We start from the raw sequence: 60,948 nt of genomic DNA on the forward strand, positions 1-60,948 counted from the left end.
TCCTTGGATTTCTCTTCATGTACTAGGTGGGTCGGATGCTTGGTAATTATTTAAGGTGTTTAGAAAGTTTGATGACATCACCATTCTAATCTTGATTGACACCATTAACATATACAATTTCGTAAGTGAGATAGTGGCCAGAGCAGCAAACCCACAACTGGGACATGGTAGTGGTATGGAGTTTATGCTTGTGTTGGGAGCAAGATGACTTATGTTGCTGGCCCTAATTCTAAATGACTTTGACAGGATGATTATTTCTTTTTAATTTTATGGGCTGATGTGACCAAAGTGGGGAAAAGAATATCAGATCGAATGATACCTTCTAAATAGGGCAAAACATTAGACTAAAATATAATAAATAATTCAACTTTTTCAAATCTCAATTTGATTTTTATAAATTTCAAAACAATAATAATATTACAAAATAGTATTTTATTCAACTTTCAACTTTCATCTAAAATTAAAAATTCTCATCTCAACATCCAGACCAAACCTAATTGGTCTCCAATTATGGGCAAAATATTCTCAAAAGGGTGCCACTACATCTATCTATTTTGGATTCTGATTAGTATAATTCGTCTTGTTTTTTTAATGCATTTTTTTTCTTGTATTTTTTTTAATAACCTTAAACATTCTTAAAAAAAAAAAATTACAGCATTATTAAAAAATACTTCCTTAATTACTAAGTAAAAAAAAAAGTATCAAGAGAAAGTCTCGGAACACAAAGCATTTATTTTCTAAAAAACACAGAAATAGAGAAACAATCGTTTTAATAACTAAAGAAGGGGTTTAGTCCCAGTGGTTCTAAAGTGAGCAAAGATGGAGTGATATATCTCGAGTTGATGACGAACAATCAACAACCCCAAGTGACCTTGAGCTAAAGACTTACCTTTTTGGCTGGCAAAGTGTCATAGGTTGTTCTTGGACAAAGTGAGAGTACTAAAGCCGAGAACCAGGTTAAATAATGAGTCTTCGTTCTTGGACGATAGACACACCTGAACACTTGTACGGTATGAGAGATTGTGGCTTGTATATAGAGTAAAGTATAAAATGAATAGAAAGTGAAAAGAAAGTATTTATAGTTTATGAAATGAATGCTCATTGGTAACGTTTATGGAGTTAATATTTAATTGACAAAAACCCATGGAAATCACATGTCTAATTTGTAGTCTTGAACACTAAAATGTAAATCTCATCGTAGTGGTCCACCTGCAATTTCAGTATTTATGGATTTTGAACATTGAGATATACAAAAACCCATAGCAATCACATTTCTAATTTATGGATATCGAACATTGAGATGTAAATCTCACCGTGGTGGTCTATCTGTGATTTTGGTATTTATAGATAACGAAATTGCATATTTTATGGCAGGGATATTGGACCCCACTCTAGAGGAAGAGACTGTCAACAAGGATGATCATAATGAATAGGAGCCTCTTATGTATTTGTGTAAAAGTTTTTTTTGTAACCATGAAACAATATTAACTGATGCTTATATTTAAAAACTGTTGTATAATTATTCTGTAAGTTAATGATTTCTTGAGAACTCAAGTGTGACAAGGGTAATTTTGTAACCTTGTATCATAAAGGTTTGCTTTATATATTTTATGGTTCTTGGTTTTGTTTTGTTTTTGGTGCAATAATTATAGTTAGTTAAAATGCTTTCTTTTCGTTGTAAACAAAATATATATACACCTCATTTTTCATAAGCTTTAACACCATGACAGGATTGTAACTATCGGTTAAATGGCAAAACCACGTTGATTCCCAAAAGTTTTTGAAAACTCAAAATACCCCTTAAATTTTATTCATAATTTTATATATATAGAAATAACTCCCTTAAAAAAAATTTATAATTATCTCCAAAAATTTTTAAAATTTCAATATACATAGAAATGCATCTCTAGGACTGTTCATTCGGGTCGAATTCGGATAAAATTCGGCCCGAACCTGAACCCAGATAATCGGGTTCCCGGTTATGGGTTTTGATCCAGATCAAACCCAGGCTGAAAGCCGCATTTCTAAACCCGGGTAAACTCGGACCGAGTACCTGGATTTAAAACCCGGTTCTGGGTTAAAATCCATCAAAACCTACTCTCTCTCTCTCTCTCTCTCCCCGAAACCCTAGCTTCCTCTGTTGTCTAAATCTTAATCGCTCGTGATGTCGTCTTCATCATCACTCTGCATCGCTCTATCATTGTCTTCATCATCACTCTCCGTCGCTCCATTTTGTGATATATGCAAGTGTGTATGCCGTTACCCTTGTTGTTTGTTGTTGTCGATTTTTTTGGATATATGCAAGTGTGTATGCCATTAGCGATTTCTTTTGCTCGAGATGTTCATTTCGTGAAAGGTAGTTCAGATCTGCGTAGATCCCTTTTTTTATGGCTTTTTTAGGATCAGATTTGTGCTAGCATCTGTTCAAGTTCAGATCTACAGCAGTTTTTTTAGGGTCTTTTTTCCTTTTATTACTTTGTTGACTTGGGTCTATTTTGTTTTCATTTCTTTGTGTTTTATGCCCAGATCTAGGGTTCCTTCATTTTTTGTTTTGATCGTTAGAGTCTGTTGAGCCTTTCATTGCATCAGTTTCATCCTAAAAATCCCGTTCCATTTGGGAAAAGAGAACGGTAAAGCATAGAAGACTTAAGAAATTACATTTTGTTTTGTTATTATTCTGTTTTTATTATGGCTCTTAGGTTAGTATTTCCTTAGCATCTTAGCCCTTTTGCAATACGAGAACTAAACTTCATTGCTATCAGGATGGAAGAAAGTATCATAAAATATTATTTGAATGATGCCATGTTCTATAAACTTTTTTTTTGATAGGTAAGCAAGAACTTTTATTGATGGCAATAGGCATAGCCCATGTACAAGAGTGCCCTGTTCTATTTAGAAGTTCTATTATTCATTTGATTTATGTTTAGAAGTTTGTTCAATTTGTTAGGGCGTGGGCACGGGCATGTGTGTATGTTTGAGGAAACCCCACTTGAGTCCTGTAATCATAGCCCATACCGTTTTAGTTCATTAATATTTATGGTTCAATTTGTTATTGTGTTGTCAAAAGAGTACAAACCTTAATATTCATAATTTTTTTGTTCATTGTTAACTTCCCAAAACTTGTAGTTTCAGTGTCTTCCTAGTCTATTTTTGACACAAAACTAGTCTGTTAATACCCAGCTTTAACAATTTTCTATTTATTTATTTTTTTCTTTTTTAATTTCTCAATTTATCTACCAATTACATACCTAGAGTATGTGTCCAAAATAATCATGTTAGCCCATCTTATAGTAGCATATGGTTGTATGCTAGTATGAATCTAATATATTTACTTGTTTTTAACTGTTAGATTACGTTCATAGATTCAACTTGGGGTGGATGAAATACAACAGGATACTAGGGATGGGACACAACTAGATCTGTGTGGAGCTATAGATAGGGATTTTGGTTTTCAATTCCAATGATATTGAGGACATGGAGCTGTTATTTGGACTAAAGGTATTCTTAGGACATGATTATGTTGATTATTTGGATTTAAAATATTCTAAGTGCTTTTTTAATTTTAGGTGATAGTGAAGTTACAAGTTTTTTTTCTATGATTCTAGAATACTAATGATATGGAGCAGTAGATCACAGTGAGGAGTTCTTTCTTTATATACTGCAGTTTAAGGCAACAAAAAACTTACAGTTTCGAAAAAAGCCTATTTAGCAAAACAAGTTCTTCCATATGGAGATTAAAGTTTCGGTTTATTGTGTTGTGAACAACAGGTAACATGTTGACAGACTATAAGTAATTGTGCATTGATGTTTATAACTGCAGTATATGTGAAGTACATTTTTTGTATTGCTGTATATTGATGTTTATAACTTATACTGCAGTAAATTTGTTGAATATCTTCTCACTTATTTCCCATATTAGGTGGGGTCTGTTTTCTATTCTAGGTTATACAAGCGGCTTGCTGGCCTATCTAGTCTAGCAACAAATGTGTAAAATAAATCATCTATTGAATAAGAAAAATTATTAGGTATTTTCAAAAAATGGATGGCATGGATTATTAAACTTACATCCCATTACAATATATTATTATATTTCATCTATATTCCATTCATATAATACATCTGGTGCAAAAGCAGATCTTACTATATGTTCTCTTTCCTCGAATTGTATATCCGGAAGGGTAGACTTAGGATACCAATTACGAGTAATAGAAGTATGTCTTGCAGATTCCCTACTAAAATATTCCCTACTATGATTTGCCTTAATCTTGTTTATTTGTAATTCTTTAAATTGATTTTCAATATTATTAATTTCATAATCAGATAAATCAGGTGAGTCTGTTTTACTTAATACATTAATATGAGATTGTCTTGAAGTAGATGCAGTATTATCAATACTTAATTTTTCTAAGTTGCTAGAGATTTGTTCTAGCAATTCTTCTTTGGTCTTAAAAAAACTGGATTTTAAGTGAGCAGGTATTTCATGGGGAATAAATAAAGGAATTTCTCTAACTTCTTGAATAGGAGTTTTAATAGGGAATATTAGGTTTTCAATTCTTTCTAATTGTTTACTCATGGTTTTTAAATATAAATTAGTATAATTATTTTGTTGAATTATATTATCAGTATTTTTAGTTTCTGGAGAAGTTAACCTCTTTATTGGTGATGCTAATATTTGTGTATTTCTTTAATTATACTTAATAGCTTTGAAAGGAGTGTATTCTTTATAAATAATTTGATTATTTTCTACTTTAACCCATTGATTAGTAGTCCTATTTATAATCGATAATTGATTTGATTTATATATTTCAAACCATGTAAAGAAAGGTTTATTAATATGTATACTTTCTAAATATTCATAATATTTTATTTGAATATAATCTCTTTCTAATTTTGAGAAAGTAGAGAAAAATGTAAATCTTTTCTGTTTATTTTCTTCTTTCATATAATCTTGTTTAAGATATTCTTTATTAATTTTAAATTCTTCTTTACTCAGGATAAATATTTGGGCATCATCTTCAACCACTTGTGAATATGTTGGAGAAGAAGGTTCTTTATTCTGATGGGGATTAGAGGAGGATGCTAAATCAGGATGATTGATTGAATATATCGGTGTATCAATAATATTTCCAAGAATAACTCCCCGGATTCGAGTATCTAGATTTTGAGATCTGGCATCAAAATTTTGTGATCTATTTCTTGAGATTGAAGTGATTACAGATATATTATCAAAATTTTGTGACTCATTCCTACTGATTGTAGATTGTGGTGTATGGTAGCTGGAGGGTGCTGGAGAAGAATAATGAAAGAATAATTTCCTAAAAGGTTGAAAGGCAATTTGGACTGTTCCGTCCTGATTTTGATCTATATAATCCGAAATCATTTTTAGAATTATTTTTTACTTTTGGTAATGGAATAATATTTTCTAATTGTCATTCATTAGGAAGAGTAATCTGATTCCAATGAATCTGTTTAGGAATTTGTATGCTAGAATTTGGTGTACTAGATTGCAATAATAATGTGTAGCCTTTTGGGCTAGTAATAAGAGCTTGTGGTTCTAATATTGTTTTCATTAATTTATAATGGATCCTATATACTACAGTTAAAGGATGTGATCCTTTCATCATATGATAGTCATTTGTTTTAATATTTAATGTTAAGGCATGTAAAATATTAGTATCAAATAATAAAAGTGAATAATTAAGATAGCAATTAAAATATACTGGACCTTGGAATAGACTAGATTCAACCATGCCAAGTAATGAATCATAAAAATTATAATGTCTTTCATATCTTAAACAGAGTAATACGGAAGCATTTAGTCCATTTTCTAGTAAGTGGTTTTACAGCCACTTGTACTAATCCAATATGTATAAATGAATATTTCTGCTCCTTATGGTGTTTAATGACTTCTTTTGTTAATAATTGTATTGATTTATAGTCATTATTTAGGCTAATAGTTTTTTCTACTGTTTTAATTGTATAATTTGTAAGAAATGATAATTTTGAGGAAAAAGTTAATTGTTTATATATTTGGTTTTTAGGTACATTAGGAATTGTCCAATCTTGTAAATTTCTTTATATGTCTATTATGCTATAATCTTCTTGGTTTACATTTTCAGTTTCTAAAGTTGTGTTGATAGTAGATGTTTCAGGTTTGAATAAAGAATTCATTGAAACATAATTTTTATGCAAAGATTTCATATATAAAAGAGAAATAAGTAAATTAAGATCTTGAGGGAACACCACCGGGACCACCTTTAAAGCCTTCTTAGTATAAACAGGCTGACCAATGGATTTTCATGGCTTACCATCACAAGATTCTCAATATACTCTATTTTCTTTTATGTAAGTTACCGTTGATAAAAATATGTATCAGTAAATTTTTATTTTTTATTTTTTATTTTTAATATTTTTATAAAGCAAAAATACTTAGGTAATTTCTTACACTTTTAATTTATGATCTTAAGAAGTTACAATGATTTTCTAATTCTTCTATTGCAACTTGTCTACTTCTATATACATAATGTGATGACCCGCTTTTAAGTGTATTTTCGCTAATATATTTGTTTTTATTTTAATTAATATATTAGCTATTTATTTTAATTTATTTGCGTTTTTAAAGTTGGTTTTTAATTTATTTGAGGTTGTGTTTTATTTCTTTTAGTTGTTTTTGTGGTTTTAATCTTTTTGGCGGTTTGTTTCTTTTTCCCGGAGTGAGGACTGGACCTCATTTCTTTTCACATCTTTTTTTTCTTTTTCTCTTTTTCCTTTTTTCTTTTTCCCTTCTTTTCTTTTTTCTTCTTTTTCTTTTTTCTCTTTCTTTTCTCTCTCCTCTCTCCCGCTCGACTCGGACCCCCCCCCGTGCACTCTCTCTCTTCTCTCTCTCTCCCTCACGCCGGCGTCAACCTTCCCCAGCCCCTACCGCCGCCGTCCGGCCACCGTTCAGCCTCCCACCGGTCCCATTCTCTTCCTCTCCTTCCGGTCTACCTTCCCTCCAAAACCCACCCCCAACCGGCCGGCCATTTGGCCGGAAAAAGCTCAGCAAAGGCGCACGGATTTTGCTCCGATCCGCCGCCGTCGCTCCACCTCCGGCCACCATTTCTTCACCACTTCATCACCGACTCCTTGCCGTCCTAACCCACCTATTTCCGGCCTCCAACGACCACCGGAACAGCTCCTACGAGCTTAGTTTCCGTTTTGGGTAATCCGGCCATTTCCGGCCATTCCGCCGCCACCCACGGCCGTCCGTCGCTTCCAATAGCTTCACAACCACCTCTAGACCATTCCCTACCAATCTCGTGTCCTAGTTTGTCCCCGTTTAAAAGTGGGTTTTTCGGACCCACGGCCACAGTGAATTTTCACTGTGACGTTGCTGTTTTTCCGCCGTTCGCAACGCCTCGTGTTTTCTAAAATTGCCGTTTAGCGCCGTAAGTATTTTCCAAACCCTATTTTCAGATTTTAATATATATTGCTCATTCAATTGTTTTATTTATTTATTTATTTATTTTATCTGTTGTTGGTTGTTGATTCCGGACTGAGTCCGAGGAGTTTCGGGGGTCGGATGGATTGAGGATGGAGTGTTTGTTTGGTTGGTTGTGATTGGTTGATTCGATTGGACCGTGTGGCGTGCGTTGCATTTTATTTGCGTGCATGTGATTTTTGCTGTATTTGAGTAATTCATGTTTATCTGCGTTTTTGGTCTTTGGTTGCGTGTGTCTCACGAGCCCAAGCCGGGATGGGTTATTATCACGGTGGAGCTCCTCTGGTCACTCGGGAGCGGATAATACTGAGTGACATCCCCTGGGTTGTCGCAGGGCGACGACCGGATCGCACGATAGGGTGACGATGTCGTGTCGACTCCGTGGTCCTTCTAGTGGCGGGGACTAGAGGATGGCCCAGATGGTTCGCGCTCGTGTCGTGAGTCTGGGCATCACTCGTTTAGGTGCCACATGCGCAGTCGTTACTTGCGGTGTGGTACAGAGCCATGTATACGGATGATCCCTAGGGGAGATCATGGTGTATGCGTAATCGGAACTCCTCTGGTCACTCGGGAGTGGTTAATACTGAGTGACGTCCCCTGTGTTGTCGAGAGCGATGACTGGAGCGGGGCTAGGGGAGGCTTGGCTAAGAACGCGCCGGGCGCGGAACCGGGCATCGCCCTACTCACCGACTCCGTGGCCTTTCGCTGGTGAGGGCTAGAGGATGGCCCAGATGGTTCGCGCATGTGACGTGAGTCTGGGCATCACTTGTTTAGGTGTCACACGCGTAGCCGTTCTCTACGGTGTGGCACTGAGCCAGGGTGTGCGGATGATCCCTAGGGGAGATCATGGTGCATACAGTGTGGGTGTGGTATGGTTTTCGGTTATGATCCATTTTCTGGGAAAATGGTGGTTTGGGCCATTATCGGGGATAATGGCGAGGTTTGACTTCTTGGATGTTTTGTGGGCCATATGGGTTTTTGGCGTGCGTGGAAAAATGTGGTTTTGCGGGGCATGTGTTTAGGTTGTTCTTGCATGCATGTTGTTTGAGCTATATGTGTTTTTATTTGGTAGTGTTTGGGTTATACTTACCTGCGGAACCATTTTTGGTTCCGTAGCTTTTGGTGCAGAGTTCGAGGAAGAGGAGGAGGAAGCTGAGCCCGAGGATGCGGCTCCGCCGGGTTGCTGATGCTGTGTTTTTATCTGTTTTTGAACATGTATTTGTGTTGCCATAATATTTTATTTAAGTATGTTTAAACAGCTTGTATTATGTTAAGAAAAATTCTGGTACTTAGTTATGACTTTCGTTATCCGCTGCGTGTTTCTTGTGCACATTTGTTGCCTTTGCACACACTTGGCACCCGTCGATGGGATGGTGACCCGGGTTGTCACCATCCGGACGTCTCGATTTCCCCGTGTTCGGGCGTGGGGATTTGGGGGCGTCACAGGTGGTATCAGAGCGGTTTGGCTCTGGGTAACACCACAAGTCCCGTAGGTAGTACCAGAATGTTTTTAAAGGTTGTGTTTTAAATAAAAAAAAAAAAAAATTATGTTAAGTATAGTTGTTTTATTTGTTTATTTGTTTGAGCTTGTTTGCTTGTTTTTATTTATTTAGTTATGTTTTAACATGCCGGTTTCTTTTGTTTCTTGATGTGTTGTGTTGTTTTTGTTTATGTTGGTTTTGTGATGGTTTTATCTGTTTTCTTAAAGGAGGGTCAAGTGTGTGGTGTTGTGACAGGAAATGGGAAGACCAGGAAGACCAAGGAAAAATACTCAGGAACCGCAGGATAATACCTCCAGAGACGACTCCATAGCCGAGGCAATAAGGCAGATGACGGAGTTTATGCAACAGAATATTAGGCCACAACAGACAGGGCCTTGGCCACCACAAGGAGGTCCTTGGCCACCACAAGGAGGGCCTTGTCCACCACCCGGAGGGCCTTGTCCGCCACAGGGAGTGTATTGGCCACAACCAGGAGGTCCTTGGCCATATCAGGGAGGGCCTTGGATGTATCCGGGCGGGTCAAGTAGCATGGTGCAAGCCGGATGCACCTATGAGCGCTTCCTAGCGCATCGGACTCCACACTTCACTGGAAATGAGGATCCTCTTCAGGCTGGAAGATGGATCAGAGACCTGGAGAAAACCTTTGAGGTGTGTGGATGTACTGAAGCTCAGCAAGTACTCTACGCCAGCTATCTTTTGCAGGGTATCGCCTCTGATTGGTGGGATACCAGGAGGGTGATGCTGGAAGCTGAGTTGGGATCTTTCGCTGCAGTGACCTGGCAGCGTTTCAAGAAGGAGTTCAATGACCGCTTCTTTCCCGCCTCAGTAAGAAAACAAAAGGCAAGAGAATTCTCTAATTTGATCCAAGGGGGCGCAACAGTGGAACAATACGCCCGGAGGTTCATAGAACTTGAGCAATTCGCTCCTCATCTTGTTGCCACTGAGGAGTTGCGAGCAGAGCGTTTCCAGGAGGGACTACGCCCTGATATACGCCGTTTGGTGGTCAGCCACCGGATATCCACTTTTCAGGAGTTAGTGGATGTGGCCACCCTTATAGAGCGGGAAAATAATCTGAGTATGGGCTCCCCTCCAGGGCAAAAGAGGCGGAGTTTTTCTGGTGAAGGAAGCAGCTCGGGTTCGCCCCAGAAGTTTGTTCAGCGGTCCGGGACACGACCGCAAGCATCCTCAAGTGTTCGCATGGGAGGACGTGTACCTGTTTGTGGAGTTTGTAATAGAGCCCATGTGGGCGAGTGCACTTCTGGTGGGGTTCGATGTTATAGTTGTGGCCAGCAGGGTCACATTGCCCGAGAATGTACACGAATAGCCCAAGGGAGCCGTGGAGGTAGGCGCGGTGGAAGGACCAACCCGAGGTAAACAGTGCAAGCTCGGGTTTATGCTGTCACACCCGGAGAGGTGGATGATGAGGCACCAGCGACCCATGATGCTGGAGTAATCACAGGTATGGGTTAAATTAATTTCAAGTTGGATTTAATTTTTGGTGTAATTGGTCTTTCTTTGCTTTTTTTGGATTTCATGGGTTGTGTGTTTGGTTCAGGAAGGGTCCGTTTGTATGAGTTTTATGCTTGTACTTTGTTTGATTCCGGTGCTTCACAATCGTTTGTGTCTTCCACGTTTGCTCGGGTGTGTAACTTGATTACGGAACCGTTGCCGAAGGCCATGGTAGTGGCGCTACCCGATGGTGAGAGGGTGTGGTGTTCCAAGGTTGCTTTGGGATGCCCGTTAAATTTTGAGGGAAGGTTTTTGGATGCTGATCTGGTAGTGTTCAAGCTGTTGGGTTTTGATATCATCCTCGGGATGGATTGGCTATACCGATATTCTGCGACTATTAATTGCAGAAGTCGGACAGTTAGCTTTCAGCTTCCGGATGGTGATTGTCTGGAATTCGCGGGGAGTAAATTAAAAGAAAAACCGATGATTATATCGGCGATACAGGCAAGAAGAGAGATTGCATGGGGAGCGGATGCATTCTTGATTCAGATGGTGTCCACGCCGTCTGAGAAGAAGTCCTTGGCAGACATTCCAATTGTGGAAGAGTTTCCCGATGTGTTTGTGGATGATTTGCCCGAACTACCCCCCGTGCGAGAGATGGAGTTTGTTATAGACTTGGAACCTGGAGCAGCTCCTGTGCATAAGGCTCCTTACCGCATGGCACCGGCTGAATTGAAAGAGTTGAAGACTCAGTTGCAAGAATTAGTAGAGAAGGGATTTATTCAGCCTAGTACGTCGCCGTGGGGTGCCCCAGTTTTATTTGTTAAAAAGAAAGATGGAACTCTTCGTATGTGCATTGACTATCGGGAGTTGAACAAGGTGACCATCAAAAATAAATATCCTCTCCCGCGGATAGATGATTTATTTGACCAGATTCAGGGAGCAGCCGTGTTCTCTAAAATTGATCTGAGGTCGGGATACTACCAGCTGAGAATCAGAGAGCAGGATGTGCCTAAAACTGCCTTCAGGTCGAGGTATGGACACTATGAATTTAAGGTGATGCCGTTTGGGCTAGCTAATGCTCCTGCTGCTTTCATGGATTTAATGAATCGGGTGTTCCAACCTTATCTGGATTCTTTTGTGGTGGTATTTATTGATGATATACTGATTTATTCCCGAGATATTGAAGAGCATGTGTATCATCTTAGTCTGGTACTTGAGAAATTGAGAGAGCACCAGTTGTACGCCAAGCTCAGCAAGTGTGAGTTCTGGTTGGAAGAAGTTAAATTTCTTGGGCATGTAATTTCCCAGGGTGGAGTGGCAGTTGATCCCAGTAAGGTAGAAGCCATTTTGTCATGGCCACGCCCAACTACAGTACGCGAGATCAGGAGTTTCTTGGGGCTCGCCGGTTACTACCGAAGGTTTGTAGAGGGTTTTGCTCGCTTATCCGGACCTCTCACAGCTTTGACTCGGAAGAATACAGAATTTGTTTGGTCAGAGAAATGTGAGAGAAGCTTCCAGGAATTGAAGAACAGGTTGACGACGGCACCAGTGTTAGCACTCCCAGAACCGCATAAGCCGTTTGTAGTCTTCAGTGATGCGTCTAAGTTCGGTTTGGGTTGTGTCCTTATGCAGGAAGGACGGGTTGTAGCCTATGCATCTCGTCAGCTTAAGGACCATGAGAAGAATTATCCGACGCATGATCTAGAGTTGGCTGCGATTGTTTTTGCACTCAAGATCTGGCGGCATTTCTTGTATAGGGAAGCTTGTGAGGTATTTACTGATCATAAGAGCTTGAAGCATTTGTTTTCCCAGAAAAATTTGAATATGAGGCAGAGGCGTTGGCTAGAGCTAATCAGTGACTATCAGTGTGAGATCAAGTACCACCCGGGGAAGGCTAACATAGTTGCTGATGCTTTGAGCCGGAAGTCTCATTTGGAGGATGAAGCCGAACCGTCAGAAATGGATTCGTTACTTTATGGGATGAGAAGGCTCCTTATAGAGAGTTCGCAGCAAGTAGAGATTTTGTCTTCGGTTCTGGACCTTCGGGTAATAGATTTTGAAGAATTGAAAGCTCTCCAAAGAAAGGATCAGAAGCTGCTGAACATCAGGAAAATAGTCCGAAAATCTCGAGGGCCGTTGCACTATAGCATGGATAGTGATGGGGTACTTCGGTTCCGAGATCGCAGAGTGATCCCGAAGGACTCAGATTTCAAAGAACGAATCATGGCGGAAGCTCATGCGGCCCCGTATTCAGTTCATCCCGGCAGTACAAAGATGTATCGAGACTTGAAGAAAAATTACTGGTGGGATGGAATGAAGAAGGACGTTGCCTTATATGTGGAGAAATGCCACACGTGTCGTCAGGTAAAGGCCGAGCATCAGAGACCTGCAGGTATGCTCCAACCCCTCCCTATTCCTGAGTGGAAGTGGGATGACATCACGATGGATTTCGTAGTGGGTTTGCCGAGAACACCTAGTGGGAAGAACTCTGTTTGGGTGATTGTGGACCGGTTAACGAAGAGTGCTCATTTTCTGCCTGTTAACAACACCGACTCTTTGGGTAAGTTGACCCGTTTGTATGTCAAGGAGATAGTGAGGCTACACGGCATACCAAAGAGTATAGTGTCGGATCGGGACCCGAGGTTCACATCGCAGTTCTGGAAGAGTCTGCAGGCAGCTTTGGGTACTAAGTTGAAGTTCAGTACTGCTTATCACCCGCAGACAGACGGCCAGTCAGAGCGCACCATCCAGACCCTGGAAGACATGCTGCGAGCGTGTGTCATGGAATTCCAAGGGAGTTGGGAAAACCATTTGCCGCTCATTGAGTTTGCCTACAATAACAGCTTCCATGCGACCATTCAGATGGCTCCCTATGAAGCTCTTTATGGGAGAAAGTGCAGGTCGCCCTTGTGTTGGGATGAAGTTGGGGAGAGTAGAATTATTGGACCCGAAATAATTCAAGAGATGCAAAGCCAAATCCGGATCATCAGAGATAAAATGGCGGCAGCTCAGAGTCGCCAGAAAAGCTACGCTGATACCAGGAGGAGAGAATTGTCATTTGAAGTTGGTGATTGGGTGTACCTTAAAGTCTCTCCCATGAGAGGTGTTAAGCGTTTTGGTAAGAAGAGGAAGCTAGATCCGAGGTATGTCGGCCCTTTTCAGGTTCTGGAGAGAGTAGGGTCCGTCGCCTACAGAGTTGCTTTGCCAGATTATTTTGGGGATGTTCATGACGTCTTCCACGTATCATCCCTGAAGAAGAGCTTTGGACAGCAAGAGCCACGCTTCGTCGACCCAGCAAGTATTCAGTTGCAGCCGGATCTCACTTATGAAGTTGTTCCGTCGCGGATTATGGATTGGAAGGAGCAGCAGTTGAGGTCCAAGACGATACCGTTGGTTAAAGTGGCTTGGGGAGATCCGTTAGCACAAGACTTCTCCTGGGAGCGAGTGGCGGACATGAGGGAGCTATATCCATATTTGTTTGAATGATGAAGGTATGTAATTTAATCTTGGTCTCAGTTGGTTCATGTGCGTTTGTGTGGCTTGGTTTAAGTTGGTGGTGATCTTGCAATTTCGAGGACGAAATTGTTTTTAAGGAGGGGAGGATGTGATGACCCGCTTTTAAGTGTATTTTCGCTGATATATTTGTTTTTATTTTAATTAATATATTAGCTATTTATTTTAATTTATTTGCGTTTTTAAAGTTGGTTTTTAATTTATTTGAGGTTGTGTTTTATTTCTTTTAGTTGTTTTTGTGGTTTTAATCTTTTTGGCGGTTTGTTTCTTTTTCCCGGAGTGAGGACTGGACCTCATTTCTTTTCACATCTTTTTTTTCTTTTTCTCTTTTTCCTTTTTTCTTTTTCCCTTCTTTTCTTTTTTCTTCTTTTTCTTTTTTCTCTTTCTTTTCTCTCTCCTCTCTCCCGCTCGACTCGGACCCCCCCCCCGTGCACTCTCTCTCTTCTCTCTCTCTCCCTCACGCCGGCGTCAACCTTCCCCAGCCCCTACCGCCGCCGTCCGGCCACCGTTCAGCCTCCCACCGGTCCCATTCTCTTCCTCTCCTTCCGGTCTACCTTCCCTCCAAAACCCACCCCCAACCGGCCGGCCATTTGGCCGGAAAAAGCTCAGCAAAGGCGCACGGATTTTGCTCCGATCCGCCGCCGTCGCTCCACCTCCGGCCACCATTTCTTCACCACTTCATCACCGACTCCTTGCCGTCCTAACCCACCTATTTCTGGCCTCCAACGACCACCGGAACAGCTCCTACGAGCTTAGTTTCCGTTTTGGGTAATCCGGCCATTTCCGGCCATTCCGCCGCCACCCACGGCCGTCCGTCTCTTCCAATAGCTTCACAACCACCTCTAGACCATTCCCTACCAATCTCGTGTCCTAGTTTGTCCCCGTTTAAAAGTGGGTTTTTCGGACCCACGGCCACAGTGAATTTTCACTGTGACGTTGCTATTTTTCCGCCGTTCGCAACGCCTCGTGTTTTCTAAAATTGCCGTTTAGCGCCGTAAGTATTTTCCAAACCCTATTTTCAGATTTTAATATATATTGCTCATTCAATTGTTTTATTTATTTATTTATTTATTTTATCTGTTGTTGGTTGTTGATTCCGGACTGAGTCCGAGGAGTTTCGGGGGTCGGATGGATTGAGGATGGAGTGTTTGTTTGGTTGGTTGTGATTGGTTGATTCGATTGGACCGTGTGGCGTGCGTTGCATTTTATTTGCGTGCATGTGATTTTTGCTGTATTTGAGTAATTCATGTTTATCTGCGTTTTTGGTCTTTGGTTGCGTGTGTCTCACGAGCCCAAGCCGGGATGGGTTATTATCACGGTGGAGCTCCTCTGGTCACTCGGGAGCGGATAATACTGAGTGACATCCCCTGGGTTGTCGCAGGGCGACGACCGGATCGCACGATAGGGTGACGATGTCGTGTCGACTCCGTGGTCCTTCTAGTGGCGGGGACTAGAGGATGGCCCAGATGGTTCGCGCTCGTGTCGTGAGTCTGGGCATCACTCGTTTAGGTGCCACATGCGCAGTCGTTACCTGCGGTGTGGTACAGAGCCATGTATACGGATGATCCCTAGGGGAGATCATGGTGTATGCGTAATCGGAACTCCTCTGGTCACTCGGGAGTGGTTAATACTGAGTGACGTCCCCTGTGTTGTCGAGAGCGATGACTGGAGCGGGGCTAGGGGAGGCTTGGCTACGAACGCGCCGGGCGCGGAACCGGGCATCGCCCTACTCACCGACTCCGTGGCCTTTCGCTGGTGAGGGCTAGAGGATGGCCCAGATGGTTCGCGCGTGTGACGTGAGTCTGGGCATCACTTGTTTAGGTGTCACACGCGTAGCCGTTCTCTACAGTGTGGCACTGAGCCAGGGTGTGCGGATGATCCCTAGGGGAGATCATGGTGCATACAGTGTGGGTGTGGTATGGTTTTCGGTTATGATCCATTTTCTGGAAAAATGGTGGTTTGGGCCATTATCGGGGATAATGGCGAGGTTTGACTTCTTGGATGTTTTGTGGGCCATATGGGTTTTTGGCGTGCGTGGAAAAATGTGGTTTTGCGGGGCATGTGTTTAGGTTGTTCTTGCATGCATGTTGTTTGAGCTATATGTGTTTTTATTTGGTAGTGTTTGGGTTATACTTACCTGCGGAACCATTTTTGGTTCCGTAGCTTTTGGTGCAGAGTTCGAGGAAGAGGAGGAGGAGGCTGAGCCCGAGGATGCGGCTCCGCCGGGTTGCTGATGCTGTGTTTTTATCTGTTTTTGAACATGTATTTGTGTTGCTATAATATTTTATTTATGTATGTTTTAAACGGCTTGTATTACATTAAGAAAAAATTCTGGTTTTTAATTATTGACTTACTTCTCGCTGCGTTTGTCTTGTGCACTCTGTCGCTCTTGCACACACTTGGCACCCGTCGTTTGGATGGTGGTCCGGGTTGTCACCATCCGGACGTCTCGATTTCCCCGTGTTCGGGCGTGGGGATTTGGGGGCGTCACACATAATATTTTTCCATCATTGAGCAATAATCTAATTTCATTAATAATTATTTTTCTTTAAGATATTTTATCCTTTCTATTAAATTATTTAATTCAAGTCTCAGATTATATTGTAAACAATTTAATTCATAACGATCACGAAAACCAATATTATGTGCGTAATAATTCATCATGAAATTAAACATAAACAAAATAAATCAACAATAAAATAACAATAACAATATATAATATAATAACCGTTGGCTCTAATACCAACTACGTATACCAGGATATATAATATAATTAATATATAATATAATAAATATTAATAATAGAATGCATGAAGTGCAGAAAATAAGGGCAGGCGGTACAACTGTCCTTAATGCATGAATAAAAGTAAAGAGCAATATACAATAAAATCAACTTCATTAAAAACATAATACTTACAAAGAGATTAATTTTCAAAAGATTGAAGGGCAGGATATATGGAAAGGAGTTTACAAGAGAGAGTATTTGAAAGTGACGAGAGAAGGACTAGGAATGGCTTCAGATGGGAAATTCTGAATACCTTCCCTTACTTACAAACTACCTATTTATAGGCACCAAAACAGTGACTTACAATAATATTACTGACATGTACAGTGACTCCAATAACTTATACACAGTAAATAGGCGGTTACATTTATTAAACGTGTGTGACTAAACAGTAAATAGACAGCTGGATGATTCTTGACTGACGGGCATCTTGAACAATGTTATGATAATGGACAAAAGGACAATAATATTTTGGAATTACATAATCTGAGGGTCATAATTTGCCAGTTCCAGTTCAAATTGATCTTGAGAATCTATCATCTGTGAGGGATAATATGGTGAATTGTCATGAGAATGAGAGGTCTGTTGAGAGGGAGAGACCTGTTGTAATGGCGATGATGTTGTCTGCTGTACTGGAAATAATCTGACTTGATGGTCTTCTTCTTCATCACTGTCCGAGACTTATGACATTGTATCAGCTAATTTTTTCAAATCTTTTTTATTGGTAATTGTTGCTAATTAAGCTTGGAATCTACTTCTCTGAACTAGAACTTCAGGGGTCTTGGTAATCTTTGAGAATATTTTTACAACATGATCATAATCGTACTTTTCCCACCATTTTACAGAAACTTGACGGGCCAAGAACATAATGTTTTTGAGAGAATGATGAGGTTTAATGATATATTTTTATTTCATAATCCAGTTTTATTTGGTTTTAAGGAAGAAAATGAGAAGTGGTGGACAGTGTGATAATGAAGGTGGATAATCATTTTGTAATATAAAAACCTGAAGACTCTCCTGGAGAGGTAGAGGGAGAATGAGAGATTATGGTCCAAACTGATCCCACCATATTAGGAACCATCATGGAAGAGTTTTAATTTCCTGTAATTTTTCAAAATGGAGAAACCAGGAATAACGCAAATTCTTGTTCTGTCTCAAGAATGTTTTGCTCCATGCTTGATGATAATCATAATAATCGAAATATGGAGGATCATATGGCTGAGAAAATCTTCTTGTCAGATATGGGTTTTTTCCCCATTGTTCTAGGGTAAGAATCTTTTAATAGTAATTTTGTAGAATGCAATAATCGGAACTGCAGGTGGAGAAAGTTGTGATTGTAGAGAACAAGAGATTTCAGAAATAATAATAGAATCTGTGTCTACTAAAATAAATTCATAAAAATTTTGGATATTCATAGTGTTTTGGGGAACATAATGCTAATCTGGTAATAGAAAAGCATCAAGTAATTTTTGAGGTTCAAATAAGTGCTATAATTCTGATTCAATAAGAAAGACTGGATGCCAATGGGTTTTAAAGATAATGGGAGTTGCAGAAGGCTGAGATAATGGTGGAGGATTGATAATTTGGGAATGTGTAAAACTAGAAGAATAAACAACTTTTGAGTATGTAGGTAATTTGGGAGAGGATAATGGTGAAAATGGATTATAGGATGGCCTAATGTTTTGTGGTAATGTCCCTAATACTGTATAGGTTTTTGGTGTGGCGGAAGGACAATGTGAAAATAAGAAGGAGAATGTGGTTTGGCATAGGAGGATTTGGATTTCACTCTGGATTTTGAGGAAGACATGATTTTCTCTGTAAGAATTTTCGGGATAGAAAATCAGGAAGAGAATTAGAATTTCCTTTAATATCCTCAATGTCAAAACAAAAATACTTAAAATAGCTTCTCATCTTACAAATATTTGCTTACCATCCAAGTTTTTAACATCTTTGATTAAAACTTCCTTGGCTGATTTACAATCAATTCTAAATAAAAACTTTTGATTCAAAAGATCATCTTGAAACTTAGAAATGCATAATACAATAGCTAAAATTTCTTTTTTAATAGTACTATAATTCTTTGGAATCGAATAATCTGTTCCTTTTCATTTAATAATTTTTGTTTTAGAATTCTTTCATAACCAAGATCGGAGGTATCTGTTTCAACAATTTTAAAAGCATTAGGAGATGAGAGTCCTAAGCATGGTAATTTCTTAACATGAGCCTTTATTTGTTTTATAATATTTGTATATTCCTCTGTCCATAGAGGTAGATTCTTTTTTAATTTTTTGAATAATAGTTTACATAACGGTTTAAGTGCTTGATAAAAATCAGCAACATAATTTAGACTTCCTAGAAATCTTTGTAGTTGTTGTTTATCCTTTATTTCATCAGGGAATTTGTTAGCAAATTCTATAGCCCTACTTATTGGGGGTAATAGTTTTTTGATAAATATCATGTCCAAGTAACCTAATCTTGTTTTGGAATAATTTAACTTTAGATGATGAAACTACTAACTCATTTTGTTTAATTATTTGGACAAAGGTATTTAAATGCTTCCAATGTTGTTCAATTGATGAAGAGAATATTAATACATCATTTATATAAACTATAGAAAAATGAGTGAAAGACGTAAATATTTCATTCATAATATTTTAAAATTCACTATAAGCATTTTTTAATCCAAAAGGTATAACATTTCATTCATAATATCCAAATGGAATTGTAAATGCAGTTTTATATATATCTTTTTCAATAATATGAATTTGCCAAAATCCGCTTTTCATATCAAATTTTGTAATAGGGTATCTAATCCGCTTTTCATAAAGTCGAGATAATAAATCTTTTTTATTAGGAATAGAGTATCTAATCCATTGTAAAATTTTATTTAACGGTTTATAATTTATGACTAATCTAGGAACACCTCTTTCTAATTTTATTTTATTTTTACATAAAAAGCAGTACAACTCCATGGTGATTTACTCTTTCTAATAAGTCATTTAGATAATAAATTATTAATTTATTGTTTACATAATTCTAATAATTCCTTATTCATTTGAATGAGTCTGGCTTTAGTAGGAATATTTTTTTCAGAAAATTCTTTTTCATAAGGTAATTCAACTATATGTTGTTTTCTACTCCAAAAAGCATTAGGTAAATTATGTAATAAATGATCTTTTAATTGTTCTTCAATTCTTTTATATTTTAATTCTTATTTTAAGAAATTTATTTGTTTTTCTTTCCTTTTGATCTTAACTTTTGTTAAAAAATTAATTTCTTTCATTAATAAGGCTTCTTTTAAGGAATTAATTTCTCTTGAGACTGGAGGGAATAAAAATTTAAATTGAATTTCTTTTTCTAATACTTTAGTGAAAATTCCTTCTTCTGTTATAGAGAAATGGTAAAGTAGAGTAAGAAATGAGTTTCTTAATATTACTCTGGTGTTGATATTTTTTACTAAAATAAATGTTGTTTTAAAACAAATTCCATCATTACATATATGTGCATTTGATAATTTATAATTTATGTTTAATTTTGCTCCATTAGCTTGAGATAATGTCTCTTTTATTTTTTCAAAATATTTAGAGTGTATTATTCCTTCTTGTATGCAATTTAGATTTGCACCTGTATCTAATAAAGCGATTGCAGGAAAAGAGAACTCTTCATTAATAGAAATAGTTACTTCAGTATACCATTTTTTAAAATTCATCTTATTAAGTATATTTATAAAATTATCTGATTCATTTTTAGTAATTTTTGCTGAGCTTTCTCCTTATTCTTTTTTAGGAGTGTCATTATTTTTATCTATTTTTAATAATATGATTTCTTGTAATAATTGTTCATTAGAAACTTCAAGTTTAGTATTGGAAGCTTTCAAATTTCTAATTTATTTCTTTATTTCATTAATTTCTTGTTGTAAGTCCTTTAAAGTAATATTTTGTTTTTCTGATTGGAATCTATTTACTATTTCTAGAAAATCATATGATGAGGGGGTTGAATTAGGTTCAGAAGTTTTGAGATTAGTAAAAGTATCTTTTAATTTTTCTAAATATTCTTTCCTTTCCTGTGGATTATTAATTTTATCAATTAATTCTAATATAATATTTTCATGTAATGATAATACATTAATAGTTTTGTTACAGATACAATTATTTTTATCTAGAAAATTACAAACATGAATCTCATCTTCTTCTGACTCATTATCAAAAGATTGTACTGAGAAACTTGATTCTTTTAATTGATAAATTTCATTTTCTTCTGAAGAGATTTCATCTTCCTCACTTGATTGTACAAAAATATTTACTAATTTTTCTTTTACTTCTTCACGTATATCTAATTTGTTAATTACTGTTTTAACCTTACAATTTGATGCATAATGTCAAGCCTTTCCACATTTATAATAGACAATTTGTTTTTTCTTTTTATTAAACTTTTTTGTACTCTTTACTGATTTGTTATATATTTGTTTTTCTTTTGGCTTTTTGTAAGGTTTTTTATATTTTCTTTTCTTAGTTGGATAAGTTTTATAAATTCTTTTTCCCTTTTTACGTCTTGTAAAAGGAGCTAATAGTAGAGAATAACCAAACTGTTCACAAAAGGTACTTAATTCTTTCGTAGCAAATTTCTTTTATTTTTCCATTTGCTTTTTTAATCTTAAGTCGTTACACATTATCAGACCAGTTCTATTAATAGAAGATATTATGTCTTCATATATGAGATTAATAAAATCAATAATACCGTTTGATTTTACTAAAAATTCTCGTACCTTTTGGGCGAAGTAATAAGGAAGTCCGGCTATGAACTTTTCCTTCCAGTATGATTGTTGGCAGTCATCTCTGATCATAACCTTAGAAAGACATCTTTATACCATCTAAAATCGGATAATTGAGGACATCTTAAATTAATAAATAAATCACTAGTTCTTTTTTTAAATTGAAAAGGATCACCTACAAAATGTTTTGTTAATATAAATATTAGAGTATTAACAACATCTTCTATAGATTGACCATCTTTTATCTTAATCTTTTCCATATTTTCATCATGTTTATAAGTGCTTAATATTCTTATTCTTTATTCTTGTGTAAGGTAATGATCTCATTAGCCTTTTAGTTGGCCAATGAAACCTGTAATCAGAACATGTGTTACTTGATGATCTGCCCTCCTACTCGCTTTATAAACATTAGCTACCATAATCATTTCTTGAAAATAATTTAATATTTCATACTCAGATAATCCATCTATATTCCATTCATATAATGTATCTGGTGCATAATTAAAATTTATTTATATAATTTAAAATTAATCGTGTGATCATATTATGATATAACAAGAATGCTATATTTCTGTATTTTGAGATTATCTAATAAGAAAAATTCTACTTATCATATTATGATACCACCTTTTGTTCATTATACTTAAAATTTGAGCTACAAACTTTTTTGAAATTTACCAAAACCACCAGTATTGGGGATGTAAAGCAATGGCACACAGAGCCAAATAGGTGTTAGACCAATTCAGCAGCAACTACCTTATCTGCATTAATAAGACTTCCATGCCTTATTACTAGCTTATGATGATCTGGACATATATATGCATCTTCTATAGATTCTAATGGGTTTCTTTGCTCTGTAATGAGTTATCTCTCTTTGTTGCCATTGCCACTTTTTGATCTATTGTTTCTCGAGAGAAAGAGCGTTTGTAGATATTACATCTTTGTTATGCTATTTTGTGTTGGAAATGAAATTCTTATAAAAAATTTCTGTTCTAGTGGTTTTGAGAAGGGCTTTTCTTGCATCAAGTTCATCACATTACTGAATGGGATCAAGGTTTCTTATTCTGCTGGGTTTGTTCTTTCTGTTCAAAAGTAAGTTTGCCATTTCCTTTCATTTTCCCCCAGAAAAACTAATAGGTTTGTTGAGCTTTTCTAAGTATTCAAAACTTTTGTTTTTTTGCAGGCTTTCTTTCAATCAGATCACTTGAAGTTGCTACTTGGTGTGAGATTAAATTATTGATATAAGACCATGCTAATGATTTTGTAATTCATATATTGTAATTTTGTATTTTATAATGTAATATCCAAATAACAAAATAATGTAATATGTAGTTGATTTGTATTTTATTTTTTCATTTTTATTATTCTGGAAAATGTTAGTATTATGCTTTTTAATGATTTAGAAAAGCTTTTCACATCATATAGGCATTTATAAAAAAAAATGATTTTTAATACATTTTTTTTTATTTTAAAAATAAATATAGGAGAATTATGCTTTGCAACATTTTTGTATAAATATGGGTTTTTATTAATAATAGACGCGATGTTTGAAGAAAAAATAATTTTATTTTATTTATTTTTTTAAAATATGCTTCAAAAACTGACTTTTTTTAAATTAAAAAAAAAATTGGGTACAACCCAATACCTGGATTTCTGGGCTTTCGAAACTCGGATTCACCTGAGTTTCGGCCCGTGTTGGAAACTTGGTATATCCGGGCCAGGTATATCCGGATTCTCGGTCTGGAATCCGAATAAACAATCCTATGCATCTCTCCAATTCTTTTCATATAGCCCTAAAATTTTTTGTAATTTCTATATATTAGCTACTTTTAAGGATGGAGCCTCATCAGAACTAAATTAAAACTAAGTTTACGAGAAATAATAAATCAATTAATATGAAACTTACAGTTTTCTATTATACAATAGTAGGCTTCCTAATATGGAATTCAAAGTCAAAATACAATAAAAACCATTAAGCATGATGATTTATATGAAAAACAGTTGAAATGTTTTATTCTCTAGACTTCATTGAGCAAAAAAAAAGTTTATTTAAAATCTCAATTATAGTATTATATGTTTAATGTGACACGAAAATATTTAAGTTTTACATAAAATTTGATAAGCAAGTATACATACTAGAATAAAAGACGGACTTCCTAAAAGATCATTCGATAGGTTTTATGAAGAAAACATATTATAAATGTTTCATTACAAAATAATAATAGATGAATTATTCCACGAAACAATGTCATCATAAATATGAAACATTTATTAAGTTGTGTTTTTATAATTATATTTTTATGTGTATGTAGCAAATTATAAAGATATAATTTTATATATAGTTATGTTTTTATAATTTTATAATTTCATCTTATTTTACATAAACGTGTCATATGGCAGAAAAGTTGACTGCCCAAGAAAAAATTGCTGAGTTCCACCACTGTACGAGTTATAGGTCTGGCATCTTAGTGACCCATTAAAAATTGAAAAGGGAAAGCCAAGGTTGTCACGATCCTCCAAATTTCCACGATGAAGAAGTCTTCTTCAACCTTCTCCAAACCCTATTTTCTTCATTGTATTGAGAGTTGTGAGAGATTATGAGAAATTGTAAAATTAGTCAATACAGTGAATTTCCACCCCAATGACTTGTGGATGTAGACATTTATACCGAACTACGTAAATCTCTATGCATCTCTCTTTATTTACAATTTATATAGTTTATTTATTATTTATTTCACAGATGAGCATTCAAGGACCGTATCAATCCCCAATCGTTATTGTGGGTCATTCAATCGTATTATTAGGGTTCAGCCATATTGAAAGAAAGAGTAATGTTAGATACAATTCTGGTATGTGCAAGCCCATTGCACTCATTTTGAAAAGAAGTAAAGTTCACTATTTAAAAAATAATTTTTTTATGTGAGTCTAAATTTAACTATTTTTCAAAAAAAAAAAAAAATACATGAGACTTGCATATTTTAAGATTATAAATATCAATTCTCTAAAAAAAAAAAATGCATCTAACACTAGCAATATTGTTTGAAGCACGGGGAAAATTCCATTTGGGCTTGAAGTGGTAAATAAGGCTTTTATAGTAGTTGCTAAAAGCTTTAATTTCTTTTTGATCATGCAATAGTCGGCTTGATTTTCCACCTTGTGAATGGAATGTATGGTCTATTTTTGTATTATGTTTCCCATACCTCAACCAAATCCCGTTTACCCCTTTGTATTCACTTGATCCTCTCTTTTTGTGTAATAACTTTATGAGCAATGTTATGTACAGTCTTTAAATAGAGACTGCAATATAGGACTAAGCAATTTTATCTTTAAAAATTTTGAAAATTATAAAAATATCTCTTATAAAATGATGTTTTTTCTTATTTAATAAAAGGATTGCACATGCAGTTGCCACTGCAAATAGATTTTTTCTTATTTTTGTTTTTGTATTTTTTTTATAAATTTGATTTGAAAATTAATTTTTTAATATTTTTATATTTTACAAAATTTGAATATATAAGAATAATGTAGATATAACTATTGGGTGTCGTTTTTACTTTTAAAAAATAAGATTCATTATTAAAAAATAGATTTCTTGATGTGAATTTTATATTTAAATTCTTTTTCTAAAAGGAATAACTCAAATTTATATATTAAAACTGTATATATAATTTCTATTCAAATGTTTAAAAATTAGATGAGATTGAAAATATTCCATAAGTTTAGGTTTTTCAAATATAGTCCGCCTTCTCATATTCATAACTCGCATAGTTTGTTTTCAATTTTTCTCAATTCATCTCATTTAATTATTATATTTTTTTAAAATTTTCAAACAAAATAAAATAAATAATTCAATTTTTTTAATTTTTAAATAAAAATAATATTAAAAAATATATTTTAACTATTTTTAAATTTAACATCAACTCATTTCATTTATGAAAACAAGTATAATTGAGTGGATTAAAGAATATATTTCTATTTTTCATATTCTCAAAACAATTTCAATTATAAAGACCATAACTCAAATATTAATTTTTCACTTATTCATTTCTTGGAAAAAAAGCTTGGTATGTATGGATTTATGATTTTATCAACAGGTTTAACAACAAGAACCGAGACAATTTCCATCGGTTTGATCGTAACACAAGTACCTCAAACCAAGGAAACCAACTTAAAAAAAAAAAAAAAAAAGAGTTCTGTATATATGTTACAAGAATTTAAAAAATAGGAATTGAGAAAAGACACCTACGACTTCGCTGTCGTCGGCCTCGCAGCAGCGAAGAAAGTAGTAAATGGAATTTCTGTTGTTCATCTTTTGCACAAAAATGGCGTCGGATCTATAATTTAGCAGTAAGGATTCACTATTCTTATCTCCTCCCTCCTCTCTCCCCCTCTCTCTCCGGTGACCCCTCTCTCTCATTTTGTAAGGGGTCGCCTCTAAATTCCGCGGTATTTGAATCCTTTTAGGGAGATAGATATGTCGGAGATCGCGAACACAGATCCGGAGGGTCTCGACGGAGTGCGTATGTCATGGAACGTATGGCCGCGTACCAAGGTCGAGGCGAGCAAGTGCGTGATCCCACTCGCCGCCTCCATCTCACCGATCCGCCACCACCCGGACATCCCCAACCTCCCTTACGCGCCCCTCAGATGCAAGACCTGTTCAGCCGTCCTCAACCCCTTCTCGCGGGTGGACTTTACCGCCAAGATCTGGATCTGCCCCTTCTGCTACCAGCGCAACCACTTCCCTCCTCACTACCATATGATCTCCGAGACCAACCTCCCCGGCGAGCTCTACGCCCAGTATACCACTGTGCAATATTCCCTCCCCCAAAATCCTGACCCTAATCTCGGTCCTTCTCCGCTCTCGCCCGTGTTTTTATTCATGCTTGATACCTGCATGATCGAGGAGGAAATGGGGTACGTTAAATCGGCACTAATGCGTGCCATCGGGTTGTTGCCGGAGAACGCGCTGGTGGGGTTTGTTTCGTTTGGGACCCAGGTTCAGGTGCATGAATTGGGGTTCTCAGATATGTCCAAGGTGTACGTGTTCAGGGGGAACAAAGAGATTTCCAAGGAGCAGGTTTTGGACCAATTGGGGCTTGGGGTGGCCAGGCGAGCTGGCGGAACAGGGTACCAGAAGGGCGTGCCGATTGGGTTTCCGAATTCAGGCGTCACGCGGTTCTTATTGCCCGCTGCGGATTGTGAGTACACGCTCAACGCGGTGGGTTTTTGAATTCTATTGTGTGATTCTGTTATTGAGGGAGGGCTGATTTTTGATTTTTTGAGGATTTGTTTTTGATTTTGTTGTGCATTTCAGTTGTTGGACGAGTTGGAAACTGATCAGTGGCCTGTTCCGCCGGGGAGTCGGGCATCGCGGTGCACGGGAGTGGCTTTAAGTGTTTCAGCAGGATTGCTTGGAGCCTGTTCCACTGGCACTGGTGCTAGAATTATAGCTCTAGTTGGTGGTCCTTGTACAGAAGGGCCCGGCACGGTAAAAGAAAATCCTGTCTTATTTGCTATTACTGTTTTTAATATGTGCTGGATGTTATCTTCTACTTTAATTGACCTCCACGGTTATAATGCACGTTTATTATTGTTTACTTGGGATCTTGTAGTTTTTCATTTGTACCTTATTGCTTCAAAGTCACCTTGGTTCATATTTTCGTGTGTAGTACTATGAATGCATGTTAGTATGGAAAAAAATGACAAGGAATTGAGCATGATTTTTTATTTTTATTTCTTTTGATGCCGGGGAACCACCCCACGGTAGAGCCCTTAAAACTCACCCATGGAACCTAAACTCTCGAGGAGATTAGCACAACAACCCACTGCCATGGTCTCCCACTTAATCGCAGTTTGATCCTAGGGAGAATAGAACTTGTGACATGGGGCTCATGCGCACAAGTTTGCCCTTGCTACTTGGGCTACCCACAGGTGGGTAGAGCATGAAAAATGAACGATAAGGATTTCAACATTATTTCACAACATTGGTGAGTTTAGCTAATATTGTTAGGACTCTTTTTAGATAATATGTCTTGCACCATAAGAGTGGAATCGAATAGTTTAGGTAAGTTAAATAGGTTACATCTACCATGATTGCTGACTCATGAGATGAAGTGTTGTTCCTTGGGTCTCTCATTTTTATTAATGGAATTCTTATTTCCAATTTTATTATTAATGGAGTCAGATATATTTTAACCCCTAGGGGTTGGCTCCAAGTGGTAAGACCATTAGTTTTGAGGGTAAACACTTTTCTTTTCAAGGTAGAAAGGAGGCAATTGTTCATTGGACGTGATTCCGCGAGCCAAATTGCACTAAGGCAATCCATTCACCCCTACTATCCTACAGAGAAATTCAAACTCTTAGTAAGACTAGGGCTAGGGCGACCCATTCTATTCTCTCTGTGGTCAGGTTGGTGAAGCGTCTAGCTTAGGGGGGTTTTGTTGAATTGCTGAAAGACTCTCCCGAGTCTAAGGTTCAATCCCTTGGGTGCAAATAATTTCTAGGGGCTACGACGTCCCATGTTGCATTGGTAAGAAGCCGACGATTTACATGATTCGTGTGATGGGTGCGAATTAGAACTTAGACAGGGTTGGGTTTCAACCGAGTATAAGACTTGTTGCATTTGCAGTCTCCAGGCTCAAGCCTAGTATCATACCAATATGGTCCCATGCATTTATAACATGAGCCAAGGCCGAGGTACTCACACATCATTTTCCTATTCAATGTTTCATGAATCAAACCTGAGACTGGTTTATGCTCTGTTCCATGTAGAAGAAAAGCCTCTTTAACGAGGAATTTATCCTGGAATTTACTCATTGGACCTGATAGTCACGTGCAGCATAAGAAAGTTGGGAGACAGAGCTACCTTTTTTTTTTCTTTATTAAACTGATAAATTTCCAAGGATTAATTTTGTTCTTGTAATTTCTTGATGGTAACAACATTGATTTGAATATATTTTTGTAGATTATATCAAAAGATCTATCAGATCCAGTACGATCACATAAAGATCTTGATAAGGATGCAGCACCTTATTTTAAGAAAGCAGTCAAATTCTATGAAAATCTTGCAAATCAGCTGGTTAGCCAGGGTCATGTTTTGGACCTTTTTGCTTCTGCCCTCGATCAGGTCTGTGTTAGTTTGCTTTTTAATTCTTTTATGACTTCTAGAAGTCTTTAGCCTATCATTTTTCATGTACCCTCAGTAGGGCCATAATCAAGCCAAGTTTGGGTGAGTTATGCTTGGTCAAGCTTGGTTCGATTGTACTAAAATCAAGCTTGAGATTGACTAGCTTTTTGGGTCACTCAAGTTCAACCTGTATAGAACATTTGCATATTTATAGTACCTAATATCTACCATATGTAACCATATGAACTTACATAAAAAAATGAGTATATTTTATAACATTTATGTTAGTTATATTTATAAATAAGGAATTAAAACTTATATTATATATTTCTTATATAATATCTTATTTATTGATAATAGTCACTATATATGTGTATGTGTTTATTTCATAATATATACATATATGATACAATGTATTTATATATGTATGGTAATATTTTGAACGGGCTAATAAGTCAAGCTGAGCGAGTTTTATGAGTTTGTATCGTTTGATAATAAAGCCCAATTTTGTGTTCTTGAACGATTTAGTTAATAATCAAATCGAATTAAAAATGACAGTCAAATTTGAGTTGAATATTGAGTAGCCTTATTCATGCATATCCCTAACACTCACAAGCAAATGAATAATTTTCTTGTATAAATTTTGCTTTTCATGTATGTTTTTTTATTTGAATTTTGTCAAGTAATCTAAGATTCCTTCTTGCAGTTCTTGTTATACTGTCAAAGTGTGGGTCCTGACACCTTCTTTTCATGGTAACATGGCATGGAGAGCTTACATGTGGAATAATTGATTTTTTATGTAGAGTTTATTTACAAAGAAGCTTACATGAGAAAGTGGGGGAGGAAAATGAGCCTCCCGTTTAAATATTGTAGTAGATTTATTACAGATTTGAAGAACTCATGTATGCGTGTATGATTTGGAACATTTTATTATTTATTTGAAGTGACAGTCTTTTGCCCTTTTTTATTAAGTTCTTTGATTGCTTATAGAAAAATAAAAACTAAAAAATAAATTGTAAAGTGTGTTTTTCATATTTTGTGTTAGTATAATTTTTCTTTTTCGTTATTTTTGATGCAGGAACGGTCAACATTTAAGAAGGCCGATGGTCTCACATTAAAACATAAGCATGTTTATAATTTCATGTATTCAAGAAATAAGATCCTGTTCACTTCTTGAACTTTGTTTATTGTCATTGATTAGTATTCAATATATTGTTGTTTAGGTACTTCTTTTACCTAGTGGGTTTTTTTATTACAACTGATTGCAGCAATTTACCATTTGAAGTAAAACCTGATGCATAACATGTTAATCTCTGGTGCTTGTGCTTGTGTTGCCTTTGCTTCTTCTGTAGGGCTGTTTTTTGAGGGGTTTTGTGGCAAAAGTTTTGGCTTCTATAGTGAAATTATAAATATTATAGTTACGAACAATTAATAAATCAAGAATAATCGAGTTTTATTTGATAATCACAATTTTTATGCATTGTAGATTGTACCTGATAAGCTTTTACTTTTGGGAATTTTAAATATATAGGTTGGGGTTGCAGAAATGAAAGTTGCGGTCGAAAAAACTGGTGGGCTTGTTGTTCAAGCTGAAAGTTTTGGTCATCCTGTATTTAAAGATTCTTTCAAGCGGGTATTCGAAGAAGGGGAGCAGTCTCTGGGCCTTTGTTTTAAGTGAGTTTGTCATTATTGAACACTCGATGTCTATTTTCTACTTCAATGGATTGTACCTAATTTTTTTTTTTTTTAATTTTTTGTTTAAGGTCCCTTTTATTTCAAGTTAAAATTGTGCCTGTGAGAGTAGGACTTCTCAAGTTCCATCATTTGTGCTTCACACAATTGCTTTAACCCGTGCAGACTCTCTTTTGCTTTTATTCTTCTTTTACTTTGGTTTTATGCTGCTTACTTATAAAATAAAAAAAGCTTTGGCTTTTTGCTGCTATTATTCATGGTCCATGTAATGCTTGTAATTAATTGTCAAGCTCACTTAACTATTTTGTTTCAGTGGCACGCTAGAGATCAATTGTTCAAAGGACATTAAAATCCAGGGGATAATTGGGCCTTGCACATCGTTGGAAAAGGTTGCACCATTTAATTCTAAAAGCATGATTTTATTTAGCTTGATGGCATCATTTTGGTAAATTGTTTAAGGTCCATGGAAATAAGACCGAGCAAATTTGTAATGGTGGTGTTTGATGCTGATTATTGCAAACCTTGCAGAAAGGACCTGCTGTTGCTGATACAACCATTGGGGAAGGTGGTACAACAGCATGGAAATTGTGTGGTCTTGATAAAAGCACTTGCTTGACGGTGTTTTTTGATCTTTCATCAAGTGATCGATCAAATACCCCAGGAACTGTAAATCCCCTGTTGTACTTGCAGTTTCTCACTAGGTATGTTTGTGGATTGTATCAGTATGGGACTACCATATGCGTATATTCATGTGTGCACACATATTTGTGCCACTTTTTCTTTATTTGGTTTTGGTTTTTAATTGACTTTTGAGGTCTTATATGTACTTGCAGTTATCAAAACCCTGAAGGTCAATTAATACTTCGAGTGACAACCATTAGTAGAGGATGGATAGATAGTGCAGTGAGCTCAGAGGTTTGTGACTTTAGTTTTCATATCTTTTTTCTGCGATGTAGCTCATTTTTCTGTGACTGTTCAAAAACTAATAAAATCCTTTATCCATTTGTTGCATGTATATATTTTAAGGCATGAAACCATAGATTTTATGTGAGATTTACTGGTTCAATTTACAGGCTAAGATAATCATCAATAACTACATCAACATGTTGTAAATGAATGCAAAACAGCACACAGGCAGATCTGTCAGTTCATTAATAACATCTCCCTCTTTTTTCTGGTGCCAAAGATGGCGGATATATATATTTAATTATTTGATAAGAAATATTTTATTGAAACAAGTAATAGGTAAAGCCCAAGTATATAGGAAGTATATGAACTAGAAGAAGATATAATAAAATCATGAATACTAGTTCCATTTAATACAATAGCTGAAGCCCAAAGAAATGCGGTTAATTTTCTCAGATTGTTGCGGCATAACTCAATGGGGAAGTCTTGTAGAGTTGGTATGAAACTATGGAACGTGCTCTATGCCTATTATGTAAATTTTGTTTTTGACCTAATTTTTTAGGGTGAGCTAGCATCGTATTTGAGACTGTTTGCCACATTTGACACACACCTGTACCTGCTTCCTAGCATGGGTGTGCACACATGAGCAACCATGTGTGCATGCGCATACTTAATTTTCTAGTTACTCCTTTAAATAAAAAAGGGAGTGAATGTTCATGTATATTGCAATTTCACTTTCAACGAATGTGGAATACAAATAAAATTCCAATGACTTTTGGGGAAATAAAGGTTCACATTGTTACTCCAACTTTTCAATTAAGCCCCACTAGAGTGAATGCTTTTAAAGGCATGCCTTATTGGATGTTTATGACATATGTGTTCCATGGACGCGACATATTGGCTTGAACTTCTGAAGGTCCAACTTCTCAATTGTAAGATGGAAGTCTATGCAGAAGGAATGCTTCTGAAGGGGCGAGTACATCATATTGGATGTCTATGACACATTTTCCTTGGAGGCATCATTTCGGATTGTATACAAAGAATACACCTAACAACAACTAGGAAAGAATAATTTTATCTATTGATGAGTCCTTGCGATGGCTATCTCATGTTTCTACGATTTGTCTTGTCACGTCTGTATTTTCTTATCACATTGCATAGGTTTTGTTCATCAATGATTATGAATGTTAAAATTATAATACGTTCTAGTTCCTAGATTATGCTAGGTGAAATCCGTGTGTACTTCCCGTGTATACTTCCAATCAACAAAACTTTATTGTTACTTATAGAAAGAAAATTATAATACATCTATTGGTAAGCCTCTGTTAAACATATGTTGATTTGATTAAAGCTTCTGTTGAATGGTTGGCCATATTTAGGGTCCTGTATGTGTTGTTGCATGATATTTAATCTCTCACTGCTTTTATTGATTCTTATGATATTAATTTTCTATGAAAAGTTGAGTTCTGCTTATCTCTACTAGTTGCTTGGCGATCTTGTTCGATGGTGTTTCACCATTGTTACAGTCTATAATTAAAGATATATCCATGAAGTGGAGGTAAATGCTGATAGGAAAATTATTTCTTACATAGGAATTGGCACAAGGATTTGATCAGGAGACTGCTGCTGTGGTAATGGCAAGATTGACTTCCTTGAAAATGGAGACAGAGGTATCTTACAAGTTTTTTCATTGGCTGTTAATTTCTCATGTGTATATATTTATTAATCATAGATATTTCACCATCTGTTGTATCTCTAATTGTTTAATTTGAAAGCAAGCTCTATTATTGTTTGAATAGATGATAGTGGGGAGTTCAAAAATTCATGGAGATAGTTTTCATGTGTGAGACCAATTTCAAAGGTATTTGAAACTCAAGAATTGTAGAGTAACGCTCCATCTGAGCGTCTGATTGTAATGATCTAGTTTTTTTTAATCAAGTGTTTTTTTGTTAGCATTTATATGTTGGGTCTGGAAACAGATTACTCTCACTTTTTTGTTTTTCACTGGGTGTCTAGAACAAAGGCCCGACAAATCCTAGGGGTGCACATGCCTTTGACAAAGAGTTTTTTGCTAGTGTACCTCGGGTAATTCAAGGGAAAATTTTCCAGTCCGATGGCCCCTATAACTTGTTTGCACCTAAGGTATCGAACCTTAGATTGGAGGGAGCATGTCATCAAGACCAAGGCTCTTACCACTTGAGCCAACCCCTATGGGTTGATTATTCTATTTTTAAGAGCAGATTAATTTTAAGAATCTTGCTTAGAAAAAGTACATGAAGATTTATAAATTCTTACCTCTTCACTAGTGCAACAATAGATTTGTAGCATGTTGTGTAATGACGTTATCAAAGTGGCACACCTGATGATTGATTTTTATTTATCTTTAATCAGGAAGGGTTTGATGCTACACGGTGGTTGGATCGGTCTCTCATTCGTCTCTGTTCTAAATTTGGTGACTACCAGAAGGATGATCCAGCGTCTTTTACATTAAATCCTTCTTTTTCATTGTTCCCTCAGTTTATGTTTAATCTGAGAAGATCACAATTTGTACAGGTATTCATGACTTGGTTGTTTTTTTCTTCTCTTCTTTTCCTTTTTTCTTCTCCTTCTCGCATACGGTAGTTGATGTCTGCATATGCACCTAATGCACTTTATTATTATTATTATTTTTTTGGGGGGTGGGGGGATTCTGGTGGGGTGTTGGCAGGTTTTTAACAACAGTCCAGATGAGACTGCCTATTTCCGCATGTTGTTAAACCGGGAAAATATCACAAATGCTGCTGTTATGATTCAACCGTCTTTGATATCCTATTCATTCAATTCACTGCCTGCTCCAGCATTGTTGGATGTGGCTTCCATTGCAGCGGACCGTATTCTCTTGCTGGATTCCTATTTCAGTGTTGTAATTTTCCATGGAATGCAAATAGCTCAGTGGCGTAATGCAGGATACCATAATCAGCCAGGACACCAGGTATCAATGCAATTGTTCTGGAACTGGTTGAAATGTTAGTGTTAACAATTTTTTTAATCTTATCAATAAAAGAGAAACAAGTTTTTACTTTTTTATTTATTTTTCGATAGTTTCACTACACAATGCAAGTCTTTACAAGTAAACTTCATTTCAGAGATTGTTTCTCTGGGTCGTGCATATGTCAAATAAGCTTTTTCCCTTAACTGAATATACTTGTTTTCTTTCAGGCATTTGCACATCTATTGCAAGCTCCTTATGATGATTCCCAGGTGATCATTCGGGAAAGATTTCCTGTCCCTAGATTGGTGGTATGCGATCAGCATGGCTCCCAGGTTAGTACATTTTTTCCCAAGTTTCAGTTTTTTATGTTTCTGTTGTTGCTATTAATTATTTTTCTAAAATTCATTTTCTTTGAGCAGTTGCTGATGCTTAACATAAATTCATCGCTAGTCAATTGAATCTTACTAGAAGCTATGCAGTTGTTTACATACTGAAGACTGATGACTGATTCTGTAGTTTGTAATATGTATTCTCAGCAACATAGTCAGATAGAACGAATGTGGTAGTATAGGAGATTCTCTTAGGGAGATGGAATGCTTGGAATGATTTCTTTTCTTGGATCTGCATAGTGACAAATCTTTAAATATGATGGTGAATTTTGTTGAATCTGAATTGATAAAATGGCAATTCTAGCCTGCAAAATGGTGGCTTACCCTTGACCTATGTAAATCTTCCTTAAGTGCCGGTAATGCCATTACATTTAACTCCTGCTAATTAGCAGACTTAAGAACTTACTGCGAGTAATTTATATTGGTCTCCAGTGATATTAAGTTGTTTAACCTCGAATATCTTCTACAATTCTAATAACACCTGCTTGACAAACAATTCTAATAACTCCTGAAAGTTATTTGAACTTTTGTTCATGATGTTTTGATTGTAATATTTGAGGGTTTTGTTATTTTTTTTTGTTTGGGTGGGGGAGGATATTACTGGCCTATCCGTATCTTCAGCTATAGTGGTTCTTTATATTCACGCCCAAGTTTCTTGCAAAGCTTCTGTCCTTGGATCTGTTATTGTGTTCTACAATCTGGCAATCTTGTCTAGTAATATGTCTCAACAAATTGAATCTTGATTTAGATAATGTAATTTAAGAATCAAATCTTTGAAAATATACACGTTAAGTTTGGGCTTGAAAGTTGTCTATAGGTAAATAAAATTCGATTTAGCAGAGTATTGAATAGGGTAAAAACATCAAAGCATGATCACTTCAATTTAATGAGAAATTGTCAGAGTATTGAATAGGGTAAAAACATCAAACTATGATCATTTTAATTTAATGAGAAATTGTCAATATGTGCATTATTCTTCAGAATCTCTCTGTTTGTTTAACTTATTGTTCTATTAACTACTTCCTCATGATGGATGAAATGTTATTCAATTTGCACCTTCTCAACAAATATATGGGACTTTGAGACAATATTTCATGCCTTTCTCCATTCATACCTTTTGTAAAACAGTTGTTTCCCTCAAATAAATTCCCTTGTTAGAACTTGAACTTTAAAGGTAAGAGAAGTCAATTAACTTGGGGCCTGTTCTGTTCACAATGTAAATCTGTCAAGACTTGAATTATGTCTCTTGCAATATCTATGGGACTTCCATCATGAAAATAGTTACAGTTATGTTCTTTGTCAAATCACATTTGAAGAAGCACCGACTAGTGTTACCTGGACCCTTTTGAGGAGTCTGTTGGTGGAAACTAAGGATTTCGACTACAACAAAGTGGACCAACAGCATTATGGGATTATGGGAAAGAGCATTATTGGATTATGACAAAGTGGGCCAACAACATTATTGGATTATGGAGAAGAGCAGGAAGGTGAAGAAGTTCACTTTTGGTTATGGAAAGACGGGTTGGTTGGTGCAGACGGACGGTGGAAGCCTGTGTTCGGTTGGGTGGTTCCAGCGAGTTCTATACCAACTTAGCTTGAGGGTAATCATGCCTTTTTGGATCAATGTTGTTCAAATTTCTATGTAGATACTTGGTGATTGCAGAACACATGGATAGTGGTGGGCGTGGTTTCATTGTTATTCCTGAGTGGTGCATTGAAAAGGACGGATCAGTTTTGTGAAAAATTTTAGGGAGGTTTGCAGTTTTTTGTCTCCTGTTTACGAGGTTGAGAACAACGGTATCAGCTGGTGGGCCAATGGCTTGTCATGAGAAGTAGTATTAGTTGAGGCTATCATCATCTGAGATCCGAGATTTTTTCAGGTGTTTTTTTTTTTATTTTTTTGGTTTTTTTTTATTTTTATTTTTTTTGGGGGGGGGGGGGGGGATTGTATAAGGCAGTGTTGGAGAAGCTAGTGCTTCATCTGCACTAAACTTTTCAGATTTGAAGTACGTGAGGGTTCTAGAATTCGTTTTTGGCATGATACTTAGTGTGGTGATAAGGGCCTCAAGCTTGTGTTCCCTATTCTTTTTTAAATGGCATGTGATAAGGAGGCTTTGGTGGTATGTATGATGGGTAGATCTTGTGGCTCACTACAGTGGAATTCTAGTTTCAAAAGAGCAGTACAGGCTTGGGAATTAGGAGCTATTTCTGAATTTTTCTGCTTCTTGTATGCAATGAACATTGGTAATGGCGTGGTGGATAGGATGGTTTGATTTCATAATGGGAGTAGGAGATTCATGGTTCGATCTTTGTACAAGGTGCTAATAGTCCAGACCCATGATTCTTTTCCTTGGAAGTGAATTTGAAGCTGTAAGGTCCTGCAAAGAAACGGCTGCCCTTGGAAAAATCCTTACCATAGATAATGTGAGGAAATGTGGGCTTTTATTACTGATAGGTACATGTGAGAAAAATGGCGGATCTGTGGATCATTTATTATTACATTGTGAGGTGGCTGGGATTTTGTGGAATGACATCTTTAACAGGATTGGTTTTGTATGTGGCCTTCAGGGTAACTCCCAAATAGCTGCTGTGTGGAAAATAATTCCCGTGTCTTATGTGGTGTCTTTGGTCGGAGAGAAATGGTTGGTTTTTTGAAGATAGGGAATGTTCTGTGGAGGAGTTACAGAGATTTGTCTTCAATACTTTTTTTCAGTTGGGCCATTGTCATTGATTTCAATAGGGCTAGTTTTCGTGATTTTCTTGTAGCTTCTACTAGTTCCTAATGTATATTTAGGTGTTTCCTTTGTATACTTTTTGTGTACTTGGACTATGCCTGTTTCTTTTATTAATAAAAATGTATTTTACCTATAAGAAAAAGATGTTTAGATCTCACAGAGGGTACAAAGCCAGTGTCTTGAGTATTCAAATCCACATAATGTCCAATACAATTAACTTCTTGATGGTTGCTCTTGGTCCCCCAGAGTTTTTGAATTCTATATGTAATAATGCATGTCTAGTTGAAACAGTGGTTGATATGATTTTATTTTAGCTTTTATCTCATGCAAAGCTTTATATGTTTGTGATTCCGTGCTGAGCAGGCTAGATTCTTATTGGCAAAATTGAACCCATCAGCTACATACAATAATGCTAATGAGATGGCTGCTGGGTCAGATGTGATCTTCACAGATGATGTGAGCCTTCAAGTCTTCTTTGAGCATCTTCAGAGGCTGGCTGTGCAATCTTGACAGCAGGCAAGGGTTGAGAGTTGTACACTTGCTCTAGGGGTTTTGTTTCGAGTAAATTCCCAGTCTGGTTTCGGTTTCTTCCTGCTCATTTGGGTTCCCCCTTTCTTTCCCTTGTTTTTACCCTTGTTTTTAAAGATGACGGATCAGACCCCGGGTTATTTAAAAAAGGACAACCTAGTTTATTCTTTGGGGGATCTGGGGGAGGTATTACTTCCTTATAAGAATAAGGGAGGGACAAAGATGTCGGTTGAGTTGAGTTGAGTTCTGAATTATAGGAAAAGAAAGGTATGATGATAATGTAAGTTAAGAGGATTCAGCAGCGGAGTCAATCAGGAAGATATATATTTGTCTAAAGATATTTTTTTCCATCATGACATTTTTGTATTAACCCAAATCAGAAGTATGCCTTATGTATCTAAATTTTAAAGTTATATACTCGATGGAATTGATGCTCCTTGTTTGGACAGTTGAGGAACTCTATCCACTTTGTTCATTTTCTTCTTCTCTACGTATCTCTTAACTTAGCGTGGTGACTCGTATTTTTATTTTAGACTTATCCCGACCGTCTGCTGCCTTTCTTTGGCGGGGTAAGAAAGGCAATTGTATTATCCTTGTTGAAACTTTCATTGTTATCCAACATTGAATATAAATAAATTGGGATAAAAGTACTTTTGCAAGTGTTACATTCGATTCTAAATTCTAAAAAACTATTACTTTTAATCTCCATTAAATTCAGACTAATTATGATTCTATCATGCCATTTATTTTTCATCGATACTAGCAGTAAGAATTGGTAACTATTTTATGGTTGGAAACTTGGAAGGTCTAATGTCCTAATTAAGTAGTTTGGAATTCAAATTTTAAACATTGATAGTTTGCGAGTGTATTGTGTTAGTTTGGACGAGAGCGTTTGTCAAAACTGTTTTCCAGACCTTTTAGGTGAACTTTTTATTCATGGTAGTTTCACAGAATGATCAAACTAGGGCTGGTTTGAGCGCTTGTCTCGGAATTTTGTGAATAGTGGTGAAAATGTTATGAATATTTTTGAAATGATTTAAGTTATAATGTTTTATTTGTTTTTAAAAAATGAGAGAAAAAAAATTGAATAAAGATATCATAAAGTTAAAATATTGTTTGAAATTTTTTAATATTATTTTATTTTGAAATTTGAAAAAGTTGTATTGTTTTTGTGTTTTTTTTTTTGAAAGTTTGGAAAAATTGTGTTGTGTTTGTGTTTGGATAATGATTAGGTAATGATTAGATGAAAATGTTGGAAATTTGAATATAACTACCATTTAACTCAAACTCTTTTCTTAACCCAGCAAGATGCCTCCAATTTGCTTCCTTTACTTCTGTGACCTCTTATTTTAACTACTTAAGAAATCACAGCATGTGTTTTATCAGTTACTTCTGTATACTCGAACAAGTTATGGAGGTTTTGTGGTCATCTCTTGTGGTTTCGTGGGAGGAGTACAAGAACAGATAATGTGTATGGGAAGGATGAAATAGGACCATTACATTACCAAGGTCAGCTTGAAAGGGTGCCCACTTTATCTAATATGAAGTTGAATTTCCTTTAGGTGTACGATCGGCCTATTCCTACTGTCTATAACAATGTGCTTTGGGAATTTATTGTCCAACAACATTTGATGAGGTATAAGAGAACATACCAATATGACCTTGTGTTCGCCCTTGGTTTTGTTACCGTGTTTGATCAACTCATGGAAGGATATCCTAGTCACGAGGACCGAGATGCCATCTTCCAAGCATACATAACGATATTGAAGGACCCAGATCAATATAGAATTGATGCACAAAATTTGGAAGATTGGGCTTGGGCTCAGATTGGGGGTATTGAAGGAGAAGTTGAGGGGATATTGAAGGACATCGCAGAAAGAGCTAGGCATAAGAAGAGTTTCAGCTACAACCGTTTCTTTGATGGGGGGATATTGCAGGTCAGCTTGAAGGTGTATAACCTGTTACTTACTACCTAGTATTAATATTGGGAATGATTAATTTTGTTGCAATCTTGATTCTGGAACTTTCAATTTTTGATTTGGATGAGCTAATATGATCATAGTGAGCTGGGATTGTATGGGAAGAATGGGTGTTTGAGTTTTGTGCCTAACTTGTTCGATAAAAAGCATAAGCGAGATTTTATTTCTAGGATTTGGGATAGGTGCTTGCCAGCATTTCCTCTTAAGCTATAGAAGGCTTCGCTTTTGTTCCTCTACACTGGTTTATCATTGCGAGAAAATATTTTGAGAGTGAATGGAAGTGATATTCATCCATGGTGGATATACCATCCCTACTGTGCTATGGTTATGGCCCTCGTTAGTCTCAAATGGGGGATTAAAGGACAACCAAATTGTACACAAAGGCATAGAAGGGTTCAACGTTTCCTACAATGGGCTATGATGCAAGGAGTTGTAATGCTGTTTCAAAATAGATGTCAATGCCAAAGACTTTACACTTGTATTGCATTAAATGTGCTTGTTTCTGAATGGCAGGATCCTTGGTTATAACCAAAGTTGTCTAGCAACACGTATAAATCAATAAGGAGCAGTATGTAACTGCTAGAATCCAATGCACATATGAGAGATGGTATGCAGAGATGAGCTCTAGCAGTGGCATGCTTGATGAGAACATAATTCCTTCAACAATGAAAGCGTGCTTGTGCCCCAGCTTGCTGTTTTTGACTGTGAAAACATGGAAATTGGAGATCTTTACAATCAATGTGTCAAGGGTATAGTGGGGTTTAGTGTGATAGAGCAACTTGTCAACAAGGGTGCCATTAGTGACCTATTTTAATTATGTTATGGTGGGATGGATGTAGGCGGGGGTGTCATGATACTTGGTGGTATTTCTCCTCCCCATGATATGGTATTTGCCCATTCAGACCCTTTTCGCAGTACATACTATATTGGAACTACATATGCTTAGCTTCCAAAAGAAGCTTTTCATGCATTTAAAAATACTGTGATGAATAAAAATTGTCTCCTCAAACAAATCCATGGTCCAGATCCAAAATTTAATGATCTTTGTGTTTCTGGGGCTGGAAAGGATGGTTCCAAACTAATAGCAGTTTTTTCTCAAGTTGATATCGTAGTTAGTAATGAAAAAATTTGTTGCCTCTAGAGAACTACTTGTTTCGGCATACAAAGGTTTATGAGATCCTTTGCCTTACATTGGCTATTATCATCTGTTGCAAATACATTACAGACCCTCGGAATTCCTCATCTGCCACTTCAACCACCATTGCCAATGCAACTTACACCTTTAGTTCCAGCTGACCATCAATAGTATGCTACATATATGTGGCCTAAGGGAGAATTCCAACATCCTAGACGTCCCTCGCAGCCATTTTTTCATCCTGGAGGCAAACCACCTGCTAACATTGGTATTTATTTTATTATCACAAGGGGGTAAGTTGTATTAACCTTGTGGGCAAGGCCTTCTAAAGGGCGTCTATTGTCATACGCCTAATTGGGTGGAAGTCAATTTGTGGGCTTGGCCCATATTTGGTTGAAGGCCCATTTGTTCAATAATTTGTTCCTTTATAAGTGTTGATTGTAGGCCTTGTAAAAATCATCCAGAAGCTTAATATAATAGATTTCAGCTTCTCTCTTCTTCTCTTGGAGGCAAAGTCAACAATTTGACCAATTTTTTTGCACTTTCCCAAATTGTCTATTCGTCCAAACATCTTTCATTGGGTGTGTTACAGTCGCTTTGTGTGCAAGATGTGCATCTCGAATGGATGTGTTTAAATGGAGGATGTGCCTCGATGAGAGAACTAATGGATGGCTTCACGCAAAGCATATCATCTATATACAATAATAGAATAATATAGTTATCAAATGCCAAACATAACAATAGTGGTTTGCCTGACATCTGGTATAATTGGAACTTTAGTTGCACGCCATGTTATCAAGGAAAAGATCACTGTGGATCTTATGGCATCCTTGTTTGGTATGTGAGAAGCCGTTGGCTAATAACTATGTGCATTTGATGAAGAAACTGTTCAATCTGAAAATGGTAGAAAGTATGTTTGTTGCACATAATCTGAATGAGTTTAACATTACTACAAATGAATTGTCATCTATTGAGATCAAGTTTGATTGATGAAATCCCGACATTAATTCTGTTGGCCTCATTATCAAATAGTTGGGAGATAATGAGAATGATTGTGATTAATTCTGCTAGAAAAATAGGGCTAAAATATTATGATATCTAAGATTTGATTCTTGTCAAAGATGTGTGTAGGAGAGATTATGGTGATACTTTGGGTTTGGATTCTGCCCTTAACATTGACATAGAGGACATGATAGGAACTCAAATAGACACATTAACTTCTTCTCGGCCATTGTTCTCACTCAAACCTAAACCTGACTCTTGGTACCAGGTGTTAGGAGTGACAAGAGAAAAAGTAAACAAAAATTAGAATCAATCATACACGACCAAGATTTACGTGGTTTGGAAACGTGTCTACGTTCATGGAGCTATAGAGGATTTTATTCAAATGATAATAAAAGATATAGTGCGGCAGTCGTACAAGGATTTAATACAATATATAGTAAACCTTAATTAGCGGGTTGGATTAAGAGCCAATAATAGGTCAAAATGTTTAACAGGGTGAAGCCCCTGGATCCCCATGAGGCTTTTTCATCATCGCTCTGGCCTGGGCCGATCCTTCACTCCATGGCTTAAGCCTAATTGAAGATCCACCAAAATACCACAACGAAATCTTGTCTAGTCGGATTATCAAACTGGGTTGCAAAAAAACAGAATCAAGCTCCACACAAAAAAACCCAACAATCCTTGGGCACGTAGGAGACAATAGTGATACAAAAGAAGAATTGGTTTAGGCTTATTGAGGAAGGGATACATATATGCATCTTTGGTAGCTTCTCGTTTAGCCTTACAATCTTTGAGGGGATGCTTGGGAAATAAAATGAGATGTATATTTTATATATAGTAGTAAGATAGTTTGTGAATAGCAATTAAATAATTTGAATTAAGTATTTATTGGATTTTGAGAAAAGAGAGAGAAAGAATTGAATAAAAAATATTATAAAATTAAAATATAGTTAGAATATAATTTTTTTAATATTAATTTTGTTTTAGGATTTGAAAAAGTTGAGTTATTTTTTGTCTTTTGTTTGAAAATTTAGAAAAGTTGTAATAATTAGTTTGAAAATATTTGCGTTAAAATGATGTTTGGGAAGAAAATGAGATGAAAATTATTTCCAAACATCCCCTAACATTACAAGCCGGCAATTCATTTAGCAATTCTGCTCCCAAACTCGAACGATTCCGGAGTGGATGAGAGCTGTGAACAATGATACATGCATTTCTTTCATAATTGAAAACCCAGCAGCGAGTAATGTGAGCACATCGATGGTATTTTCGTTTCAAGAGCAACTCTTTTTTTCTTCTTTTTTCTTTTGTAAAAGGGCCAAAAAAGAAAAAAAAAAACAGGAGCTACTTAATTCTGAGTTCCTGAAGACCGAATAGATTGTTAGTCTGAATTTTTCTATATCATGCTCTTTCAGTAATCAGTATAACAATGAAACAGAAGGATTAGTTGTTTTGTTTTAGATGTCATGCATGAACAACTTTCAATGGTTCATTATTATCGTTATTTCTTTGTTGTAATGCCATTATTTCTCACCAGTTGCCATTTTTTATTGGAAGGATTCATAACATTCAACCGGTTGGCATCGGATGACAGAACCAATCAAAGGCAGTGTACTAAGAAAAAGAATAACAAACACTTTTAATACTCCTGCTTGCAGAAAACAAATATGAAATTACTCAAGATGATCAATGAGGTGAGCATGTAAAGAAGATGGCTACCTCCCCAGATGATTTGGGAGAGGCTTGAGAGTATGTCTCACTTACTTGAGGTCATTCGAGTCATCTCTAGATATGGATTCTAGTGTATTATTTGGGAATAGGACGCAGTTAGAAAAGATAAAGAGTTGATTTTTAGGATCTTAACAGTGTAAGACGACAGCTATTGCAATCATATCAGAGCCATTTTGTCATATTTGAGTGAATATCCCTCATTTGATCTTTTGTGGCAATACTAGCCGAGGCACCAAATCTGTTGAGGGAACTAAAGTGCTTGTCTTTATGAAGTAAAACCAACATTATTTTGCCTTATTTTTATGCACTTTTCCCTGGACAGTGTATGCCATCAATTTTTGCAGAACCATCAAGCCTAATCATCAAGAAATTTGATGCCTCGAATGATCTTTAGCCCAATTTGAGTAGTGAAAATGTTTCATCTCATTTCATCTCAATCATTCACTTTCTCAAATAAAAAATTATATTCATGAGCCTCATACACCACATACCAGTCTTTTTATTTTTTTTTTTCCCTTACCAAATGTGTGGTATATGGATAATGAATAGAACAATTCAATTATTTTAAGAAGAATAAAAGTAAAAATAAAAAAAAATAAAAAATAAAAAATTTTTAAAAATAAAAAATTATGTCGTGTGTGGTGTATGAGGCTTATGAATAGTAAAACTCTTCTCATATTCCTACAAATAATATAATAAACAATTCAACATTTTCCAATCTCAAATCAATAATAATATTAAAAAGTACTATTCTAACAATATTTTTATTCAACTTTCATTTCAACTTATTTCATCTCAACTTACTATCCAAACGGAACCATTCGGTATAATCAGGAATACAGGGGAATCTGATAAACCAACGGTCAACATTAGAATGAAGTTTATTTATTTGGGCCGTGCTCCTCCCACTGCTTGAGCTTACGGGTTCCTTCCAACATGAGCCATCACATTACCTCCTGTACTAAAAATAAAAAAGAAGCAGCTAACTGAAGTTTATACTTATTGAGTTTGAAGTAAATTCTGAAAACAGTTACAAGATACATCTTAAAATACAATTTTACCGGCAACATATGATTATACCATCATCAGTTTCACCCAACTCCCAACCAACCTACTGCGCCCCATGCCTGACAGCAAACAACCATAAACCTACACGCTACTACGCTACAACCACAGCTGCACAGCTGGTCTACCAACAAGGCTTGAACTTGGCTGTTGCAACCACCGATGCATTCCACCAAGCATCAGGCATGCGCTTCCCGCCTTTCTGTCCTCGCTGGAATTGAAATTAATGAAGTATGACTACCATAAAAAAGTTCCTTTCAGAAGCAACCACTGAACTTTTCAGGGCTAACACTATGTCACTACAAGATGGCATGTGAACGGTAAATCCTTAACTCACCAACATAACTTCAAGAAACAAGTGTAAAGCCATTACATTGGAGAAGCGGAGTGAAATTCTAATGATCTTAATTGCAAAGGAAACTGAGAAAGGATTTCAAGATAAGCAATGAAAATTGGAAATCTTTCTTTTGTACTCTTTCCATCAGTCTCTCCTTGAAGAAGAGAAAAGTGTGATGGCCATCATAGCAATCTTGATTCTTATTATTTAATGAGTTTAACTTGTTGACATATATTGTTTAATTATTATTTAATAATATCACAAAGGAGGAGTGGATGATGTAGCTTTATAGGATTAATTTATCTACTGTCTTCAATTCAAAATAGATTAATGACATCCTTACACTATTTTGCTAACCGTTTTACAACCAACCAATATAGTAGTGCCACTTCATAAAAATACAAAAGTTTTTTTTATTTAAATTTTAAATTTTACATAGCTGTCTTCCATTTAAAACAGAGTTGTATAACAATTGTAAAAAAAGTTTGTATGTGTATCAATACCTCTAATAGTAATAGAGTGGAAGAATGGTTGATGATGTGGCTTCATACGAGCAAAGCTCTATATTTGGAAAATATATAGTGTATAGATGTAGATTTTGATAAAGGTATCATTGAAGAGCTAGCTTACCTCAACTTCATTCAACTAAGGCTTCCTTAAAACCAAATCAATGAGGCTATCATAAGTCCACGTTTGCTGTTCTCTAGCTTGAGGTTCAAGGGAGCAGTATACCTCTTCACAGTTCCTCAGGAAACGCCCCTTTCCAAATGCAGTGAGAACCAGGGGATCAGTGTTAATTTCCACAACTCTATAGAGATCGCCTGTACTTCTCCACGTTTCTACTTCCCTAGCTCCTTCAAATCCAATCATCATAGCATCAAATAAAATTCCAACAGTAACTATATCAGGCTTAACACAAAGGAATGGTAATTGGTAAAGCAAGGATTTCAAATGAGTGAAATCTTCAATTTTCAAATAAGCCAGCATGATAATATTTGCAACTGTTACATTCCAAGGAACTTTTGCCTCTTCCATCTCCCTAACAATGGAATCCATACCCCTTCGGCTCAAAAGACAAGCATGAGAAAGAAGACGCAGGCACCAAACAAGATCAGATGCGCCAAACCTTGTTGAAACATCAACTCCCAAGTCATCTAATCTTGAAAACATATAGTTCCCAATATAGACCCCAGCCACTTTCCTTATCACATCATCCTTCAAATGGGTTTTGGAGTTCAAAATTCTTCTAAAAACCTTTTCCATCTTGTCTACGATCCCAAATCTAGCATAAGCCTCTAGCATTGCAACCAAGGTAGATGACTGCAAATCCATCTTTTTAGAAAGCATGGTCTGATATATTCTTTCCATTCTTTTGAGTAACCCAGCTTGTGAAAACTCTTGGATAAGCAAATTATAAGTAATGTGATCAGGTGAACACCCGTCTAATTCCATCTTCTTAAGACACGTACCCATTTCATCATACATATTATATTTCCCATAAGCTTGAATTAACACATCATAGGTATAAGTTTCAGGTGTCACATTGGCTTCTTTCATCTTATTGAGGTAAAATAACGCATCTTCAAAGCTCCCTTTTCCTGCAAAACCATGAATAATTGAATTATAAGTCTCCAAAGAAGGGATTAGGCCACGGCTTTTCATCTCTTGAAATGTCGACACTGCTTCTTCAATCAGACCCACTTCACCTAACAGCCCTATTATCTTCTCATAGTAGAACTCATTAATCCGCGATGCCTCAATGTCCTTCCACATATCAAACACCTATTCATATATTTAAAAAGTCAATTGGAGACACGCGGAGAAAACAGACGCAAAGAAATGATCATTGATATCGAATTTTAGAATACTCGTCCTTAATTAAGATTCTCATGAAACTGAGTTCCGTTTAATTGAACTTATCAGAGTTACAAGTGAGTAGTTTTAGTTTATTGGAAGAAACACAAGTTACAACCAGAAACATATCTATTCTTTATAAGCAACCAAACGTAAAGTAACTAAGAAGCCAATCAAAATTAAGGAACATATTATCAATAACCCTGAAAACCCCAATAGCTATAATCTCGGTGTCCACTTACGTGGATGCGAGAGCGAGAGCGAGAGCGAAAGTGAAAGAGAGGGAACCTGAAGAATTTCATGGGACCTAGAGGCGTGTTTGAGGAATCTGATGACAGCCCAGAAATGGTCTTCAGTCCAATCTCCATCGTCTCTAAGCGTTTGCAACGGGCATGAGTTTTTCTGGCGCAGCTTTGCAAGCAAGTCTCGGAGCCTCTCGCGGTCAGAGACCGTGTTGAGAGGAGGGGCAGTGTTACCATGTGAGGCGTTTGCACTTGATTGCGCTGTTGAGGGCTGGGGAGAGGAAATGCTACTTTTGAAGGCCGAGAATTTGAATTTGGAGGAGGCTACTTTGGTTATGGTTTTAGGGAAGAGGAGGAGGTTGTTGTAACTGCAACCGGAGGTAGAAACCGAATTAGGTCTCCATGTGAATGCCATCTTTTGCACAGAACATGAATGGCAACGTAGCTTTCATTCTCTTTAGCCCCTCCTGCAATTTTGCCTGTGTTACCTTAAAAACCCAAAACCTCATCCCTGTATTTAGTTTTTATTATTATCAGTTCTGCTTGGCCAACGTGAATTTTAGATAAAAATTTTAAATTTTAAAATTAAATATTAAAATATTATATTTTAATAATATTATTATTATTTTAATATTTAAAAAAATTAAAAAAAAATTGAATTGTTTATTATATTTTATATAAAAATTTAAAAAAATTATAATGATGAGATGATAATTTTGTATTTGAGATGAAAAATTCAAATAACGAAACAGTACCTAAATTTTGCCATCATAACATGTCTGGACAAGGTTTGGGAGGATATTATAGCTGTTTGTTTATTCAAATCTAAATTATTTTATTTTATTTAATCGTTATATTTTTTTTTTAAATTTCCGTAAGAAATACAATTAATAATTTAACTTTTTTAAAATTTGAAAATAAAACTAATATTAAAAAATTATATTATAATAATATTTTATTCAATTTTCAGTAAAACATTTCATCTCATCTCATATGAATTTTGATTTTTACATTAAATACGACATAGTTTGATTTGTAAAATTTCAATTGTAAAATTTCTTTTATAAATTAAATTATACTACGTGAGTAGTGTGTGATATAGAGATCTTAAAATAGAGTTATTTAAAATAATTTGAGTTTTAAAGGATTAAATATTTAGAAAAAAAGAAATAATATTTATAGTTTTAAAATGCATAACTCCCACTCATCTCTTTAGAAAAAAGTCGCTAAACTTGAGAGTTCCATGAAAAAATCTTTTTTTTTTTCTTTTGTTTTAAAAGATGGACTTTACTCTTTTACAAGTAGAGTGTGTAGAGCTTGCATTTAGACTTTATCTAATACTTTTAAGAAAATTTAAGCTTTGTGTACTCTGTTTTCGTTCCCACTTTCTCATACTAATTTCTGTATGACAATATAAACTTCGATGGGAAATATAACCACTATAATGCATGGAGACTAACCATAAGCATAAAAGCGTGGTAGGAGGCTTTTTTAAAACTAATAGCCTGATTTCTTCTGTTGATGTGTAGAGACACGATACTTCATTGGATTCCCTCAAATCCACTTTCTTTTCTTTTTTTTTTTTTTTTTGATAAACAACATCACATTTCATTGAATCAAGTCCTTACAAGAGATTGTTTATCAAGCCAAACAGCTTGAGAAGCAAAAGAAGGACAATCAGCCCATAAAACCAAATCTGGAAAATTACAAGCATTACGTGCTAAAAGGTGAGCCACAGAATTCCCTTGCCTACTAACGTGCAGAAATGTCACCTCTTGGAAGCCCTGCGTTAACGTTTAATATCCTCAATGATGAAAGCAAATTCTGTTAAAATCATCTCATCAGAATTCAACATGTTCACAAGAAAGAGGCAATCCGATGCCACCATCAGTTTTTGAATACCCCAATGAGAATATAGTTGTAGACCCCTTAAAACTGCAATGGCTTCTATAAATTCTGGAGAAGAGACTTCATGTTCAGATTTACTACAAGCTGCAAGCACCTCCCCTTGACTGTCCCTCACCACAACGCCAACACCAGCTTTCTGAAGATTAAAAAAGTTAGCACCATCTACATTCATTTTAATATAACCTGGGGGTGGAGAGGACCACCGTAAGACATGAGGCAGTGCCTGGCGAGGTCCCTCAAAAATCTGCACTTGTCTAAAATCATAAATCATTGAGAGAGCGCTATCAATCATATTACTAACACTAAGTGCAGAATTTTCATAAATAAATTGGTTTCTTCGAGACCACACCCCCCAAGCGATAGTGATAAAAGTAAGAAGATTGCCTTCTGCCCCATGGTCTTTAACCCATAATGCTAAATCCCAGAAAGACATAACAGGAGGTAAAGATTGCATTATAGGCACATATTGTAAACAAATACGATGGACAGCTGAACAAAAGAATAAAGCATGGGCTGCATCTTCGGTGGAGTGCTTACAAAAAACACAAACATCTGCCACAGCGACACCTTTCTTGACCAGGTTATGAAAAGTAGGCAAATATTCATTGCACGCTCTCCACCCAAATACCTTCAATTTATGAGGGATTTTCAAATGCCAAAACTCTTTCCAGAAAGAAGAAATCTGAGAGGCATGAGACCTCTCACCTGCTAGGTGAGTCTTGACTATTTGTAGCTGTTTATACCCACTCCGCACTGTATAAAACCCACTCTTTTCAGATTGCCAATACCAAGAATCTGGCTGGGACACTGAAACTTGCAGTTTCAGAATTTTATTAACTAATCTTGGATTGAAGAGAGCTCTCAAAGCATCAATATTCCACCAACCAACATTCACATCAAGTAGAGTATTAACAGTTTGATTAGAAGAGGAAACACTAGGCATAGTTCCTTGAAATTCCTCCCTTTGAATACCCGGAAGCCAAGGATCATGAAACACCCTCACCTTTTCCCCATTACCAATTCTCCACAGACATCCAGCTCTCAATAAGCCCAAAGAGTTGAAAATACCACGCCATATATAAGAGGAATTAAAACCAATTTTGGCGTCAAAGAGAGAGGTCTTTGGGAAATAACGAGCTTTAAAAATTTTATAGAAAAGAGAAGACTCTTTAGTTAACAACTGCCACCCTTGTTTGACAAGAAGGGCTAAATTAAAATCATGTAGGTTTTTGAAGCCCATACCACCTCGAAATTTAGAGTCGCATAGCTTGGCCCAGCTGACCCAGTGAATTTTCCTCTCACGAGACTGGTTTCCCCACCAAAACCGAGCCATCATCATCTCCATCTCATGGCATAATTGTTGAGGAAACAGGAAGCAACTCATCGCGTAGGTCAGGATTGACATAGCCACTGCTTTCAAGAGAACCTCACGCCCTCCTTGGGATAATAAAGTCCCTTTCCACCCTTGGAGCTTTTGCCATAACTTCTGTTTTATTTCCGAGAAAGCTTTCTGTTTAGATTTCCCAACCATAGGTGGGAGTCCTAAATATTTCTCATACTGCTGCACATTACTCCCACCCCAAAGTGACATGATATCAGCCCGCACAGTAGCCTCCACATTCCTACTAAATACCATTGAAGTCTTATCTTTATTAATGCACTGTCCGGATGCCTTCTCATACTTACTCAAGAGGGACTGAATGTACAAGTTTGTAGCGACTGTTGCTTTGCAGAAAATAACACTATCATCAGCAAATAATAAATGGTTCACACGCGGTGCCCCTCTACAAATTTTCACACCTTCAACCAGGTCTGGGCCATCATGTCGTCGTAGCAAACTAATGAGGCCTTCCGTACAAAACAGAAATAGGTAAGGAGAAAGCGGGTCCCCTTGCCTAAGACCACGAGTTGGAACTATTCGGCCTTTTGGGCTTCCATTGATAAGAACTGAGAAAGATACAGTAGAGACACATTGCATAATGAGAGCAACCAGCGTAGGAGAAAAACCAAGCTTCTGCATCATCTGTGCTAAGAAACCCCATTCCACCCGATCATAAGCTTTACTCATATCCAGTTTAATGGACATAAAGCCTTTCTTCCCCGTTCTCTTAGACCGAAGGTAATGTAAGAGCTCATAAGCAACTAAAACATTATCCGTAATCTGCCTACCCGGAACAAAAGCACATTGAGATTCAGAAATTACCAAAGGCAGAATTTGCTTAAGACGATTGGTAATACATTTGGAAAGAATCTTATAGAGAACATTGCAAAGACTAATGGGACGAAAGTCAGCCACATTAGATGGGTCATTTTTCTTAGGGATTAAAGTGATCCAAGTATGATTCAAGTCTTGTGGAAATGAACCAGAATTCAGTGCATGTAAAACAGAAAGAATCACCGATTTACCAATAACCTTCCAATATTTATGATAAAACACGGGAGACATACCATCCGGACCCGGGGCCTTTGATGGATGCATTTGCTTAACTGCGGCTTCTACCTCCTCAGCCACATATGGCCTAGTTAACAGCACATTCATCTGGTCAGTAACCTTACACTCAACCCCAGATAAAACCTCAGCCATATCACATGAATCTGTGTTTGAAAATAAAGTCTGGAAATAATCAACAATCAGAGTTTCCATCTGAACCCCCTCCCTCCAGATTCCACCAGCATCCTTCAAGTGATAAATTCTATTTTTTCGTCTTCTAAGACTTGCCCTACTATGAAAGAACCGAGAATTACTATCTCCTTCGCGAAGCCATGCCACACGGGATCGCTGTTTCCACATAATCTCATCCCGTTCAAGCCATCGCTGGACCTCTTCCCTAGCCAGTTTATGAGACAACCCCTGTTGAAAAGTAGGATCAGATGATGCAATCTTGCTCAACTTCTGTTGCGCAACAGCCAGCTTTTTTTGAACATGACCAAAAGAGGTCCTGTTCCAACGTGATAAAGCTGAAGAACAGCGAGAGATACAAGTCATGACTTGACTCAAAGATTGAATCCCGTCCCCTGCACCCCACGCTTTCTCCACCAGTGCCGTGCACTCTCGATCCCCCACCCACATTGCCTCAAAACGAAATGGTTTAAGACCCTTTTCTTGAATACAACCCCCATGGGTATCAAGCCATAGAGGAATATGATCAGAATAGGCGGCTACACCATGTTGAACCCGTAAATATGGAAAAGCATCAACCCAAGACATGTTACCCAAAAACCGATCCAACCGTTCAGAAATAATCCCATCCCCCTCTCTGTTATTACACCATGTAAATGGGACCCCCGTAAAACCAAGATCACACAACCCTCCTTGTTCCAACACAGCACGAAAACCAAGTAACTGCCCTTCACTTCGCATATTACCCCCAGATTTTTCAGATTGGAAAAGAATTTCATTAAAATCACCAAATACTAACCAAGGGCAGCACACAGTGAGACTCAAACGTTTAAGCAGAGCCCAGACTTCCTCTCGACGGTCTACTTGGGGGTGACCGTACACCCCTGTGATTACACACTTCCCCCCTTCTACACTAGGTAATTTAATCTCAGTATGAACATGATTCACAGAATAATTCAATATATTTAAATCAAGCTCAGATTTCCATAACATAGCCAAACCACCACTACGACCAACAGCATCAACAATAAAACAATTTGAAAAACCAAGGGTATACTTACAGGTAGTCCACCGCCGAGTATGCAACCGAGTTTCCTGTAAGAAGACCACATCGGGAGCTTCCTTCGCCAACAGAGCACGAAGAGTATGAATGCCCCGTGGGTTCCCAAGCCCACGGGGATTCCAGCTGAACACCCTCATGAGATCCGGCGGGGCTGCTCAACAGCCTCCGCCGATATCTCTTGAAACTGGGTCCCGGACCCATGTTGTTTCTTACGCACGTTGGTGCCAGCCCGTAGAGCCAGTGGTGCCTTGCGCTTCGTCCCACGCCCAGGACTCGGGGAGGCGCCGTCAACTGTAGGAATCCCTAATTCGAACGAATCACGGGTAAGCAAATGAGGGCTTACTTGGGGCTCCGGTAGGGAAACTGCCAACTCAAAATTATTGGAGTTGGGCCCTGTCAAGCCCACAGGCCCAACCCCACTCTCCATGACCTGGTTTTGAGGCTGAGCAGATAGACTGGCTGGGAGCTCCGGGTGAGAGGCTTCATGTGTAACTGTTAACGGAGCCTCCAAATCCAACTCCTCTACCGTGGGCCCTGTCGAGCCCAAGAGCCCCCCCTCCCGCGATCCATACCCTAGATAGGAGACCGAGAAGAGGAGCTGGCAGTGGGCTCCGGATGAGAGGCAAGTGGGGCACCTAAGCTTATCGTGGGCCCAATGAAGCCCAGAAACTCATCCCCACAACCCATAACCAGGATATCCACCAAACCGATATCCACCCCAGATGACAAGACCGAACTACCCTTTGCCTTCCTCAACCGCCCCTCCCCTGCTATCGGCTCCTGCAATTTCGCAGAAACCGTCGCCGATACTGGTGTACCAGCAGTTGCAGGACTATCCGCCAGAGAAAGGCCCGGTTCCAACCGAGTCAAGGAGACGCCGCTGCCCGATTGATCATTCTGTCTCGCCGATATGAATGGAGTAACCAAAGTTTCATGAGAATCGACAGTAGGTGCAGATGGAACCGCCTCCCTCAATGGCCGTGTAGGAAGTGCAGAGTGCTTACCAGAAACCCCTCTCCGGGTCGAAGCAAATCCAGATCGCAGCCAAACCCCGTACGGTAGTTTTTCTGAAGACAACTCCGACTGGGGACAAACCTCACATTCTCGATGGGTATGCCCAATAATCCCACAGAAATGGCAGAAATCCGGCAAGCGTTCATACGCTAGACGAACCCAGTACGAAGCCCCTTCACCAAACTTCAGACGTTTTCGACGTTGGAGAGGTTGAGTAATGTCGATTTGGACACGGACCCTCATATACTCTCCCCATTCAACTTCACCCACATCCAAATCCACCTCTAAAACCGTTCCCAGCATGCTTCCAACAAGGTTCCCCACATAACCATTACGGGCCATAAGAGGAAGATCAAAAATACGGATCCAAAAGGCCGCATGGATGATCCGTAGGGAATGCATTTGGATGTGACCCTCAAATGGCTGTAAGAGGACCAACTGTTTGTCGAAAGACCAAGGACCCTCCCGTAGCACCTTTAGTTTGTCTCCAACGTCATCAAATTCAACCATCGTAAAAGCAGAATTCAAATCATGAAACTTAACTCCCTTAATAGGACGCCACACCTTACGCATGGTTTGCTTAAAAGCTTCATGATTATAGTGTTTGCGAGTAACCAATTGCATCACCAAACAGTGCTCTCCACGAGCAATAACATCCTCAACTTTACTAAACTCCACCACAACCTCCTCATTCTCCTTCGCAGTAACAGTAAGCGCAGCATACAATTTCTCCAAATCCTCCGCCATTCAAAGAAAATCTCGGATACCCTCGTACGTCGACGAGAAAATAACCTCCACTCTGGGTACAGAGAGAGGAAATTGTGACTGTATTTTTATGTCTGATCCACTTTCTTTTCAACCAAGAAAAGATGGCAAGTTTCGCTATTTACAAGTCAGTGATGTGTAAACATAACGATTTTTGTGGAACTCGTTACAATTATTAAAATAAAGCCAAAATACAAATATTTTAGTTTTATGTTTGTAGATGTGACTAACTTTATATCACTGGTGTGTTAGTGCTCCGAAAAATAGGATCACAAACACTTTTTTAGAGAAAATAAAAAATAAAAAAAATGCGTGAGTTGCATTATTCACTACACATTCATGGCACTTTGGTCTCATCGCGTTGATTTCGCATTACTTATAAACTCTAAGATCAACCCTTTTCTTTTAAATTAATATATCTACCATTGTAAATGCCACATCATTACATGGGTGAAATGGGAAGAGGTGATTTTGCATTTTCTCTAAAGATAATAAAGTTTAAACTAATGAGTAAAAACTGATACTAGAGTAAAAAAAAAAAAAAATCAAATAATGCTTCAAAGATATAGAAGTTCTTCTCTATGGAGAAGATCCAGATCTTGTCTCTATTGTCAATAGCTTTGTTCATTAGGGCTGATTTTCATTTTTTAGCCTAGTCTGAAACCTAGTTATGCAGTTATTGGGCCGATAATCGGATTATCCACCCACCCATATTCGGAGTAGATAAGAGTATATGAGGCGAGTACTGGGTTTAAAATTTGGTACCCACAACCCAGGTTTACTTTAAAAAAAATTAAGTTATGCCCAACTTGGATACCCAAATCTTTTTATTAAGAAGTTAGTTTATTTTGTAAAATTTGGTTCACTCGAATACAACTTAGGTACCCAAATTTCTAGGTTCTAGAAATCTAGATTATTTTGTGTACCAACCCGGATTATGATATGCACTAACAAGAATGGGTACTTAGGTTGCATTACTAGCCTGGGTCCGGGTCTGGGTATAGTGGGCTATCTGAATTTGTACTTGGATGAATAGTCTTAAATTCACCACTCTCCTTCGTAGATATTGAATTTAAAGCACCAGCTGAGAGTGTGTGTATATATCTATATATATATTTGGTCGGGGATGTTAAATGGAAACAAGGAGATTCAGCAACTACGATAGATATCACTATTCATACACTAACAAGAGATACCAAAACCGTACATGTTTTAGATTACTTAATTTTATTATATAGAAAATGGAAGCTTTGTTGTTTTGTATCGGCAGAATATCGTACTAATTCATCATTTTTTCAAAAATTTTAAGTGGATTAATTAAAGTTATGACTTTGTATATTAATGTGATGTTGTTAATGTATTAAGTAATAGGAAATGGAAGGGAGAGGAGGGTACCTAATTATGTTGTAGGTAACCAATACATAAAAATGCAAATAGAACTACGAAGTTTTACATCTTAATGGAGAGAGCCCTATATATTTGTTACCAAGAGCAAAGAGTTTTTAGGAGGATCATGAAGGTTCTGGTATAATGCAAATTAGAGACACAACATCTTCATAAATTGGTTAAATAGATCGATAAACACATACCTTAAGGCGTTAATAGGGAGGTTGGTTGTTCACTTTTCTCTCCTATACTTCTAGATGCTTTCTTCTTTACGTCCTAAGATATCAATATGGGAGTGTTATAAAATTAAATGAAATACAATTTGCCTTTTTGTTGTTGGTTTCTTTCATTTCCTTTGTTTTTGGGAAGGTTAATGCCCAATCTAGTGCTTCTTGGCCAACCCAAGTACACTATATGTGTGCCGCCATTGCATTGACCCTATGTTGATCTATCACATTTATAACCCAATCTCCATTTTCCACAAACATATGAACCTCACGCCTAATGTTAGACACGTAGATCCCACACTCCCTAATGTTGAGAGTTCACATAATTCTTGTGCAAGGTGATGATGATAAAGATCGAAATGATGAACTCCCGTTAGGGTGTTGGTCTCATGAGTTGGTGAAAACAGAGAACGTAAAAAGTGCATTGACATTCATTTGGTTGTTGAACTCAATTGAGTTCAACTCAACTCAATTTAATTTTAAGTTGAGTCTAACATCTAAAACCCAACTCTCAAATTACTAAACTCATCTCAACTCAAAATTTTCTTACACGTAGGACCTACAACTTTTTTCAACTCAACACATCTTTATAGGTGAGGTCCACAACTTTTTTCAATTTCTCATAAATAGTACTAAACTCATCTTAACATTCAAACACATTTAAACTCATTTTAAATGGGTCCCACATAACTCACTCCACCAACTCAACTCATTATTATTTATAAAGAATTCAACTCAACTTAGCTCAACTCAACATCCAAATACAGCCTTAGACAATGGGCCTTATTTATAGACTCAATGGCAATGGTTAACAAGAGGCATAACTCTTGGATATAACCGAGTAGTTGTCTCTCCATACTTCCTTATGCATCACCCCATGGGAAATCGTTACTATGGGTGAGTTTGAATATGATGTAGGTTGCACACTTTATTGTGTGATCACCCCATGCATTTATATCTCCCAATTGAATACACAAAAACAATGACAAACATAGTTGAACATGTTTACCTTGCTACCACTAATAAGTTTGCTACATGTCAACTTTCGCTTGTAACATCTACAGAATGAGCTTTAGATTATGACAAGGCCTTACGTGCACACAATTTTGACATTATTTTATCTGACTACATCTTTTATCATATGCTCTCCCACTGAGTACATATTAAGGGTAAGCTCATCTCACTACATTTTTACTTTATTGATGACTTCGACTGAATACAAGAAACATTTACCAACCTATACTGTATTTTTATTAAGTATTTCATCTAAGGTCATTATTGAGGTTTTCCTTAATCACCTTATTAGTGATTTTATAACTACAAATGACCAACTCTTATTCTTAGGTAGTATCATATAACTCCATTTATCTACACGTTCTTGGAAATTTTTAAGTTGTCTTTTAACTATGCGACTACTTTACCTAAGTATTTTGAAACCCCATATTAGCTACATGCTCTTTGAATTTTTTCATGAGAAACAATCCCTTGATTATGGGATCGGCTACCACGTTAGTCAAGGGAATAAATTTGACCTTAATCTCTCATATTTCTAATATATATAAAATATATTAATAATGCACATCAATGTGTTTTCTTTTGGACCTATGTGTTCTACTTTTTATTAATGAGATAATGGACTTATTATCACAAAATATATTGATCTGTCTAGTAAATATATCTAATCTAAGCTTTCATATAAATCACATTACTAAGTTGTGCTACATGCAATATATTTAGCTTCCATTGTGGACTTTGCAACACAACCTTGTTTCTTACTCAACTAAGAAATTGCTATTCCAACAAATAGAAGTATATGTCCACAGCTTGTAGATTTTATGTCATCTATATATTTTTTCAAAATTAGCATCACTATAGCCAATTAAATGTAGATCACCGATTCCAAAACATTTCATACTTTAGTATCTTGTAAATATATTCATATTCGTTTTACTACTTGCCAACGTTCTTTGCCCAGATTAGATTATTATCTACTTACCAATCCTATTGCATGACAAATATTAGGCCTTGTACTTGTCATTGAATATACAAGTCTACCCACAACCTAAGTACATGGAACTTTAGGCATCTCACTTGTTTCCTCCTCATTTTTGAGCACATACTTTTACTTAAAGTTCCTTTGCAAACAAGTGTGTTTAAAGATTTACAATTTTTCATACGAAATCTATTAAGTACTTTGTCTAGATATTTTTCTTGATCTAAATATAGAATTTTTGAATTTCTTTCTCTTGAAATTTTTATGATAAGAACATAGGCAGCATCACCCATGTCCTTCATTTAAAATATAGATCCTAAATATTTTTTTTGTTTTATTCATCATATCTAGACACCTGCTTGCTAACAATGTCATCCACGTATAATGATAATATTGTTATTTTATTATCACATTTCTGTGTGTATAATGAGTGATCTAGTATACTCATTTCATATCCAATTTCTAATATTGTTTGGTGGAATTTTAAGAATCATTGTCTTGAAGATTGTTTAAGCGCATAGGGATTTCTTTAACTTGTAGACTTTATCCTAATGTCCTTCAATTTAGAATCCTTCTAGTTGAATAATAAAGATATTTTCTTTTAATTCATTGTTTAGAAAAATTATTTTAACATCTAACTAATGTAAGTCCAAATCCATTTTTTGTATCTATAGACATGATTATCCTTATGGTTGTGAACCTCGCTATAGGCAAATGCGTACATACAAAGTCTACATTAGGTTATTGAGTGAACCTTTTGGTCACTAACCTTGCCTTATATCTATCTAAGCTTCCCTCAGAATAACTATCTTCATTTGTATTGAAAACATAATGATCTCAAACTAATGTTGATTTTCATCATATTTCCTTTTACTCCCATTACTTTGAACTAGAGTAATGTTAGTATTTAAAATATTAGAAATTGTAGAAACTTGTTGATTTTCTAAATCACTAACAAATTGAACTAATCTCCTTGAGTAATTAAGTTGGTGTTCTCGAGGAAAACAACATCCCTACTTTGTATTAATCCATTTTTAGATTAATAAAATCTATAACCGCTCTTGTTTTCTACATATCTTATAAATTTACCTTTCAACTTATCCCCTAGTGGGTTTGGAATAAGTATTGTGCCTTGCAACCCCATACTTCAAGTTTGGTTAACTCTGAAAAAGGAGGTTTTGCATTGGTTTTAACCCTATTTAGTATGTCAATTGCCACAGTTGACAATGGTTCACCCAAAAAATACACTGGTATATCAACATATATATGACCTCATAGATCTAGTCATAGCTAATATAATTATATATCCTTTCACTGCAATTCCATTTTGTTAAGATTTATATGGCATGGTATATATATATATATATATATATATGTTTTATACAATTTGATTTGCATAAATCATCCAATGCTTCCTATCCATTTCCCTTGTCGCTATTCAGACTTTTAATGAGTTTATCCAACTGAGTTTTTACTTCTATTTTATATTCTTTGAATTTTTCTATTGCCTCATATTTATGTTAGAGTGAGTAGATGTAGCCCTATCTTGAATAGTTATCAATGGAAGTAATAAAGTACTCAATTCCTCTATGTGTATGTACTTTAAAGGGTCTACAAATATCATAATGAATGACTTCAAGTAAATTTGTTGATTTCCAATTAGAGAATAACTTTTGGTCGGTCCTTCCTTTCTCCCCCAAATAACACCATCCAATGGGCGTGTTCCACACCCCATTTTAGTAACCATATGACCGCACTGCAAAGGGCATAACTCATTAGAACAAAAGAAAATTTTAAAACACTCAAATTTTAAAATAACAAATTAATAGAAAAAATGTCAACATCCAGAGGTGTTGTGCTAAGGAATCCATATGCCATACTATCACAGAGTTCATCTCCTACATTCATCATTTTTTTTTTTCTCTTTTCCATGACATGACACCACACTAGATATTTCTCCTCTTTGTGACAGAAAAACAAGATTTGTACTGATGCAGATCATCGGAGCTGATATCTTAATCACAAAAATATTGGCATCCAAAACTTAGTATCAAAGATAAATGCAACTTGGATATTGTAGAACCCAAAAAACTACTGAAATTAGTCCTATCCAACTTAGTCACTCTGGAGAATCTCAACACTGGTGCTAAGCATTACTTATATAGAATCATAGTTATTCATAATACTAATCTAGAATAAGTAATATGGAGGTTGTGCTTTGATCTAGAGGAGGTGCACCGTGTGGCGGTTTGGAATGGGTGAAAAGGTCTGGAGGCTAGCTGTGGGTTGAGAGAAAATTTTTCATTTTCAGAAGGGATAGGAGATGGATGATGCACAGGTTCTTATTTTCAATTTAATCCCTAGTTACACGGCTCATGAAACTTGTGTATGGAGTGTTGAGGTGTCATGTGATTATTAGAGGGTGTTAAACCCCTGAGATCGGCCGGTCCGTTTCAAAGAGTTTTTGTTCTAATTATTAGAGAATGATTTACTATTCAGTTTACCTTTGATATATGGCTCATGTACAATGAAGTCATTTAAATTTATTGTGGTATTACTTCACTTTTATATGTTCTAATCATTTTATTTATATGACACAATCTTATATGTCATAAATATGTACAATTAGTTAACACATTCAAACAATCATAAATTTTGTCCCTAATTAATGTATGTTTTAGGAATGAATTTTATTTCATTTGAAAAAACAACCACACCAAAAGAGTAATATTAGTGTACTCTCTATATGTCTCTCCCACATTAAATTCTAA

General features: G+C 36.5%; 3 protein-coding genes across 11 annotated transcripts; 2 read left to right on the plus strand and 1 right to left on the minus strand.

Annotated features, from left to right (window-relative positions):
• Positions 1-25,697: 25,697 nt before the first annotated feature.
• LOC122300232 (protein transport protein SEC23-like) lies at positions 25,698-38,328 on the plus strand. Its single transcript, XM_043110732.1, has 13 exons — positions 25,698-25,850; positions 25,968-26,724; positions 26,821-26,994; positions 28,471-28,632; positions 30,164-30,306; positions 30,638-30,713; positions 30,853-31,025; positions 31,158-31,239; positions 32,823-32,900; positions 33,622-33,783; positions 33,938-34,201; positions 34,429-34,533; positions 37,689-38,328. Exons 2-13 carry the CDS (start codon positions 25,978-25,980, stop codon positions 37,833-37,835), a joined length of 2,313 nt encoding a protein of 770 aa, XP_042966666.1. The 5' UTR covers positions 25,698-25,850; positions 25,968-25,977; the 3' UTR covers positions 37,836-38,328.
• An 827-nt stretch (positions 38,329-39,155) lies between these two features.
• LOC122300233 (protein THYLAKOID FORMATION1, chloroplastic-like) lies at positions 39,156-41,465 on the plus strand. 2 transcript variants are annotated; one of them, XM_043110733.1, is made up of 2 exons: positions 39,156-39,802; positions 40,346-41,465. In XM_043110733.1, the coding sequence occupies exons 1-2, from the start codon at positions 39,485-39,487 to the stop codon at positions 40,358-40,360; spliced, it is 333 nt and encodes a 110-aa protein (XP_042966667.1). In that variant the 5' UTR covers positions 39,156-39,484; the 3' UTR covers positions 40,361-41,465. The 2 variants fall into 2 exon arrangements, with proteins under 2 accessions (XP_042966667.1, XP_042966668.1); XM_043110734.1 differs by having other exon boundaries at positions 39,156-39,790.
• A 2,970-nt stretch (positions 41,466-44,435) lies between these two features.
• LOC122300234 (pentatricopeptide repeat-containing protein At4g14190, chloroplastic) lies at positions 44,436-47,707 on the minus strand. Of its 8 annotated transcripts, none has more exons than XR_006239961.1 (4): positions 47,248-47,707; positions 45,736-46,887; positions 44,784-44,979; positions 44,436-44,659 (listed from the first exon to the last, which is right to left on the minus strand). XR_006239961.1 is itself a non-coding variant. In XM_043110738.1 (4 exons), exons 1-3 carry the CDS (start codon positions 47,614-47,616, stop codon positions 45,751-45,753), a joined length of 1,398 nt encoding a protein of 465 aa, XP_042966672.1. In that variant the 5' UTR covers positions 47,617-47,707; the 3' UTR covers positions 44,436-44,979; positions 45,736-45,750. The 8 variants fall into 8 exon arrangements, 4 of the variants coding, with proteins under 4 accessions (XP_042966672.1, XP_042966669.1, XP_042966670.1 ...); XR_006239960.1 differs by having other exon boundaries at positions 44,436-44,664; XR_006239958.1 differs by having other exon boundaries at positions 44,765-44,979.
• Between the last annotated feature and the right edge of the window lie 13,241 nt (positions 47,708-60,948).

This window comes from Carya illinoinensis, chromosome 2, assembly GCF_018687715.1.
Source record: "Carya illinoinensis cultivar Pawnee chromosome 2, C.illinoinensisPawnee_v1, whole genome shotgun sequence".
Classification (NCBI taxonomy): Eukaryota; Viridiplantae; Streptophyta; class Magnoliopsida; order Fagales; family Juglandaceae; genus Carya; species Carya illinoinensis.

Bases quoted from the DNA above. Each gene is read 5' to 3' on its own strand.
- LOC122300232 (XM_043110732.1), top strand. From the start codon at position 25,978: ATGTCGGAGATCGCGAACACAGATCCGGAGGGTCTCGACGGAGTGCGT. The intron at 33,784-33,937 runs GTATTCATGACT...GGGTGTTGGCAG, and splicing joins GAAGATCACAATTTGTACAG to GTTTTTAACAACAGTCCAGA. The intron at 34,202-34,428 runs GTATCAATGCAA...GTTTTCTTTCAG, and splicing joins ATAATCAGCCAGGACACCAG to GCATTTGCACATCTATTGCA.
- LOC122300233 (XM_043110733.1), top strand. From the start codon at position 39,485: ATGAGGTATAAGAGAACATACCAATATGACCTTGTGTTCGCCCTTGGT.
- LOC122300234 (XM_043110735.1), bottom strand. From the start codon at position 47,616: ATGGCATTCACATGGAGACCTAATTCGGTTTCTACCTCCGGTTGCAGT. The intron at 46,888-47,247 runs GTTCCCTCTCTT...ATATATGAATAG, and splicing joins GGTCCCATGAAATTCTTCAG to GTGTTTGATATGTGGAAGGA.